Source organism: Hakea prostrata, chromosome 10 (assembly GCF_041222555.1).
Source record: "Hakea prostrata isolate BN-2017 chromosome 10, UWA_Hpros_2, whole genome shotgun sequence".
In the NCBI taxonomy this organism is placed as follows: Eukaryota; Viridiplantae; Streptophyta; class Magnoliopsida; order Proteales; family Proteaceae; genus Hakea; species Hakea prostrata.
This window is the reverse complement of record NC_142609.1, coordinates 15,182,712-15,254,800: the sequence shown is the minus strand read 5'-3', so window position 1 is coordinate 15,254,800 and position 72,089 is coordinate 15,182,712. Positions and strand designations below refer to the sequence as shown.

The 72,089-nt window shown below is 36.0% G+C and overlaps 3 protein-coding genes across 3 annotated transcripts; 2 read left to right on the top strand and 1 right to left on the bottom strand.

Annotated features, from left to right (window-relative positions):
* The first annotated feature begins 28,046 nt into the window (after positions 1-28,046).
* LOC149002129 (two-component response regulator ORR3-like) lies at positions 28,047-30,241 on the top strand. Its single transcript, XM_089138312.1, has 5 exons — positions 28,047-28,442; positions 28,576-28,664; positions 28,775-28,852; positions 28,969-29,039; positions 29,163-30,241. The coding sequence occupies exons 1-5, from the start codon at positions 28,340-28,342 to the stop codon at positions 29,431-29,433; spliced, it is 612 nt and encodes a 203-aa protein (XP_088994438.1). The 5' UTR covers positions 28,047-28,339; the 3' UTR covers positions 29,434-30,241.
* Positions 30,242-35,238: 4,997 nt separating this feature from the next.
* Positions 35,239-52,815, top strand: LOC149002128 (uncharacterized). The gene is made up of 8 exons (XM_089136298.1): positions 35,239-35,720; positions 38,267-38,374; positions 38,496-39,161; positions 42,884-42,963; positions 49,796-50,281; positions 50,377-50,463; positions 50,564-50,664; positions 51,827-52,815. Exons 1-8 carry the CDS (start codon positions 35,714-35,716, stop codon positions 51,894-51,896), a joined length of 1,605 nt encoding a protein of 534 aa, XP_088992424.1. The 5' UTR covers positions 35,239-35,713; the 3' UTR covers positions 51,897-52,815.
* Positions 52,816-53,901: 1,086 nt separating this feature from the next.
* Positions 53,902-62,113, bottom strand: LOC149002127 (tlg2p-like protein a). The gene is made up of 8 exons (XM_089136297.1): positions 61,749-62,113; positions 56,474-56,750; positions 56,024-56,113; positions 55,676-55,753; positions 55,427-55,504; positions 55,261-55,326; positions 55,099-55,179; positions 53,902-55,014 (listed from the first exon to the last, which is right to left on the bottom strand). Exons 1-8 carry the CDS (start codon positions 61,943-61,945, stop codon positions 54,907-54,909), a joined length of 975 nt encoding a protein of 324 aa, XP_088992423.1. The 5' UTR covers positions 61,946-62,113; the 3' UTR covers positions 53,902-54,906.
* Between the last annotated feature and the right edge of the window lie 9,976 nt (positions 62,114-72,089).

Sequence of the window (72,089 nt, the reverse complement as noted above, 5' to 3'; positions counted from 1 at the left end):
CTCAACTTGTAGTGTCAGAATTTATGCGTCTATCTCACGTGACCATGATGGCTCATCTTGAAGAACCTGTCATATGGCATCAACTATGGAATAGGAAACCCAAAGAATTAGAGCACAAAGTGATGATTGTTAGGACAATAAAAGACCATGTAGAAATCCAAATACAGTAAGTGTTTCCTTCTTTCTATTTAGATAATTGACCTATCCTCTTGAGCAACGTTGAAAAGGATTTGTATCCGATTACCAAGTGCCCTGTGTATTAATCGAAAAAATCTCCTTTGTTTTCTTTTTCATTTTTTTATTTCCCCCTTTAGTAGGAGCTCATTAATTGCAATTATATGTCTTTTTTTTCCTTCTCTTCCCTCACTTTATTGAAACCTATTAACTAATTGTGATTGTGTATTTTTCTTTTTAGTTTTTCCATTTTCCCCTTTCTCGCTCATTCTTTTTTTTTTTTTTTGGTAAATAATAATTTATTAATACTACCATGTATAACACCTGGAGGGAAAATACCCAACAACCAGGGAGTGGAATGTGGCCAAACAATTATACATGGAATAGATTGGACCCTCCAATCCAGGGAGTTTATTTCACAATTAGACACCATTGGAACAAGAATAAAAACACAAAGATCCAACCGTACAATAAGGTTTTACATGAACTAGTTGCACATCCATTGGAAGATAACCCTACATAACTGCTTCTAGCTTATCCTTCATCCAAACTGTGAAATCCCCTATAATCCTAACCCATTAACCCATCAAGACCGTGAACCCGGAGTGTAAGTAGGCGACAACTCTGGACCATACAAGTTGAGCCCGAGTGTTCGAAAATCATACCTAAGGAGGTGGATGACCCCGAAGAAGACCCAATCACTTTGATGGAGTTCAAGAGGAGAGAGAGAGAGAGAGAGAGTTAGTCTGAAAGGCATAAAAAGGAGGTTTTGGCATGCCCAAAAATCAATTCTAGAGAAGTCAAATATCAAGGTAAATTATACCATTGATGAAGCCTTTGAAAGACCTTTCTACCCTTTGAAGCCCGTCGAAATCGGCCTTCACACGAAGGAGAAACAGGGCTGGTCGATTGGGGGTGGTTGTACACCTGGATCAACCCCTCTGCCCAATTTTGGGATTTTGGGTTTAAAACCCTATTTTATATTTCTTTTTCCTCATAAACATGGTGAAGCACCAAAGCTTGGGAGTGGAAAAAACCTGAGCGTTTGGTAGATTCTTTGCACGTGGTGAGCAGAAGTGCAATTCATCGCAATAAGCACGGATAGATGTAAGACATTCATGAAACCCTTCTTTTCTAACTACCTTTAAAGGTATTTATGTATATTAAATGCTATGTTGTGGTGGTGGTTGATGTTGAATGCTCAATCTTGTCTCCCTTTCATGTCTCCCAACCCCATTGAATGTTGATTCCTGCAGTCCTTTGCATTTGACACCGATTCAACCTCTTGGAGATGCTCACAAACAGACTCCAAGATCCAAATTGGGGTTTTTCATTTGGGAACTAATTGGGGTGATTGAAGGGTGTTTTGGGGACCCTATTACTATTCTATTGAAGAACCACAAAATCCCGTTTGAGTTGGTTTTGAAATGAGCTCAGAATCGACCAAATTGATCGGAACCCTAGGGTGGGCGGTCGAGTGGCCCTGCGAGGCTCAATCAACCCCCCTAGTCTGGCTATGTGTTCTGGCCCCCTTTGACCCCTAGTCAATCCCTGATTGTTGCTGATTTGATTTTTCATGTTTATAGTGTTATTTTGGGTCACTTGCACTCTCTTTTGTAGATTTTATTGGACTTTGGAGATTGTTACTGTCTTTGATAGGTGAGGAAAATACATTGCCATATTTGTGTATTTATTAATGTTGTTTAAATCTTCATTTACATTGATATTTTATATATATTATGAATTTTGTGTGACTTTGCGCCAACAAAAGGTAATGTGGTGTTATGTTTATTCAGTATTCAAATTACTTGAATGATGATTTTGAAATGATGTGTATCTGTGGACTAGGTGGTAAGACATTATCCACCTATACTTATATACCAATTAGGGTTGTGGGTTCGCCCATTACCCTGGTGACCTTATACTCACTTAGACTTATGTATATGGTCAATAAGTGTCTAAATGTGTTGGCTAGTGAACCCTTGAGTACTACTACCTTTTTGGCAAGGGTACTGAACCCAAGTGGCCTATGATGGCAATGGATGGGTCCTATGAGCATCAAGCAGTTCCACTGTCAATATAAGATGGTAGGGTTGCATATGTTATGGTTGGGCTCACAGGGTGTCCAAAAGACGGCTTGAGTGTTGTGAGGAGACATGAGAGGCATACACCCCAACATATGTGGATGACCATAAGGTTAAGGAATGGAGTCCAATAGATGCCTCCCGTTGAGGATGTCATTCTTAGGTGGAAGAAGGATATTAGACCAACAAGGCACTGGGCATAAGGAAAGGTATTTGCACCACATGTAGTACGAGACTTTATGACTTGGCATTGGCCTAAGGTTATCCTTGACACATGCCAGTTCTAAGACTAATGGTGATGTGAGAAAGTGGTGACCTAATCCCCAACCACGGTTTGATATGACTTGGCCTGACTATCATGAAGAACCTAATAGACGTCTCTTGTTAAGGGAGAGTGACAAGACACCCAGAGGAGGCTAGTGTATAAGTTAATGTGTGTCTACCATAGAAACTCCATTGTTAGAGTTAAGAGCATACTTGCATACATATTCATTCACTCATCTCATTCATTCACTCATCTCATTCATACTATACATGGATTGCTTATGGAAATGTGTTATGGATGCATGATACATAACCATGTTGACCTCACTAAGTTATATTAAACTTATTCCTTTTATGTATATACTTTTTAGATCTCAACACAAGTTATGATGACTCCGTTTAAATGAAGAATTCGCCACAGACAGAATGTTAAGAAGGACCGGCTAGCGAGGAGATGGGATTGCATGGAGATTCGTGCCCATGTTGGGATTGTTCCTATGGAGCATACTACTTTTGAGGCTAGAGAGATCACTTATGACATAGTAGTTGCCCTTGTGACTATGTGCATTATCTTTCTCATCCATCCGATAGATGAGGGGCCTACTTAGTATTTTGAGTCTCTTGAGAAAACAGACTTCCATTATTAAATAATCCTTTCGTAAACTCTGATACTAGATTTGACTGAACTAACTTGGAACCATGACTTTGAACTTAAATTATGGACAACTATACTAATTGAATTTTAATACTTGTTTAATACTTGTCACTTTAATCTTTTCTTGCTCTTTGATTATACTATATCATGTGGTGTTATGGATTTGGTCGTAAACCTAGATCCTGTAATATATCATCCCCACGAGGTATTCATGTATGACCAGATCCATCTAGGTGTGGTGTGATAAAAATGTTACTAAAAGTAGGGAAGTTATAACAAGAAACCCATATATGAGGAAATGAATGTATAAACATGCATCAAAGTGGACTTTAACATGCACAGTGGTGAACAACTAAATAGAGCGAAACCTTCATTAAAACTTACAATCTCCTGTGAATCCACCATGTAAGTCTGCCCCATTTGATGTTTAAAAGTTGTTTCTCTGACCACCAGAGTAGGAATTCGGAACCAGGGAAATTGAAAAGAACGAAAAAGAAAATAAAGAGAGAAAACATAATGAAAAAAAAAACTAAACAGAATGACAGATGGAGGGGGTAAAACCCTTCTATCAGTGAAACACTTGAGCGAGTTGCAGAAATTCAGAGGGAGAGAGAGAGAGGCAGAGAGAGAGAGGTAAACAATCCTACTCCCAAAGTTCTCGCTCATTCATTGGGATCCATTAATTGCTCACATACTTTATTTCTTTTTATTGTCCATTAAATCTTACTTTGTATGGCTTCAATTACCTTAGTAGTTGAAAGATAAATTATCCTCAATTAATTTTATATAAACCCTATTCTGTACTTTCAAGAAACAATTAAGAAAATACGTACTAATTATTCCTTGCTTAGTTGCTTACATAAACAAACTCGAACCCACATGATTTTCCCTCCCATTTCTGGGGACGATGAAGTTTAACCACTAGAATGGTTCATCAGAAAAACGTAATCCATAAACGGCCACACCATTTGCAAATGAGGTATTGGTTATATTGGGTGATAAACGCTTCCTTTCCCACTGCTTTGGCTTTATTCCTATGGTATGACAGTGTTTGGCTAGAATTTAGAAGAAGAAAAGGGAGATATTATACAGAGACTACCTACAATTGACACACAGAGAGAGAGAGAGGTTGAATGTGGTTGAGTGTTTGGGCTGCGTAAAAGGTATCTATAAGTTGTTTCTTCACATTCTAGGTGAATGGTTGAGGAAGAGAGAGAAAAGTCACGGGTTCTTGTAATGGTATTAAAAGCACAGATAGGGAGGAGAGATCACAGACTCACAGGTAAAACCCTATTGAAATTAATTGTTTCTGGAGCTTCTTAATTTCTTGTTCTTGTTAGCATCCGTGAATGTCATCTTTGATGTTTGTGTGTGATATATTCGTACATGGGGAGGAGAACTTGTAACAACCCAACAGGTTCATCAAATCCTCTCAAATTAACCGATTGTCAATGAGGCCATGCTGCTCAGTAGTTTCTTTGGGAAGTTATTTATCTTTGTATATTGTTGATTTAAATAGCAATACGTAAACCGGAGGATCGATTAGGTCAAACTTGTACTAAAAATACATAGTTCTTAATCAAATTCTCAAGCAATCGCAGTACAAGAATCTCAAAAAACCTAACTACTAGAATCTTGATACATAACCCTAACGAGTTGAGAATCTTGGGAAGAAAAGCTTCACTAGAACCAAAGGAGTTGCAAAACTTACGATGGAGACAGAGTGAGAGATTTTAGATACTTGAAACCGTAACCCTGTAAAATGGTTGCAGACAAAGAGCTTGAGAAAGAATGAAACTATGAAAGTTGAAGAAGATGAGTTGACATTTCTCTCATTTTTTTTATTATTTTAAAGTAGGATGTTTAAATTAAAGAGTAATAGGGAGTATTTTGGGGTTTTAACAATAAAATTAAATTGAAAGTGATTTGGATTTTAATTACTAAGTTATCAGAGGGTGTTTGGGGTTTTAATAATAATATTAATTGAGGGTAACTTAGGGTTTAAACTAGTACATGTTTTCAAATTTTAGCCAAGGGAAGTTAATTTGGGATTAACAACAAGGAGGTGTTTGATACATTTGCCAAGTAAGAAGGGAGGTAAGTGATTATCCAACTAATAGGGGTCGGAAGTGCTATTTGGTCAACTAAGAGAATAGGTAAATGATATTTATCCATTTGGAGTTAAATGATATTTACCCATTTGGTCATTATATATCATTGTTATTGTATCGTGCCCATACAAATTTATTTGTTTTTCTTGGGTAATATATCATGTCCATACAGTAGTATACCATAAATTAGCAACCTCAATCTGCATCATTTCTTCTCATATCTTGTATGATACATTTACCCATAGATTTAGCTTATCCAAGGGAACTTAGTGCCTTAGGAGTGTTAGAGAATCAATCCCATCACTTTGTTACATCACATGTCTTGATGTCTATCCACTCAATCATTAGGATGTATGTGAAAACCCTAATGATCCTAACTCGAAAATCCATATTACAAGTCCGAGAACCCGGGTGCAAGTAGAAAGCAACTATGGGCCATCGAGGTAGAGACTATTGGATTGGAGTCCTAACCAAAGGGGGTAGATGGTGATGATGCTGAGTTGAGAGTTTTGTCAAAGTTTAAAAGGAGATCTAATTCGGACATTGATGGATTTGAAATATGGATCAAGTATTCCTTGATGACACGTGTGGAAGGTCCCAAAGATCAAGTAAGAACCTTCTTGGGTATCATATAGGAGCTAGGGCAAGGCCAAGGGCTGTCTAAGCCTTGAGTCTACTCTTGGAACTACTTTTTAGGGATGGATTGATTGGCCTGGTCGCCCTAGCTAGGCAACCAACCCAGTTACGGGAGAAAAATGGAAATTTTGAAAAATGAGATTTTCGAAGCCCTATTTAATGTGTTTTCATTCTAAAACATGTCATTATCATCCATAGTCGTCATAGGACGTTAGAATGTGTTAGAGAGTGCTTCGTGAAGGTGAAGGACAATGTGGAGATCTTCTAAAAGGCTTTTCGTACGGCGATTGACTTTTTCTAATGTGGGTACTCATCTCCATTCATTTTAACTTTCTTTTGCAATTGTTCTCTCTACTACCTAGACCTTGTAGAAGGCTTCTAGATATTGTAATAGCCTAGTTCTTCTATTCTCTTTACCCTAGACTGAATCCTCATTTACTCTGGATTATCCATGTTCCTTCGGAATGATTTTAGAAAAGACCTAACTTTTAATTCACTAAGTTTTCGATTCCTTTTGCATTGTTGAATGCCTAAATAATATTAAATCATGTTCTAGTATTATTTCAGGATTTTCTATATACTTTATATGTAGTTTGGAACCCAAACTGGAAGCCAGTTGTCGATCTAAGTCATATATGTCCGTATTAGGAGACTGGTTGATTGGCCTAGTCACCCAAGGCAACCATCCCGAGTGACCAATACCCCCTTGTCAATTGTTTTGGTCGCCCCAAGAAACCCATTCAACCAACCACTCCCTATAGTGTTGGGTTTTGTTTCTCTTTTGATATTGGACTTCTAGAGTTGTTTCTAACCTTAAACTAGCATGCAATTAAGACTTTTTGGGACGCGTGAAACTATCTTTTGAATATTTTTGGAAGCTTACAAATTAACCTCATGGTGAGGAAATTCATTTAAATATGCTTACTTTCAATTCCCAACATAATGCTAGACTTGTATATTGATTCATATGCCATTGTTATATGGTTTCCTCATGCATATATTATTCTGAAATTATGTTTTCTCACTGATTTTATGATTACTAATTGATATGGCTGAGATTGAGAATATCATTATTATATATAGACTTAATATGTGGTTGTGGTATATCCATTGCCCTAAGAACATTAGAATGAGCACATAGTCTAAGTGGCATATCTAGGTTATCTAGATATCATGGTTAGGCATCTTGTCATATCATTACCCTATCAACAAGAGTATTGATGTCGAGTGACTCGTGGCAGCGGTATTTGGTTGGTGGGAGCTCAAAAGTGCTAGAAGCATGAGGGGACACAACATTACTATAGGGGCCATTCATTGGTAGGGTAGCATATGATAGGTTTGGGCTCGTGGGCACCCAAGAAGGCGAGAAGCATGATGGGACACAAGAGCTTCCCACCCATTATATGTGGATGACCAATAAAATTGAGGGAAGGCATAGTCCAAGTTGGTTGGAGCCATAGAATACGTTGACTCTATATAAGGAAGGATACTGAAGCAAAAGGCAAGAAACATGAGGAGAGGTATCTAGACCTAAAATGATGTGACTAAGTAGATGACTTGCATTGGATTAGGTTTTTCCCTGACACGTGCCAGTACTCATGCCAATGGTGTGGTGAGTGAGTGTTGACCTAAACCCCAACCATGGTGATGATCCGAGAAGGATGACTGTACCCCTTACCCTGGATCTCAAGACCGGTAACCAACCTATTAAAGATCAGAGTGACGAGACCTTCCCAAAGCAGGCTGGTGTTATATCTTAATGTGTATCTACCTAGATAGAGACTTGCACCGGTTAAAGCATAAGAACATTATTACATTGCATTGCATATTCATGATACTTCATACCATGTTAGCATATTATGGTTATTACTTTTGTGTGAATGAAGGATATGTATATGTTTTTGAATTTACTCACTGAGTTCTTTGGAACTCATCCCTTGTGACTTGTTCCCCCCCCGAGTTTTGAGATCCTTGTTTCTAAATATGCATTGTTTATTTAAGCATTTTGATTTAATCTTGCTCGGAGTTATGAGTTTGGAGATATTTCCCATTGATTATATATCTAAGCAAACAATGGGAGACTTACGATTGTGGCTCTCGTGGTCAAGCAAACTAAGTCTCACTAGAGAAGAAGCCCTAGTTGTTCCTATTGATCTATACATCAAAGAAATTGAAATGCCCAATATCTAAGAAAGCCCCAAAAACAGCAAGACAGTACCTGCAAACAATTTGAGATCTGCAATTTGTCATTTCAAAGAACTTGAAATTCTGAACAAGAAGCATCACCTACCTAGTGATGGTCAATGTAAAAAAAAATGACCATCTAGGTGCATTTAGACCCAAAAACAAGCCTCAAGAATATTTTATGTGATAAAGTTTAATATTCACCACAACAAAGCCCAATCAAGGAATGCACTCCTTGAAGGTTAGAGGCGAGCTTATCCCTCTCCCTTATAAACAAAACGAAAAAATGAGTATTCCATCCATGGTGAGTATGATCTTTGACCATAAGCCAACTCATATTGATGATTTGAAGAATGATTATAGACTCCAATTCAATAGACAGTGCAAATAATTGATCTCTCTTATGAAAGGTGTAAATAAGAATTTCTTTATTTTTTCTTTCTAAGTTGTCATTTAATTTGTCATATTAATCTCTACTCTGTAGAATCCTTCCAACCTCCTTATTTGAAACCATGACTTCTTGGACTCCAAGCATTAATAAATTCCTCAATGGCTCACTGAATAAATTCCTCAATGGCTCTTCCAAGGGTCACTGATTTTATTTAATTTATGGATTTGTAACAATAAACATCAAAATTAGTCATTTATTACTATGTATTTACCCAAAAGCACACATGGTATATGAACTACTATGCCTCAATGATCTTGAAGTACATTTTCAATGCATTGCACCTCTAAAAGGACCATCTTTAGTAGATTTGTTTGTGAGATTCTAGGAAAGAAAATAGTATTATTTTTTTTAAAAGGAATATATAAGACTTTATCCACATTATCTAATATAATGTGAGTAAGTGGTAGCATATGTGCATCATTATTGTTTTATATGAAAATAATAATTAAGGATAATTATTCAGAAGCCAATGAAAGGTATTGTTTTCAATAGGTATATATTTATTTTTCTATATATTTTCTCTACCTGTGTACATACTCATGAGGATTAATGGACGTGCATGTAGGCAGGTTCAGATAACTTAATTTTCAAAAAATAAATATAAATATAATCTGTTTATTTCTGTTCAAAGTTGGGACTCGAGGAGGGGCCCCGGGGTGTGTGGAGTGTCCCCACACAGGCGAACAGCTAGAGGCATTAACAAATATATATATATATATAGATATATTCTTAAATGCAGTAGTTTGTAAACTCAATGGTTATAGCTGTTTTCGTACTTTTTGAGACTATAAACATAAGAATACCCAAAAAAAAAACTCAACTAAAAACCAAGACAGAAGCTTTAAATAGTTTGAAGCCAACAATTTGCCATTTCAAAGAACTTGAAATTATGAACATGCCTAGCCATCGCCTACCTGATGATGGTGGATCAACATAAATAAAAAAAAATTAAAAAAAATAATAAAAGACCATGTAGGCACGTTTATACCAAAAACTAAGCTTCAAGAATAGTTTACATGATAAAATTAGTCTTTACCACAACAAAGTCCAATTATGAAATGCATTTCTTGAAGACCATAGATGAGCTTGTGAGTTTGATCTTGACTACATGCCAACTCGTATTGATGCTTTAAAGAATGATTATAGACTCCAATTCAATAGTGTTGGATTTGGGTGTCTTGTATTTTGTGGGTCCATATAATTATGATTTGGGTTATATTTGTAATTGAAACAAAGTTTGGGTCAATTACTAGTACTGGGGTAAAATTGTAATTATATTAGGAGTAGGGTTTTTAGGTTTTCCTATAAATAGTCTCTGTGGGATAACCTATATGCATCAACCCCGGTAGGGAATTGGGGAATCAATCCCTGTAGGGGACTGGGAAACCCATCCTGAGGATAAGGATGGAGACAAGCAAAGGATAGTACTTTGTGGGTGTGGCCGTGTGGGAGTGGTATGTGGTTTCCTGGAAATAGTGAAATTTATTTTCTCTCGGATGGATGTAGGCAAGGTTTTGTCAAACCACGTTAAATCCCTCTTGTGTATTTTGCTTGTGTTCTTCTCTGTTCGTGGTTGTGCATCCATTATCCCTAACAATAAATGGTGCAATTTTTCTAATGAAATGTGTGAAGAGGAATTTCTTTTATTTATTATATTTAAGTTTCTAATTATTATATTAATCTCTACTCTGACGAGCTGGAATTCATCCTCCGAGGAATCCTTCCAACCTCCTTATTTGAAATCATGACTTGAAGTCTTCTTAGACTTTATGCATGAATAAATGGCCCAATGGCCCTTCTAATGGTCACTAATAAGTGCCCCATGGATCTTCCAAGGGTTACTGATTTTATTTAATTTATGGATTTGTAAAAATAAACATCAAAATTATCATTTATTACTTTATTATAATAATATGTATTTTATCCAAAAGCACATGGTATATGAACTACTATGCCTCAATGATCTTTAATATAATCTTGAAGTACATTTTTAATGCACTGCACCTTTAAAAAGGTCCAGCTTGATACATTTGTTTGTGAGATAGAAAATAACATTTTTTTTTTTAACTAAAAGGGTTATTTTATTAACCAAAGGAGGGGGAAAAGTATTATTTAATGTAAGCAATTAGAATCTCAAAAATAATCAAACTCTCAAAACCACAACAGTACGTAGTTGCTCCCAATACATCCTTCCTCACTGGTTCCTACTCACATGTGATAACACTTGAAACATCAGAAGCGATATCTAGGACATCTAGAGACGTCCAAATCGAGTTCCCTAAGATTATGGCAGGCCAAGGAGTATTAATAGAAGAGGTATCCAACCTTGCCGCCGATGAAAATATATATATATACATACTATCATACTACTATTATAAAAGTATGAACTCAAGGGACACGGTTACATTTCGTTTCCCTCCAATACCCAGTATTCAATCAATTAGACCTTTGTATTAATAATAAATAATATCTATAATGGCCAATTAAAATTCTTGAAATTATTTAAATCAATTTAATTTCTCAATTTCTCCCCTTCTCATTTTTCAAAGAAACCATTAACAACCAAAGGAATATAAAAATTTCTCCCAAAAACCAAGAAATGTTAATTAAGATAGCAAAAATTGCATTAAAAATATTTAATCAAAATCACGCATTTAAAAGATAAACTTATTCCAAATTCCAACATTAGCTGTTGTTAATCGATTCACTTATGCATAGGTCATCCAACTTCTATGGCCAATACATGGTGATTGATAAATACCTTGTGCATTTGTACGTGACACTAGTAATATATATATATATATATATATATATATATATATATATATATATATATATATATCTATATATATATATGTATATATAGCTCTATTTTTGAGGATTATTGGAATGTAAGCTCAGTTTTGAGGATTATTGGAGATGTCCGCGGTTACGGATTAATTACCAAAAACAAATAAATCTAATCTATTTATTTCTTTCCAAAGTTGGGACTCTAGGTTGGACGACAATGTCTATAGAGTATCCATACATAGCCAACGCAGAGCTATTCTAGTGGTTGAAACCAACACCTCTTAGTGAAGAGGTTGTGGGTTCGCCTCTCGCTGAGGCATATTAATATCCCATCCCCCGGCTTAATAAAGCCCCCTTGAACCAAAAAAAAAAAAAAAAAAAAAAAAAAAAAGAAAAAAAAAGGGAAAGAAAGAGTATCCATACATATGCATAAACATATATAAAATGTGCATTAACCTAAAAAATATACTCGAATAGAATTTTGAACGCAATAGTTAGTAAACTCAAGAGGTATATATGTAATTTTCTCTTACTATTAATTAGGTTATCACTATGACATTTTAAAAATCACTAAGCAAGCTTAAGTGTTGAGGAATCTGCAAATACACTTGAACGCTTGTTTTTACAATACTTCTTTTGAGCTGAAACGTACCAGAGGTACAAATTTCTTTAAGGTATTTAGATACCTCGATTTGAGCAATATGGATTCTACAGTGTCTTGACCCCAAGATCAATTAGCCCAACTTTTAAAGTTACACCCCAAAAATGTTACTTAAGGTGTATCAGGTTATGTTCGCTACTTAATAGAACAACAACAGGAAAGAGAGAAAGAGAGAAAGAAATAAGAGGAGGAAATTCAGTGTAAAGAATGAACACAAAAATGAGTTTATATAGAACCCCAAAGGTTGTGGGTGAAAGGGTAAGGACACCTCTCTTTGTGAGGGTACCTTTCAGCTCAACTCTTTTCAGGAAGCTAGGTACCTTCAGCTAACCTCCTTACAAGAGAGTGCCTCTCAAATGGCATCTCCACGTTTTCACCCAGTAATGGACTTTCCGGAATAGGGCCCATGACAAAATGGGTCTTTCGGATCAAGGCCTATGACAAAATGGGCCTTTCGGATCAAGACCTATGACCCACGACCCAAGTCCCAAGTCATATGGCAGGGTCACAACAGGATTCAGGCTCGGTTCATGTCGCACAAATTAATATTACATGGACCCTTACTATATATAAACCATATAATCAGATTCTCTCAACCCGATGTGGGACTAAATAAAACCATAAGATAAAAGACACAATTAAATTATATATTTATATAAAATAATATTAAGTTTTAAACATATTTACAACATTAAGCCATCTAAACAGGTTGTATTTTGGCAGAATTTAACAGGCACTCATTGATAATTGACAGGTGAAACCCAAACCGGTTCAGATTAGAGTTTCCTCTTATAATTAGGCTATATTGGTTAGGAACTATGCTCGATCTAGTCCCATTTGACCACATTCGGTTTATCAATAAATATTCAAGAAGTCACAGAAAAAAATTTTAAGAAAGAAAAAACATTGGCTTCCTGGTTGATCTAGTTTTCAGTCGATCGAATATGGTTCAATCTATTATTTTATTGAATTCAGTATCTCAAACCAATTTTGGTCCAGCTGGTAATTGGTTCATTTTGGTTCACTCAAAATCTATTGGGTAGCAGTGGAGAATAAAATCAATACAAAATAACAAAGACAAGCATTCATCCATGGTGGGTATAATTAGGTTCCTTTTGCACAAGACATGGAACACCCAAAGGTCCCCCCACGAGTCCTCCTATGTTCTTTAATGAAAAGCAAACGTGACCCACTATACATTGCATATTCATGATGCTTCATACCATGTTAGAGCCTAGGGGCATTATTACATTGCATATTCATGATACTTCATACCATGTTAGCATATTATGGTCGTTATTACTTTTGTGTGAATGAAGGATATGTATATGTTTTTGAATTTACTCGTTGAGTTCTTTGGAGCTCATTCCTCGTAGCTTGTTATTTTAGATGTCTCTGCAGGTGAAGAAGAAATTCCGAGCATGAGTTCAAAGATATTTCCTGTCACACCCCACCCGCTGGTATCGGTCCCGACCAACAACCCGTGGGTGCAGTTCACAGTCACAAGATCACCATCAATTATAATAAATGCACACAATAATAATCATAAGCAAAAATAACCCAAATAAATAAAAAGAATCACATGAGTCCAATACTCGAAAAGAATGAATCAAAGAAAGAAAAAAAAAGTAAAGTAATCCTTTCCCAAAATCAATAGAGTTCAATGGAAGTAAAAGTTAAAATTCTGAATTTTTTCTGTGTTCTCTCATTTGCGATGGTCTTTTCTTTTCTTCTAATTTTGCAATGAAGGAAGTCAACCAGCCTTCCTCCACTGACTTCTCAAAATGACGCACTACTTGTCTCCTCCTGCCATCAATGGGTGCTATAAGTGCACTCCAAACGTCTGCAGGTGGCTTCGCGTTCGCACCTCTATAGCTTCTTCACATGAGTCATTCCAGTCATACGAAATTTCTCCTGGTCCAATATACTCATTTGTATAATATAATTCAACACACAAAAAGGAATGAGTTCTGACAAACTCAATAAAGAAACACGTCTCAAATACATATCGACACTATATCATGGTAAACAACATATATAAAGAATGATAAGCAATTAAATGAATGCACTTACAAATCTAACTATGCAAGTCTCTAATATGGCTGACATGCTTTAAAATATAACATCAGCCCTCCTCTGGGTAGGTCTAATATAACATCAGCCCTCCTCTGAGTAGGTCTAGTTACTCTAATCCCTCACGGACTAGTTACTCTATTAGGATCCCGGGCAAAGGGTTCAGTCCTCATCAATCAATCATGGCTGGGGTTTAGGTCCACACTCTCTCACCACGACCATTGGCATGAGTATTGGCCCATGTCAGGGTTTCTAATCCAATGCAAGTTCATAGGGTGACATACTACATATAGTCCCCCAGGTACTTTCTTCCCCTATGGCTCAACTAATATTTGGTTTCTCTAATATTTATAAATCAATTGTTTTTTTTATTTTTCTTCTCTACCTAGATGAGATGAGACCATTCTCAGACCGAACTAGCTACCTATTAACGATTAAGATTAAGACTTAATAGTTATCAATTAAGACTTTTAAATTTTAAAATAATAAAACAAATGAAATTTGAAAATTAAAAAGTTAACAATTAAGATTAAGACTTAACGTGGTTTAATTAAGACTTTTAAATTTTAAAATAATAAAACTAAATAAAATTTGAATTAAGTCATAAAAAGTTAACGATTAAGATTAAGACTAAAGACTTAAGAGTTATCAATTAAGATTTTTAAATTTTAAAATAATAAAACTAAATGAAATTTGAAAATTAAAAAGTTTAAAACTTAAAACTTAAACCGTTAAATGTGTTAACTCTCAAACTCCAAACCCGAGTCCCAACGTCTCAAACACCGAAATTCATGGATCATTAATTAAATTTAAACAATACTAAAAAAATTATTTACATTTTATATTTTAATTTTATTTATGTAAAGACTAGCTCCTTAGATGTCCATGAGCCCAACCTTAACATATGCAACCCTACCATGCATGATCAACAATGGACCAATAATTGGACTCCATTCCCTAACCCTATGGTCATCTACATATTGTTGGGCAGATGCTCTCATGTCCCCTCACAACTCCCTAGCGTTGTAAGATGCCCTGGGCCCAACCTTAACATATGCAACCCTACCAATACATGATCAACAGTGGACCAATAAGTCTCTCGACGTCACACGCGCATCACTATTATCACGGTTCATTCGACTTCAATTCCCCTACTAAAAGGGTGGTAGCATATATGGGTACTTAACCATGAATTCTAGACTTATTAGGTATGTTATCCAGCAACCATGATAGTGTTAGAGACATCAGTAAGCAGTGTCCCATACCATAGCCCCTGATATCCCAAGCAATGGATACCCAGGATGGATACCCTCTACCATAGTTATATCACATCATCAACCATCATCATCTAATTAAACATCTAACATCACATAGCAATTGAAGCACATCTCATCATCATTCACAATACATAATTATTCATAATTCATATGAAACTACTGTTACAGCAAGTTACAAAATTACAAATGCATTCAAAGATAAAATAATACTTCATAGATTGTGGCAGTACATATATGTAAGAATGTACCTTTACCTATCAAGTTGGAAAGACTAGAAAGAGTGCAGTCAAACCTCTCTAACAATAGTCCAATATACGTCAGAGATTACCTAAAGATAGGTTACAAAGTTACATTATGAATGAGAGTCAAAACTGAGCAACAATTGGACTAACTGGGCTTTTGTGACCTTGCCAATCGCTTATGGCAGTTGGTTGGGCCAATCAAATGCCCTTGAGCGACCGCCCTATTACAAACAACAACTCAAGTCTGAAATTCTGACTTTTGATCTCCCAATTTTAATCCGATTTTGGGATGATCTAAATCCGAATTTCGTCTATAAAGAGTCTACAACATAAGCACAAACCAAAACCCTAGAAATTTAATGATTCACTAACCACATCATCTCCTTCAATCAGATCAATCCTTTATTCAAATGTATGGATCAATTTTTGGACATTATCCAATCAAGAGCACTGATGGAAGAATAGAACCATCACAAATAACTATCTACAGAACCATGGACAAAGGATTCACACTATTCTAAGAGAAGAGGAATAGTTATAGAGAGTGTGAGATCAACTTAACTCCGATTGATTCTCTAAACTGACTAGAGATTGGATCTTCCTTGCAAATCAAACATCCTTCACCTTCCAACACATGCTCTCTACCTCCTAACCATTCACAGTAGCAATCTCGAATATAATAATAAGAGAACAAGTCGAAGTTGCCTATTTATAGTGGACTGGAGCAAAATAGGGTTTAACTCCCGCAAGCAAACCTGGCTGGTCGCTTGGGGCGGTTGGTTGATCAATCAACCGCCTTAAGCAACCGCCCTCTAGTAGTTTTCAGTACTTGGGTGTTTTGCTCAACTGGTCGATCCCCAACACTAACCTAATCCTAAACAACATGTAGGAGTGTCATTACCTTGATCCCGGACATCTTCAATCACAACTTGACTCTGAATGGTGATCCACTTTTCCAGTCCATCAAGGTTTCCACAGGTTCTTCTTCGGATTCCTAGTAAGGCAATTTCTTCAACGGTGGAATCTAGATCCATAAGCTCAAGGTATGGATCTTGGACTTAAATCCAAATACTCCACAGTTTATTCTGGTTAGACCTTCAGGTACTTGGACCTGCAATACGGATCCCATGTTAAAAATACGGGGGTTGTTACATTTCCCATTTATTATATAGCTAATGAAACCATGGGAACTGATTATTGCTCATGGTACAATCCAAATGGAGTACTATAATGGCCTCGATCAACAATGATAGGAGATGCCTTATACGCCGTTGGGATTACAAGCTGGACATCGACTTGAAGTTACAAGTGTATAAACACTTGGAGAAGAAGGCAAAAAATTGGAAGAATAGGTTTTTGTTCTAGTGTATTCTTTTTCGGTCCATCTTTCCTTTGAGGATTTGCTTATTAAATTTAACATTGTTTCCACTCAGAGTTTTGAGATCCTTCTGAGATCCTTGTTTATCTAATATATTCATTCTTTAATATTAAACATTTTGATTTATTCTTGCTCTTGATTGAGTTATTATGTGAAATGGTATGGATGTAATTGAAATCTGATCTTGTGACTGTGGATCTCCCTTAGGTATTTGAATGGATGGATACCGGTTGGGTGGATGTGACAATGTATATGTTAAAAATACAATATGAAAGCACACACTAAAGACGAGATTTACCTAGTTCACCCAAATGCTACGTCATCCATGGTCAAGCAGACATGATGTCTCACTATGAGGAAGAAGACCCTAGCTGTTTTCCTACTCATACTCAACCTTTTGAGAGACTATAAATACAAGGACAAGTGAAAAGCCCTATTTCAAAGAAACCGAAATGCCCAATATCTAAGAAAGCCCCAAAAACAGCAAGATAGGACCTGCCAAAAATTTGAGATTTGCAATTTGTCATTTCAAAATAACTTGAAATTCTGAACAAGACGCATCACCTACCTCGTAATGGTCAACGTAAACAATATGACCATCTACGTGCATTAGACCCGAAAACAAGCTTTAATAATATTTTATACAATAAAGTCAAGTATTCAGCACAACAACATAAAACAAAGCCCAATCAAGGAATGCAGTCCTTGAAGGTTAGAGGCGAGCTTATCCCTCTCCCTTATAAACAAAATAGAAAAATGAACATTCCTCATCCATAGTGAGTATGATCTTGACTATACGCCAACTCATATTGATGATTTGAAGAATGATTATAGACTCCAATTCAATAGATGATGCAAATAATTGATCTCTCTTATGAAAGGTGTAAATAAGAAATTTTTTATTTTATGTTTCTAAGTTGTCATTTTATCATATTAATCTCTACTCTCTAGAATCCTTCCAACCTCCTTATTTGAAACCATGACTTGAAGTCTTCTTAGACTCCATGCATGAATAAATGCCCCATTGGCTCTTCCAAGGGTAACTGATTAGTGCCCCATGGGCTCTTCCAAGGGTCACTGATTTTATTTATTATTTTGCAACAATAAATATCAAAATTATTCATTATAATACTACTATGCATTTACCCAAAAGCGCATGGTATATGAACTACTATGCCTCAATGAACTTGAAGTACATTTTTAATGCATTGGACCTCTAAAAGGACCAGCTTAGTAGATTTGTTTGTGAGATTCTAGGAAAGATAATAGTATTTTTTTTATAGAAGGAATATATAAGACTTTATCCACATTATCTAATATAATGTATAGTAAGTGGTAGCATATGTACATCATTATTATTTTAGATGAAATAATAATTAAGGAAAATTATTCATAAGCCAATGAAAGGTATTATCTATATATTTTCTATACCTGGAGATTAATGGACGTGCGTGGTAGGCAGGTTCAGATAACTTAATTATCAAAAAATAAAAATAAATTTAAAGTTGGGACCCCAGAGAGAGGACTACAGTGTCTATAGAGTTCCATACACATGCATAAACATACATAAGATGTGCATTAACTTCAAATATATATTAAAACAGAATCTTAAATGTAGTAGCTTGTAAACTCAAGAAGCATAGCTGTTTTCATACTCAGTTTCAAGTTTTTGAGACTATAAATACAAGAACAAGTAGTGAAAATCCCTATTTTACAGAAAAAGATGGAAATGCTATTACCCAAAAAAGCTCCTATAAAAGCAAGACAGAACCTCCAAATAGTTTGGAGCCGATAATTTGTCATTTCAAAGAACTCGAAATTCTGAACAAGCCTGGCCGTCACCTACCTGATGATGATCGATCAACATAAAAAAATACCATGAACGCACGTTTAGACCAAAAACAAGTTTCACGAATAGTTTACATGATAAAAATTAGTCTTTACTACAACAATATACTAACAAAATCCAATTATGAAATGCATTTCTTGAAGACTATAGGCGAGCTTATCCCTCTCCCTTATTAACAATACAAAAAAATAAGGATTCCATCCATGGTGAGTATGACCTTCACTATATGCTAACTCGTATTGATACTTTAAAGAATGATTATAGACTCCAATTCCTAATGAAATGTGTGAAGAAGAATTTCATTTATTTATTGTTTCTAAGTTTTTTGTTATTATATTAATCTCTACTCTAACTTAAAGTGCTGGAATTCATCCTCCGTGGAATCCTTCCAGCCTTCTTATCTTGAAGTCTTCTTAGACTCCATGCATGAATAAATGCTCCCAATGACTCTTCTAATGGTCACTAATAAGTGCCTCATGGGCTCTTCCAACTGATTTTATTTATGGATTTGCAACAATAAATATCAAAATTATCAGTTATTATTTTATTATTTATCCAAAAGCACATGGTATATGAACTACTATGCCTCAATGATCTTTAATATAATCTTCAAGTACATTTTTAATGCACTGCACCTTTAAAATGTCCAAATAACATTTTTTTTCTTTTACTAAAAGGGTCATTTTATTAAGCAAAAGAGGGGGGAAAAGAATTATTTAGTGTCAACAAGCCTAAAAGAATCAACTCTCAAGCTGCATCCTTTCCCCAATACACCCTTCATCACTGATTCCTACTCACATGTGATAACATTTGGAACATTAGAAGCGATATGTCTAGAGGCGATATTCCTTAAGGATTATGATAGGCTAGGGATGATTAATAGAAGAGATACCCAGCCTAGCCTAGCCACCGATTATGTTTGTGTATATATAAATATATACAAATATATATATATAAATAGATATATATATATATAAATGTATTATATATATATTAATTAAGGATAACTATCCATAAGCCAATGTAAAGTATTGCTTTCAATAAGTATGTGTACATTTACCAAAAAAACAAAAAAGATATGTGTACTTAAGGCTCAAATCCTCTACAATTCTCACTTCCTATAATTCACACTTTAATTCGATTCATCATTGGTTCCTAAAGGTCATGATTAGTGATAACCAATTGAAACATCAGAAACTATATCTAAGACGTCTAGTTGCGTCCAAATCCAGTTCCCTAAAGATTGTGGTAGAGAACCATACATATGCATACACATATATAAAATGTGCATTAACCTAACAAAAATATTAAAATCACTAAGCAAGCTTAAGTCAAATTTTATTTATAAAATGTGCATAAACATATATAAAATGTGTATTAACAAATTTTGAATGCAGTAGTTAGTAAACTCAAGAGGTATATATGTAATTTTCTCTTATTATTAATTAGATTACAACTGTGACACTTTTAAAAATCACTAAGCAAGCTTAAGCCATCTAAACCGGTAGTATTTTGGCAGAATTTAAAAGGCATTCATTGATAATTGACAGGTGAAACTCAAGCCGGTTCAGATTACAGTTTCCTCTTATAATTAGGTTATATTGGTTTGGGATTAGGTTCGATCTAGCCCCATTTGACCACATTCGGTTTATCAATAAATATTCAAGAAGTCACAGAAAAAATTTCAAGGAAGAAAAATCATGGGCTTTCTGGTTGATCTAGTTTTCAGCCGATCCAATATGGTTCAATCTATTATTTTATTGAATTCAGTACCTCAAACCAATGTTGGTCCAGCTGGTAGTAATTGGTTCATTTTGGTTCACTCAAGTTTGTTTGATCAGTTTGTATTATTATTATCAAAATCTATTGGGTAGTAGTGGAGAATAAAATCAATACAAATTAAATAACAAAGACGAGCATTCCATATATCCATGGTGGGCGGTGGGTATAATTAGGTTCCTTTTGCACAAGACATGGAACACCCAAAGGTCCCCCCACGAGTCCTCCCATGTTCTTTATTAAAAACCAAACATGACCCACTATCCCCGGCAAGAATCAAGATTTGAAAACTCATTCTACTTTTGTATGGGATCTGTTCTTCAGCACCAAATCAAGCTCATTTGATCCCCCCATTTTTCCAATCCCAAAGGAGCAGGGACCATCCCTTACCTATAGACTATATAGTAGGTTTCTTTCTTGGAATTATATAGAACCCAATATTTAAGGAACGAATCATTTTATGCAGCAATGCAGCTAGCTACCTTCATTCTCATTATTTTGATTTAATTCCTCTTAAGGTATTGGCTTGGACATTCCAACAACTTAGTATCATCTACTCTTGAGGGTAGATAATAATTCTATCTTAGACTTCTCATCACCATACAATCTACCTTACTGATGTTTCAAGAAGAATTCTTTTTAAGTTTGTGGTGGAGGAGGTATCAGGATAAGTAGATTATCATTTACCTCAGGATTTTTTAAATTTCTCTCGAGAGTTTTAGCCCTCTTTCCATGCGTGAAATACCAGCACTTGCATCCTCACTTTTGTTCCCGATGTTAAATCTTGGCTCCGCCTCTACTTGACGGTAAAGAATCCCGATTCATGGTATTAGTCTAGATTAAGCATAGACTAATCAAAAAGTAGATGTATCTCTCTAATATAAACTTAGAAATGAACCTTTTGAGACCTTTTTCCATGAAAGGGAAGGATGATTAGTTGAAACTCCAACTGGGGAAATGGGGATTTGCATTATAAATATTTTACTCACAGGTGTTCCATGATTTGATCATGATATGTTTGATGACCATTCTTTTATGGTTGGCTCCAGAAGCAATACTAAAGTGTTTCTCTAGCTTTCTTGGTTTTTCTATTCTTGAAATCATAGTCTCAACTGTAAGCATATCTCTTTTCAGTAGATTTCCTTGGTGGATTGTTTTGTAGTATATAAGCATAAAGATATATGATCAATGGAATAATAGTTGTACTTGCACCTTCCCACCCACCCAAACATCTACAGCTGTTCCAAACAAATCCTCATTAGAAAAGTCCATATTCTTGCATGATATGAAATCCTTTCCTCTTTCACTTTTTCCTTATTTGATGGAATTTGTAGGATTTAAATTATCTAGGTCCAAAGTCTTGTGCTTCCTCTTCTTTCTTTCAATTGTTGAATGAATGAAAATTAGGTAGTGATGCGTCCAAAAATGGTTCAGCCATCATATTCCTACAAAACAGACATCAGATGTAGCTCAATCGCACGGTCGGGTGGTCACCTCCGAAGGCTAAGTCAGGAATGGATCACTACAAAGCTCTGGCTAGTTGCAGAGCTTTAATTGAAAACGATAATGGGGGGAAACGATCCAGACACCTCAATTGTGTGTGAACCTTTAGTTTATATAGAGTTTACTTCTTGTTCTTGACCATTGGATTCGTTCATGATCCTTCCTTTGTAGCAGTTCGATCCTAGGACTTTTACCCTTCTTTCGGAGTTAATGGTAATTTCCTTTGTGGCCCGATAGTGTATTCCGAATTCCACGGGATCACGTTTCTTGTGATCGTTAAGGTTCCTTCACCCTTACGTTACTCACTAGTTTGCACTTTGGAACTTGATTTGGTGTTTTTCCTCACGTGTTGCTCTCTGTTTCTTTACCCGACCGTAGTTTGAATTTGCTGTTTTCCCCGACCGGAGTCAATGACTCAACCGCGGTTGAACTTGATTTGGTGTTATTTTATCCTCATCAGATAGATTGTTTAAATTCACATTATCAAATTTTGTACATGCATAAAATCACAAATCAATTCAAAGTCTTTAAATCTCATTAAGATATGTTAATTAGGATTAGTTTGCTTTATCCTTTGTACGAAATTGATAATTCTAACAAGCCTAGTGATTAATTAACTTAGTTAGATATCTTCCTATCTTCACATGATTTTAAAATCTTGGTTGTTGTCTAGCTTTGGGGAGCAGATAATTAAAGGAAGAGTTAAATCTTTTGGTTCCTGATGGTACATATACATAAGCATTGGGGGGGGCCCCCTTTCTGGTTTTTTTTTATTTTGTGTATGACACAAACTTAGTTCAACAAGTTAGTTTGTCTTCTTTTTTCTGTTTTTCTATATGTGAAGGCAACAATATGAATTTAGGGCATGTTTTGTTACTTGAGTCTGAAGATTTTCAAAATCTAGAGATTTCAAATCTATGGAGTCATGGTTCATAAACTTAGCATTTTTCTTTTTTTGTTGGCTTTATAGGGATGGGAATATTAACATGCCTCGAGATACCCACAACCTCTACACTAAGGGTGTGGTTTCAACCACTAGAACAACTCTATGGACTCCATTTAGTGACAATTATCAAATCATGTAGAATCATCCTAAAAAAACATTTATGGAGTCATGGTTCAAATGTTTAACGCTTTTATAGTAGTGATGAAATCTCTGGATTTCACCTCATACCCAAAAATCTACAGATTCATATTTTTAGTGTAAAAAGTTGAATCTCTAGATTTCATTAATCTAGGAATTCATCACAATCCAAAGCCATTGGGATAAATAAATCGTCTGCCCCATTTGTGAATCTAGAGATTTGAATTGTATCTGTAATTGAAACAGGGTTGGGTCAATTACTAATACCGAGTTAAAATTGTTTTTGGAGTTGAGGTTTACATATTTCCCTAGGAAACCTAGAAAAAAGACAAGGGTAACACTTTGGGGTGAGGGGTTTGAGGTTTCAAAAGTGATCATACTTATTTTCTCCCGTGGATGTAAACAAGGTTTTGTCAAATCCCAATTATTGTGTATTTTTCTTGCGGGGGGGCCCTTTTTCCCTCAATTCATCTAAGCACTCCTTGGTATGCTAAAACCCTAATTTATTGGCATTGCTCATAATTTGAATTAAGCATCAGAAGACCCATCAATCAACATAATCGACCTAGTCTAAGTTTTCCTTATTTTCTGGATACAATCAGGTTCAAGGTAGTCACATTCAATAGATACACAAGAAATTTTATTTTAAATATTTAAATGGTAGACATAACATCACTTTTTGACTCTTATCAATAAAAGAATAATAATAATAATAATAATAATAATAATAATAGTTTTTGAGATCTAGTTAATACATAATCTATGGGTTTCTAATTTTCTTTCTACTTTGGAGGCTATTTTGGGAAGAGTCAACCCAATAGTAAAATATAACCTTTAAACTTTAACAAAAGCTTACCAAGGGATTACCAAATCTACCTTTTGAAAAAGAGAGATCAAAATTTTCCTTTTCTTCTATTGAAACCAATTCTTATATTACTTGTAAAGCCATAGATTACAAGCCCAACTTTTCCTTCTCTTTGATACTTTTTCTTTTTCCTTTGCCTTTCCCTTTTTCTTCCCCTCCTCCACCCTCCACCATCAATGTTTTGAATTGATGTTGAGAAAGCTTAAAGCTTTAAAAATAAGGGAATCAATCTTTCAAAACCATGGTTTTAATGCATATTATTAGATTTGAGTATCAATTAGTTCCAGAATAATATTGATACATATCCATCATATTTTGTTAATTAGATCGGTTCATTTTACCATAAATCCTGACCCAAATCCTAAATATCTTAGGTCAATGAAACTTGATTCTATCCGTAATCTTGAATACCTTAGATTGTCCTTGATATTGACCCTGATTCAAACCCTATAAGGCTAGGTCACGCTAGATACTTAACGTACAAAACAATTATTTAATTTCATATATTATTGCATTACTTTTACCAAAATTAACCTACAAAGTGATAAGGTCTTACTCAAATTCTTAACCCCAACCCAGACATGGCCCTGAACCAACCCCAGGCCAAAAAATTTTAAGCATAAATCCTATTTGAGTTTGGGGCAAGTTTAGGTCATTAAGGCTAGACTTGCATCCTACTCTTGACAATAAGGGTCCTACAATATGTTGTTTTGAAGATGTTAACGAGATCTACGCAACTTTTGCCTTTGATAGTGATATTTGCCTTATAGTCGGATGCATTTAAGCCTCAAAATAACCTCCAAAATAATTTAATTTAATGAAAATTAGACTTCACCTATAAAATCTATGGATCAAACACCAACAACTAAAAATTCTAAAGTGGGTTGTATAAAAAGTTGGAGTGCACCATCAACAAATTATGATCACTAATCAGGCCTACATAAGCATGGATTATAAAGTTAAATCCATAAAAATTTTGAACTAAAGAGGATAAGCAAGATAAATGCCAAATTAGACCCAAACAGACACTTTAAAGAAAAAGCCAAATCTTTTAGAACAACCTGTAATAACTGCTGGGTGGTTATGTGAGCCCAGTGATTTAATAAAGTTATTGAGTGTTGTCTGGAATCTTCACAAGAAAATAACACTTCACAGCAAAAATGAAAATCACAATAATACAGAAAAATATCACAAGGTATCTGCCCTTATTCAAACCTCTGTAGATAGCAAATCATCATCTCACTAATTATAGAACAAGTCGACATAGACAGATTTTATCAAATCTTCTGATGGGATATTTCCAAGAAAGTACCAATCACCAAAGTCTCTTCTTCTCACTCTTTATAGAATTTTCTTAGATGGCTATCATCAAAAATTTTCTTGGTCTTCCATCAATCTTGACCTTCCAATTCTTTGTGGACCCACTTTCAATTACATCCACAGATTCAATTTTTGGTTTGCCTGTTTCTTATGCAAAGTGGTTTTCATTCTTCAACTTGTTTCCAATCCCCAACTCATGGGCAAAGACTTCTTCAAAGAAGGGGTAGTATGTTATGTTTATCGGTAAAGAAACAAAACTTGTACTATGTAAGAAGAAGATTATAATGGAGATCTCTCACCCAATTACTAAAATTCTCACTCAAAACCCTAATGCGAAAATTCCAAATCTTGGAAATAATCTACTAAGAGAACATCGGGTATATTTATAAGTTTTCATTGTATAAACGAATCGACCTATCAGGACGTCTTTAATGTGTTTTATTTAGTCTAAGCACTCTGTTTCTATCATAATTCTCACAAATCATTTAATGCACCTACCAAATATATGTCGGTGCAAGTATATTTTCGAAGTCAGATACAAGAATTTGGGTTATAACATAATATAGTTGGGTTTGTCATTTTACCTCCTTTTGTTGAGAAACGATTTTCAATACAATTGATCTGTCTGTGTTAGTCATTGATGAAACCCGTATATACTTTTCCATATAATCCCTAATTAGGATTAGGGGTCTAAATTAATGTTGACTAACTTTCGCCAAATGTACAACACCCATATCCTATTTAAACTTTTAATTGAACAAAATCTACTTTTACTGTTAGTTTATGATCATGTGGAACTACATTTACTTGAGAATCTAAGATAAAAGTTAGTGTTAAAGTTGAATATGATTAAAGTTTAATTTAGCAAATCCATGATTAAAGGAAATTTTTATAATGGTTGATTATCTTAGAAAGAGTTTGCTCTATCATTAAGATTAAAGACATACACAAACATATCTTGTAATCTCTCTAAGCAGCTTTTTTTAATGCTTCATCTGGTTTAACTGAGCCAGGACTTTCTCGAACACAATGGTTTGCTTCAAGCAAACCTTCATTTGTATTCGAAAAAATATTGAGATCTTTTTCTATATTTATAAATGTGATTTTTGTTGATATTTTGCTCATAAGTCTTTCTAGATTTTAGTCAACAATGTTTTATAATCTTTTTCTTTTGTAATCAATAAGATTTCAATAAATCAATATTGGTCATGATCATCAAAATCATGCTTAGTTTTTTTTTTGACAAAAGAGATCTAAGTGGGACCACGATGAAATTTATGTGATTATCCCTTCTAGATAGAGTGATAACTATTTCCAACCAATTTTGAAACTGTAAATGGATCTTGTTGAGATTTGAAAATCAGACTTTTAATGAAGTTTCCTATATAGCATTGAAAACAGTGGTGGTTAGCCCATTTAGTAGACCATAGTAGATATTTGAATGTTCTATTAAGAAAACCCCATCAGTCAATCATTTCATCCTTAAAACAAATCAAATGGGTCCCATTTTAAGATCTCCTATACGAATTTTAGTGAACCTTAAAAATTAAAAGCTTTTACACATAATCTTATGATCAACCACCTCAAGTTGGGTGAGTTTGAAAACCAGAAAATGGTACTCAAAAGAGTGAGACAGGCAACAAGTGGATTGGGTTGGTCTGTCTTATGGTCAAAGATCAATTTTCCCCAAGTTACAGTTTTTCAACTCGGCCATAAGATGGACCATAGATTCTGTTCAGAGTTTGAAGTTCTCTGCAATGACTTGTTGTGGGCCTAAACTGTTTGGAGATTTTGCCCTACTGTTTTGGGCTTTTTGTCTTTTGATTGAGATAGCATTTTCAACCTTCTCTGCATCTGTTGACAGAGGTAGAAAAGGTTAGAGTGTGTAAGGTGGTGCCCTTTCTTCTTCTTCCTCTTCTCCCTCTTTTTCGTATTTAAAAAACCATTGCTCGACTGGGGAAGCAGTCTTCGGATGAATCACGTAATTTTTGTCTTGTATGTGTTTCTGCATCACTTTGCTTACAGATTCGATCGAACAAATTGAAAATCATTTAAGAACAGCTAACATCATTTCTAGTTGTAACTGGAGGATTTGAGGATCATCTGGGACAATTTATGCATACCTCGACTACATCATCAGGATATTCAAACTACCCATTGAGTTGAATGAAATTGGAATGATTAGTTAGAGAGGATAAAGACTAAGAGGAGTTTGGTAGGTTAGAGAGAGAAGATGAATGGCATGGATGGGATGGGATGGGATGGGATGGGAGATGGCATGGATGAATGAAGAGAAAAGAGACATTGCTGTCATGAAATGGGCATAGGAAGCAAATCTTAGGGAATCAAATAAAATTGCCCCCCTCTTTGCACCACCCCACCTGCTCAAGATATGGTAAGAGCACATGATTTCACACCAGAAGAAAGGAACAGAGCTGACGTCAGAGTATCTCTTGGGAGGATTTTGGTGGGACCTTTCACCACCTTCCCATAAGGCTCCAACCTTTTTCTTTCAGTCCAAAATACTTAATTAAACAAAATTTTTTATTTTTCTTTTCTGGGTTTTGATTATAACAAATCAAAAACTTCATTGGTTTCTTAATATTAAATCTTGTTTTGATAAAAGAGAAGATATATATATAGAGAGAGAGAGAGAGGAGAGGAAAAGAGGGTCCCCTTGCTTGTTCTCTAATTCAAAAATCCAGTTGGAAAATTTGGGAGATTCGGAGTGAAATCTGGTCGGATCTTGCTTTCTAAGCCTGTGGATTTTGGTGGGTAGTAGTAGTATTTCAACACACTTAATGGCTTCTTCAATCCTCTCCTAGAAGAAAGAAAACATCCAGGACCACAACCAACCAATCAATTATCATTTCTTCTACTTATTCTCTCTTCTTCTTCTTCTTCTTCTTCGCCTGCTCTTCTTCTTCCTTGTTGGGTTTCTGAGTTAGACAGATTGGAGATGGGCATGGAAACACAAGCTCAGTTTCATGTTTTAGCAGTTGATGATAGCCTTCTGGACAGAAAGCTGATTGAGAGGCTCCTCAAGAACTCATCCTATCATGGTATGTTTCAGATGAATGTGTGAAGAACAACAAAATTGAGGAAACAGAGGAGTTGATTTTTGACTTCTTCATTCCCACCTCAGTTCCTTGGATTTTGACTGTTTCTTCTTCTGGGTTTTGTTAATTTTGGCAGTTACTACTGTTGATTCTGGGAGCAAAGCTTTAGAGTTTCTGGGTTTTCATGAGGATGACCAGCCATCTGTTTCTTCACAGCATAATCAGGTATAAATCTAATGCTTCTGAAAATCCAGATCTCCTTCTTCTTCTTCTTTCTTCTTTTTCTTCTTCTTTCTGGGTTCTGTTGGTTGATGTTTCAGTTATTGCTTTTACAGGAAATGGAAGTAAATCTCATCATCACAGACTACTGTATGCCTGGAATGACAGGCTATGATCTGCTCAAAAAAATCAAGGTTTGTGTTTGTGTTTAACTCTTTTTGTTTTACTCTCTATTTTGGGAATCTTTCTCACCTAGTAATTATTTTTTTTCAAAGTGGCTTAATAGATTTTTTCTGGTTTTGTTCTACAGGAATCTTCATCTCTAAAAGACATACCTGTTGTCATCATGTCCTCTGAGAATGTACCTTCTAGGATTAACAGGTAAAAACAAATCAAGATTATCACTCTTCAGCACTTCCAATTGGGTTCTTCTGAAAACTTGAAATTCTCAAAGCTGAAATCGATTCCTAAACTTCAATTTTGATTTTTCTGGGTAATGATCAGATGCTTAGAAGAAGGTGCAGAGGAATTCTTCCTTAAACCAGTACAGATATCAGATGTGAAAAGGCTTCAACCCCATATTCTCAAGGGAAAATATAAAGATCAGCAACAACAACAGCAAGAACAAGAGCAACAACAACAATCACCATCACAACAAACACAACAACAACAACAACCACCTAGCAACAAGAGAAAGGCCATGGAAGAAGGTCTTACAGGTAGCCTTTCACCTGAAAGAACCAGAAGAAGATTAAGTAGCTTAACAGTGGTTTGATCAATAAATATTAATTTCCCTTTTACAAGAACAAGAAGATCTCCCATAACTACTACTACTTCCTTTATTTTTTCAACAATTTTTTTCTTTCCTTCTCCTTCATGCTTCACAACACAAGCTCAAAAGCAATGTGTGTAGGGGGGGAAGGGGGGAAAGAGAGAGAAACAGAGAGAGAAGCATGAGAGATGTTCATCACTGTGGAAATACCTGTAATTTTTTTTCCTTTTTTTTGATTAATGGGATACTTGTATACATTTGCATACCAAAATTTGCATTCAGATCTGCAGAGAATTAAAATAGAAGTGTAAAATAATGGATAGAACTGTAAAGAGAATCACTTTAAATCCAGCAAAATAGTCTTTTTCATGACCCATCTCTTCTTCCTTTTTAAGAGATTGTCATCATTTTGGATGGTTTGAAAGAATAAAAACAAAAGGATCTGGAGTTAAAAAGGGTGCTTTTCCCCTTAAATGTAGGTGTTGATGATGAAGATAATGATGAAACTTCCATTTTATATCCAAAGGTACAATGGAAGGTCAATGGTGTTTAAAGTTCTCTTGGCTAATAATAAAAACATATTTTGAACAGAGACATCTGGTTTGAAGAATAAACTAGGTAAAATTTGTAATCAAGTTTCATAATTTGTTCGATTCCATTAGAAGAAGCAGTGGTGGAACAACAAATAATGGGTGGCAAGTAGGCCTTTGTTTGGGTTTATTTTAGATTCTATTTAATAATATATCATTTGGGTCTCAACCATCTTTCAATATATTTCAATAATATTTTAAGAATTTGATAGAAGCAGCTTCTCATTAAAAAAAAAAAATTAATAATTCATAATTATGGGAGATATTAACCACCACTTGATTATCAGTTTTCCTTTGTGACAAACATTATTTTCCTTAATCTTACCTACAATTTGGGTATTTACTTTTTAATAGAATAAATAACAAATCTAATGTTAAAAAAATTCTTTTTTGTTTTCTCTTTTTTTTTGTAAAAGTATATTCTTTTTTCATTTCAGTAAAGAAATGAAAAAAAAATTAAAATCTAGATTATTATTAGGGCCATTGAGAAACAAGCATCACGATTTGCTTTTAGGATTAAAGAAACAATTTGATTCACCACGCGGCTTCTCTTTGTCCAATTGCTTTATTACAAATTGCATAAAGGAGTAATTTTTCTGATGCTTGACTATATAAGAATGTCAAAGATATTCGGAAACTCATATGTATCGTAAAAAAGTTCAACTCGAAGAGATCAAAGAAGACAGTGATGTTAACAAGTCAAATTTAATATAGACATGACTAATTCAAAATGTTGATATTAATTTTTATATTTGAAAAACACATTTCACTCCCATCTAGCACGAAACACACTAAACACACCGATAGATTATCTGCAATAAATATCTTATAAATAAATATTAAATTTGATCATTTGAAAAGAAAAAAAATCATTGAGTTCATATTTGTTGCACACAATGTGAAATTTATGGTCAACTAAAACATTTTTCTTTATTATAAGCCTAAGTGAGATGAAATTTAAATTAATCTTGATCAATAAGGGACAAAATAAAAGAAAAGCCATCATATATAGAAATATGTTAATCTAATATAATTAATAGTCACTCATATGTGTAGGTGGTATTTAAGTTTCACAGCTTCCAAATGGCATGAAACGCTTTTGAAGTGTAAGTATTTATATTGCCATGGAAGAAAGCTTACTTCAAAGATAGAGCAAGTTTTGTGTTAACAAAAAATATTTAATTCTCCATATTGGTGCAAGCAAATCAATTTCACTTGTTTTTCTTTTCTTTTTCTAACCAAAAATCTACTCATAAACTATTAATAGAACAAGTTTACTTAGGAATAGTGTATCTTATAGTCTCTCTAAGCTCTGCCATTGGTATGATGCTATCTTTTTCGAGACACGATTTAGCAAGACAAAAGTCAGATATCTATGAAATAAAAGACTTCGTCTAAAACAGTATTGAGTCTTGATGTCGAAAGGCACAACATGAGGATTACGACTACCATGTAAATACTCTAATCTCGTAGCAACGCCGACTACAATTAGATGTAATATGTTAACCCCCCCCCCCCCGCGTGGCCAGTGGCAGTTGGTTTTTGCTGATTTTTTGTTGTAGATGAATTTCTCAAGAGATCTATTGGACATGAACTCCTAAATAAGTACTTTTTTGGAAACAAAAACCCTAGAAAAGTGACTATATGTAGATGGGAAGTCCTACCAATGCTTACAACTTTATTAATAAACTCTTCTTCATTATCTTAGGGGCTTTAAGAACTTTCACGGCAGTCAAATGACCATATGGTAATTTATCTTTGAAAACCCAACCATAACTACCTTGAAAAAAAATTCTCCATCTCTTCTCCCTCAATTTTAGGGGTGTCAACAGTTCAGTCCAAGCCAATTTCATTTTGAACATTTTGGTTTAGTGTTGAAAACAACGAAACCTAACACAGATCATCAACAAAATTTTGTTTTTGATTCGATTTTAGGTTGGTGTGGCTTGGATTCAAGTTGAATCGGTTTGAGACCATTATCCACTTGTTTCCGTTGGTCTCAAATTATAAATCATATTTGGGCTTAGATCTTGACTCTTGGGCCTCTTTAACCTCCTTGTGTGGATTTTTCTAGCCCCTTTTAGCAAGGGGTTTTAGGAGAATGCCTTTTCTACACTTTTCCTGTATAGTACGGCCATTCATTTGTCAAAATACACAATAAAATTTTAAAATATTTATAATTTTTAATTTATTTAATCCCATCATTCATCTATAAAACCACCTCATAGGATTTAGTATACATAATTCCATCATCCATATGAAACAATGTATCACAATAAGAATTCCAACAAATAATGTTTAACGTCGCCACACTCTGCAAACCCTAGCGTCGCCGCACTCTGAAGACACCGAACGTCCCCTCCCTCAGAGGCGTCTGTCTCTCCACCTCCACCCCTTGTTCTGCTCCATTGCCGCTCTCTCCTTCTCTACACCTCCTCTCTTCCTCTCTCCCTCTCTCCGCCTCTTAGTTCACTTTCTCCACCTCCACCCCTTGTTCTGCCCCTTGCCTTCTCTCTCCCTCTTGCCGTCTCTCTATTCATTTTCTCTACCTCCACCTACACCCCTGTTATGCTCGCTTACCTCCCTCTCTCCCTCTCGCCGCCTCTTTGTGAAGTTTCGATTTAGGGGGAAAAAAAATTGCGCTAGTTTTTTCGGTTCCCCACTTCTGCGGTTCACCACCTATCTCCACCTCTCTATCTCTCCATCTCTTCCCTCTCCCACACTCAGTTTTTCATCCTCTCCGTCTCTCTTTGTTTCCTCTTTTTCCCCAATCAGTGGAAGGTTTCCGGTTATTTGAGAAGAGGAAAAAAAATTCAGGTAGATGCGAGATCTGGTAGTGCATTCCGTAGGTCTGAAGGTTTTACGCTAGAGCTGGAAGTATTTCTCGTGAATTTGGAAGCTTTGCTGGTGCGAAAGTCTCATGTTGCTAGTCCCCGTCGGTGTGTTTTCACCGTGGCTGTTGTTTCTGCCCTTGTGGCATGTTATCTTTTTACCCTTGTGGCATGTTTATGTTCGCCTTTGTGGCATGTCGCCACTTTGGGCATTTGTGATGGAGGATACGTATGTCGTATTCCTTGTGCTTAATTTTTTGGGCATTTATGATGGAAGATATGTATGTCGTATTCCTTGTGCTTAATTGTTGTTGTAATTTTTACAACCATTATTCTAAGGGCTTGGGCTCAACCCATTCCTTAGTCAGGATGACCTTGTCTATTGCATGGATGACATTTGATCAATTTCCATTCCTTGGTTCTGATAGAACCTTGTGTTTTCATGCATTTATCTTTTGTATTTCTGTCTTTCTTTTGATGTGTCTGTATTTCCTTTTAAGTTCATGAATGAAGTTTTTCAGCTTTGTACCAAAATAAATAAATAAATAAATAAGAATTCCACTCCCAACCTTATGAACCACCACTAGTCAGTATGCATATGAAATATAAGAATGTATGAATGAGAGCAAGGAGTGAGCTTTACAAAGTTAATTAAATACATGAGATTAATTCATATATAAATTAATTTGTTCGGTCAAATAATTCATGAATTAAAAAAAATATATCAAAAAAATTAAGAATTTTATTATTAATTAGTGTTATGGATATTTTATAATAGACCTGTCTGGGTCGACCAAAGAAGAACCGGACCGATCAAATCTTGGCCGAACCACGAATAAAACGAAGGCACTAAGCAAGGTATACAATTTGAATCGCATCCAACCTCCTTAAAGATAGGGATAAGGATTCCAATCAAGTCAAGTCACTCTTAGAATCCAAATCGGACTCCACAACTACAATCCAGTAATATTGTCTTGGCAGATAAGATTCCTCTCCCAAGAAGCTAGCAACAAATACAGAGTTCTATTCGAACTCCATGACTGCACGGTTAAGGTAACATCTCCTAAGATCTATAAATACCCACATATTCATCATTATCAGGGATGCAATTTGAAGTTATTGAATACATTGAGAGATTGAGCTTGCTTCCTTTGTTCGTGTGAACTAACTTGTTCGTCAGAGATGAAACTCGACCACACCGGTCGAGCACATTTTTGCAGGTTCGAGCTTTTGACTAGGAGGGACCGAATTCTGCAACAACAATTAGGATTTGGACATAATTATTGTACCATTCATAGAATTTCTATTTAAATATTGTCGATGCCTGTGTCAATGAGACTAAGAACCTCACTCAAATTGGAAGGGTGTTCCATGTTCATATGGGAGAATAGAGAGCTGGGGTACCAATACCTTTGGTTGCTTTGATGGTCAAGAATTAATTGTTTTTCTTGGAGGCCAAGGATCAGGTATTGGTACCTTCGAGACTTTGAGAGAGTTGGGGTTTGCAAAATGCATCAACCACTATCCAATCCTTAAGCAAAACTCTCAAGGCTTAAGGAAGGTTTGTGGCTGTTGATTTTGAAGTGGTTGTTGAATTCGACTCCCTAGAGGTGATCTCATGCCTCTCCTCCAGCAAAGTGTTATTTGGTTGGCTTGTAGATGGATGACATCGAATTGTCTCTCAATCCTTTGATGTAAGTTTCGGTCTTTTACATTTCTTGAAGAAGTCTTTGATATTCGTTCTGAATCGCCATTAGGGTTGTGGGTGATCTTGCAAGCGGTGTTTTGTTGAGTAGTTTTCTTTCTTTCTTAAGTCTATAATCTCCATTCATGTAGAAAAATAGATTCTGGATTCAAAAGAATATTTTGCATATTATTTAATATTCGTGGGGGCCGACACCGATCTGGATGGCCGGACCAGATTAGTGTTTAAACGGTCCAACCACCAACCAAGGTTGGACCATCCCATCTGAGAGTTACATTATAAAATTCCTTTTCTTAGGGTTTGATTATATTCGAAACCATTGGCTTAAGAAAGGAATTGTTTGCAACGAAGAAAAGTAAAATGAAAAAGTGATATATAAGGTATGAAGAGGGGATCAAGCTTTAGTTTTGCGCAATTAATGTACATGACACGTTCAACGAGAAAACAAGCCGTCGGATCAAGATCTCAAACGAGATTTTGATCCAACGGTTCTTCTTTTTTCGTAGTACAGTTGTTGGCATTTACTAAAGCAAAATGCATGAAGAGGCACGTGTACGGTGGTGTAGGCCCAAGCCTGGGAGGATGAATTACGTCCTCTTACTAAGCCAGAAGGGTCAAGGAAAACAATTAAATAGAGAGAAGATTGGTTGCTTGATGATGGTTTATCCCCACGATAGCCATCGGTACCATACAGGAAGGATTTGTTTAACAACAATGAAGATGATGGAAAACTAACCAACATGAGAATTAGAATTAAATGGATGCTCAACAGATTTATTTTCCTACCCAGAAAAGCAAGATTTTTATTTTCTTGTTGTTTCATTCTCTTCTCATTTCTCATTTTGGTACAACAAGGGGAAGGAAAAAAAAAAGGAGGAAATGAAAAGGAAATTTTGTTCTCTTTGTCTCTCTCTGTCTCTCTTTCTTGGCAGAATTAAGAGTTGGGTTGTAACGCCTGAAGGGTTATGTGAAGAATGCAGAAGAGAGTCGTAACGCCAGATGGGTTAATGTAAAGAATTCAGAACTGGGCATTCTCCCTTTCTTTATTGCTCTAGGTGGGATGTTTAGTTGTTGAAGCAATTGAAGGGAGAAAGATACAGGGAACCCAGAACAGATTCCACCAAGAACCGACTGGGGAACCTTAGAAAATTTCCCAGATGGGAGGTATTGATCCCTTTGTCTTTTCAATCTATGATCTCCTTGTCGGTTTATTTTTTTAACGTTTAGAAAGGATTTGAAGTTCATGCATTAGAAATTTTTCATTTCTCATTTTCCGGGATTCTACATTTCAGTTAATTTCTGGGTGCTTGTGCTGATGCATTCTATAAGTTGGTTTAATCATACCTACCCCACACCTTATATTTTGGGATGGTGGGGTTCATTAGACCGATTAAGGCAAACGATTGCTTCTGTTAGGCGTGTGGGTTTTGGTTATTCTACAAATGACTGGAAATCTGTGGTAGTTTGTCCCATTGGAACTGTTTTTGTGTGTCATGGATGGTTTTTTGGTTTAGCTGTTCTTCCTGGTTGAAATAACTGAATTTTCACTTCAATAGAAATGGTTTATGGTGGCTGTATAATTGCATTTTGTGGAGGAGACAAACTAGTTGTGTACTTGTTATATCTTGGTGCATATTTGCATTTCTTTTATCTGTTGATGAACTCAATAAAAATGTCCTCAAAGTTCTTTTGCCTTAGTCCTAGTGTCACATTTCTCAGGATTTTCTACGTGAAATATTTTGACATGAAAACTGTTCAAAATGTGGCCCAATTGCATGAGTTTTGCAGACAGATGATCAACTTTAAAGTAGCACTGTAAATACTTGGTACAGTAGTGAAAGACTCTGTCATTGGATTGCTCTTCCATAGTCATTCATCCTCACTAGTTAAACCATGCTGATTTCTGCAATTGCATATTTGCTTATCTTTTGGGGAAGTTGTCAACTAGGACTCTTGCTTAATATTGGGAAATTTTGCAAACAGGTTCCTCATTTACTTTTAAATCTGTTAGATCAACAACATCATGTCAAGTTTCCTTCTCGCTTTATTTTTGTTACTACATTACCTCTCTATAAAAAGGAACAATGGTGTAAGTTCTTATAAACTTATTTGTAGACTATTGAATACATGAAATATATAGGAAAGAGGACGAGGACTTCTAACTCAGCCACTTCCCTTATTAGGGATACAGCATAATCCTTTAGGCATATAGTTCAATAGGAGGAGCTTGCACGCCTGATTTTTTGTCTCAGTGGGTTGGCAATTCTCAAGGAGTATTTGACAGTTGGGTTGGTCAATGGATCAACTCTTGTCATGCGTGCTGGTACTTGGCCAATATTCAACTATTTATTGCTTTCCAAGAAGTGTGGCCTTGTGCCCCTGTTGACATCACTGTGGCCTCTATAAAATTTACCAATAAGCCCTTGAATTTGATCCTGAAAGGATAGTTTCTTTTTTTTTGGTAACAATTATAGGGTTAGTTGAAGATATCCATATACGGAGGGAAAAGCTAGGCTTTATGGTTTAGAGGATTAGGAGAAGAAAGATTGCGGTTGGGGATAATTCAATTTACTGGTTGTCAAAAAGAAATATGGGTTATTCTCATTTGATGCTTACTTGAGTATTCAGTGTATGAGATTTGTTAATGAATTGTGTTCATTTCTTGGCTTATGTGAATGGAAAGAGAGATAGAATCCCGTCCATTATGTGTGGCTTAAGTTAATGGTATCAGTCCAAGTAACTTGCCCAATGTGTCCTGATTATTGAATGGGCAGAGTGTAGAGGACCTGCTGGGACCCCTGCCAAAAAAAAAAATTAAAGAAGAAATCTTAACTTTCCAATCATAAAAATTAAGCATGGGCAGAAGAGCCAGTAAAAGAATACTTACGTTTCTCTGTAACCAGTGTGTACCACAATCCGGGACAAGTTAAAACAGGAAGAAGTCACCTACAATGAGCAAAACTAAATGCATATTAAATAGGATGCATGTTCACCCGATCTAGTGATTATGGTGAATACCCTCTACAGATCCAGATGGTTTATGAAAAAGAGGCTGAGGGGGTTAGAGAGAGGCCCCTTCTTTTTCATCATGTGTCATGTCTCTTGTACATTGCTACTTTATTCTTTTGTCAGTATTATGCTAATGTTACATAAAATAAGGAATCGGATATTAAGGATTGTGTATATCCAACTGTTTAAGAGTCCAAGAAAGAAAAGCCAAAGCAATCAAAGTGCACGGCATACATCCCCTAGCCAAATTAATGCACATGCAACAGTAGCTCAGAGAGATATACAATGTAGGCTATGCAGCCTTCATAATCTGAAATAGTTCCAAAATCTAGGGACCATTTTGTTGCCTGTCTTCTGCATCAAGAGAACTGAATTTCTCAAACGATCTTCAGACACCTGTCCTCTGTGGGGACCCTCTTTTTTTTCTTAGATAGCTTGGCCAGTATCCTCCTTACTCATAATGAGCATTTCTTTCCTCCGTGTGTTCTTCCTCTTTCTACTTCATTTTCTACTTCATTTTCTACCTGTTATTTTACTTTCACCTTCAAAGCACTTTTTTTTTTCCAGAAAGCTTGTGAAATCATTGGAACACTATCTATCTGCACTCAAGACAAAGAGATCAATAAAATTTCTTCTTTTTATTTTAGTCGTCACCCTTCTTTAATTTTAAAGTCATCTGATTCCTCATGTTAACATCTCAGAGTCTGGCGATACTCATTCTGAAGAGGAGAAAGCACTCCCAGAGAAGAATAAGAAAAGAAGGCTCAAGACACCATCCCAAGTTATGGCTTTGGAGAGATTTTATAATGGTATTAGTGATTTCTTCTCTCTCCCTCTTTTACAATTTTTTGTAATTTATCTACTTTGTTAGTGGTAAAATGCCTCCCTCATCATCAAGACTGATATAGACAAACATTCTGTGCTTTCCAGAGCATAAATATCCCTCAGAATCAATGAAGTTAGAACTTGCGGAAGAACTAGGATTGTCAGAGAAACAGATCTCTGGATGGTTTTGCCACAGGAGGTTGAAGGATAAAAAATTGAGAGAGGAAACATGTGCCAATGGAAGACAAGATATTTCAAATGGTGTTATACAGGAGCATGGCAGTGGACTTAGGCAGGATTCGTGCAGCAGCACCAAGCAAGGTGACTATAGGCATTTTGATCCTAGGGAGGTGCAAAGTTGTAGCCTTTATGGTCAGGATTATCCAGTAAAAGACGTCACTTATGAAAATAGAGTTCACCATATGCGTCCTGGACATTATGGTACAGTGGACAACACGTCTTCAGGAAGTAGCTCAACTTCACAGGATATGTTACCTCCTTCCAGTGGGGATCGATATGATATGGAACCATCAAGATACCATTCTCGGAATAGTAACAATATGCCAATGGATCCTAGGGGTATGCAAAACCCAGGATATACGAGGGCATCAGGATATTTGAACTTGCATGATGACGTTGATCATGCTGCTATCGTAGCCGTTAAGAGACAACTGGGTAGGCAATACCAGGAAGATGGTCCACTGCTGGGTGTCAAATTTCAGCCTCTCCCTCCTGGTGCATTTGAATCATCATACAATGATTCTCTCAATGGTAGTATTTGTACTTTATTTATTGTAGTATAACATTATTTTGATGGAGTTGCATGTTATATTTCTTTGGTAGGAGTATCCGATTTTGTTTTGCATATTTATTGATCATCATCATCAAGTCTTGTCCCAACTAAATGGGGTTGTCTACATGGATTCTTGCCTTCCAATCTAGCTCTTTTTGAGGCCATGCTAGATACAAGACTTGAGCTATGCATATCTTTTTTCACCACTTCTTTTGAGGTTATCTTAGGTCTGCCCCTAGCTCTTCTAATTCCTTCAATCTGGATTATATCACTTCTCCTTACAATGGCATTTACGGGCCTCCATTGAACGTGGCCATGCCACCTCAAATGACTTTCTCAAAGTTTATCACCTATTAGAGCTACTCCCAAACCAGCCCTAATATGGTCATTCTTTATCTTATCCTTCCTAGTTTTGCCACTTATCCTTTTTAGCATCCTCATTTTTACCACATTAAGTTTATCTACATGATGCTTTTTAATAGCCCAACATGCTGCACCATACATCATAGCTGGTTAAACAACGGTCTTATAGAATTTTCCTTTAAGCTTTAAAGGAATACAATAATCACATCAGACCCCAGACACACTTTCCACTTCATCCATCCTATTTTAATTCTTTGAGAAACATCATCCTCTATATCACATTTTTTACTTGTGATTGAACCAAGATTCCTAAAACAATTGCTTTGAGGAATCTCTTTATCATCAAGTTTCACCACCTTATCATCTACTCCATCATGACCGAAATTACCAACTAGATATCCTGTCTTCATTCTACTTAGTTTAAAGCCTTTGATTCTAAAGCCACTCTCCTTGATTTTAACTTGGTATTAACCCCTATTTGAGTCTCATCTACCAACCCAATATCATTAGTAAAAAGCATGCACCATCATTGCTAATTTGCAACCTCACTCATTTTCATTGTCAAAATTGTTGTTGGTATCACCATCATGTCTCTTCTGCTTTCGTAGCCATTAATAGTGTAGTACCCTCAAAATTTTAATTTGAAATATGTGTGCATGGCATCAGTAATGGTGCATGTGCACAGCAAGTAATTGAACCAGTTTAATGCTAGCAATTAAATGGTTCATGGATAAGTTTGGACCAAGTCTATACTCTACTTGTTGGCTCAGCAAATGCAGGCTTATTCATTTAGATACAGTTTCAGACAGCACTTTGTATGTTGATTTGGATTGCAATTTGAGATATAGAATTAGACAGCTTAGGAGAAGTTTAATATGGCCAGTAGTGTAATGGGAAAGTCCTATTGGTACTTGGTTTCTTCAAGGTTCAGAGAATAGAGATAGAGAGAGAGAGAGTTTAATTTTGATGAGCTAATCTAGGAGAGTTATTTTACTTGTTCTTCTTCTTGCCTTTCACCTTGTCTCAGTGAGCTAATAAAGCAATATATTTCATGAGATCTCGCAAGTTCTTGAACTACGATTATCACAAAATAAGTATTAGGGATAACAAGATTCCTAAGAAGAAGAAATCAGTACAGTTCCTTATGGCTTTACCTGCGGGTTTGCAAAGAATCCATGTAGCCGACCCCATTTAGTTGGGACAAGGCTTAATGCTGTTGTTGTTGTTGTTGTTGTTGTTGTTGTTGCATATTGATCCCACATGGTGTTACTGGTCACTTCAGTTGCATCATGACCTTGGTTGTGGGCCAAGCATAGTTGTCAAGATGGCAAGGCAACCTAATGCAGTGAATGTTACGCATGCCTAAACGCTGACACAGCATGCTCACAGGTGTTACTTTGTGTCTCCCCTCCTTTCTAACGTTCTTAAGTATGCTATAATATTTACCTTGTATCATCAACAATGAACGTTAAGCCACATCAAGTCATAAAAAAATCAACATAAGTCAGATCAAGTCATCAAAGATCAGTATTTGGTCACATGAAGTAATTAGAAATCAAATGAAAACTAGGAGACCACTGAGCATAAGAAGCAAACTGTGGAATAGACGATCAAAACATGCATCAATGCACATGAAGTCAGTTAAGTAATCATTAAGGCATCAAGTATTCAAGTCATCAAATTCAACATTAAGTCTCATCATGTATCAAACTTTAATGTTAAGCCACATCAAATTGTAAAAAAATCAACATAACACTAGAAGACTGCAGGACCTAAGGAGCAAACTGAAACAATCAAAACATACATTTGGTTTATATGGTTTTTGGAATTGGTCATTGTCCTGGTATATACCTAGCTCTACATTTGGTTCATACTGTTACTTGGAAACTCTGGTCTTAGTTTCAGTGGTTAAACAGTTTCAGTAGTTAAACTGCTCTTTATTTAGAGAAATGTTCTTGTTCTCCCAAAAGTTTGACTGGTCAAATGATTTATATTTTTGCATAGCACCTTAGGTATTAGATAAACACAAAACGAGCATTCCATAAAAATCCAAGATTGCTTAGATTTGATTTAAACAGGGGGAGTTTTGTTCTGTTTAAAGTTCAAACAATTTTGGGTGTGCACAGTTGTTAATATTTGCTCTGAATGGAAACATTTCTGTTAGATATTGAATCAAATGAATATTTTACTTCTTTTTTATGTTTTTATCCTTGCTTTTCTTTCTTAAGGTATATTGAATTTTTAGATTTGAGAAAAACCCCAACATTCAAAAGTTAAAATTTTCACCTACCGCCAAAACCCACTTTCTGTTCTTGAAGTAGGGGTTAACTTTTCTTACTTGTGGTTTTTTTCTTTTAACTATTTTTAGTTGATCCAAGTAGGAGTTTTTGCTATTTATAAATATTATCTGTATTAAGTCTCGAACATTTACTTCAATGATATTTGGCATAAGCGTTGGCCACACTTAGGTCCATAACACGGAGGCATTCAATGCCACTAAAGCGACAGTTGCCTAGGCCTTCAAAATTTGCCTGGACGCCTTGGGTGAGAGAACCATCCTATCTCTCCTTTTGATTTCTTTGTTTTTTATTTTCTATCTAATGTTTCATTCATCTGCTGACATATATTCAAGCCGTGTTGATGCGGCTGGAATTGCTACTGGTTTTGTGAAGCCTCTGTTGGCAGTACATCAATTGCTGTTGGCTAGAGTAACTGTGAACATATGCTGTTGCCATATTATCTCAAGTGCTACTGCTAATATTGTTGTCATCTTGCTTTGTGTTCCATGTTAAATTGCTCATTGTTTTTTCATTGGAGGTGTTGAAGAGAAAAAGTGGTAGCTTATTATAACAAATTAAGGTAAGTTGGCCTTCAAATAAAGCCGTAGGCTGTAAACAGTTTGCGACAGCACCAAGAGACCACCTTTACAATGCTCTCACTAAGGATCTATAGTTTATCCTATTCCACGTTTTTTGTAATTTGTTTATTTGTTTGAAGTCAAGCTTTTTACTGAGCGTGGTGCCTTTGCTTTTTATTTTTAGTAGTTCTTGTTTTTATTAACCCATTAACCATTATTGCTTCTATATTTTTTCTGGTGATTTTTATATTACCATATTAACTTGCATTAAAAAAAAAAAATTTAAAAAATGCAGAGGAAGATAAAAAGATAGTAGATTTTTCTGAGCCAAGTTAGTGAAGGAACTGTAACATTTTTGCCTTCTTCCTCCTCCCACCCCAAAATTTCCCTTATTTCGTTGGTAGTATTCTTGTTGCTTGTTACTCAAATATAATATCCTGATGTAAAATCTTATATTTCTCTAATGCATATTCCTTGCAGACCCATATTATGTTGGTGATCCCATTCATCTGGATTCTCACAGCATCCCAAGAACCTTCAACGCACATGGTGCTGGCATAGTAAGTGACCTTATATTAAGGGTCTTCTTATATCTTGGTTGAATGCATGAGGAATGAATTTCTTTATGTGATTTAATTTTCATGTCTTATTTCATGAAGGATATTCATACTTAAAATTGAGATGCTTTTCTTAATTGGCAGTGAAACAAACCAGAATCTCCTACTGAGGTGTAGTCATAGGTGAGAAAGTGAAACCAAAAAATTAGAGAAGAAGAAAAAGAGAAGAGAATGAGGAGAAAAGAAGAGAAGATTCAAGGGGTAGAGACCATGGTAGAGTGAGATCTCGCTACCATGAAGAACTGAGATCTCGACCATCTCGGCGAGATCTTGGTCGAGATATGCCATTTTTGGCGCAACTCGGAGCCCTCTCGGTGGGTTTAGAGTCCCAATTGGACTAAAACTCGTTTTAGCCTATTTAAGCCTTTGAACACATTAGTGGCCTTGGTTTGTGAAAACACCCTAAGTAGATTTCTAAGTCTACCCATGTGTGCCGATCGGGTTGGTGCGGTTTTACTGTATATAAAACCATTAAGGCATATATGAAAATCGGTTCAATACTCTCTTAAATATCATCGTACTTCTTGGTTTCTCTTGCTTTTGGTGTGTGTATACAACGTTGGTTCTATATGTCATTACGCTGTTCATGACAGTGGGTGTGGCTTCCTTGTGTTGTGTGTGCTGGTTGCAGTGACTTTGGCTGATCCGTTGGGCTTTGGGTTCCGTTGGCAGATTTGGGCGGTATGGCGAGATATGCGTCTCGGGGTTCCCTTTTGGGGATCTCGCCTTGTCTCGTCTCGGTTGCCGGTATCTCGCGAGTCTCCCCCTGGTGAGCCGCTTTAATGGTCTTGCGTCTCTACCCCAAGAGCTTTATTTATGGATGAAAATTGAATGGGCTCCCGAGGTACATATGGCCTGCCCTTCGGGTGTCTCAGTGATACAAACAAAGAAAAGATGAATTCCAACTTACAGCTCTAATCAGTTTCTAATTTGAGTACATTCCAAAAATAAAACACTGCCTCTCTGAGTTTCTAGAAACAACTCTCAAAAAGGAAAGAAAATATAAACTAAAGCTATTAGAGAATTAGTAGCTTTCTAATTCTATAAAGCACACAACACTTTCTAAATCTGTCACTACTTTTCTTCCAAAACAGAATTTTCTATTTCTAAGATATCTTGTGCACCAAGAAACCATGACTTGCTCTCTAAGTCACCAACAAGCCACTATAACACCCCCCCCCTTAAGCGGAGTTGGTGATCAATGCTAGAATGTATTGATCACCAACTCCCAGCTTGCGGCATCCTTTTACAAAGTCTGGACTAGATAAAGACTTAGTGAAGATGTCTCCAACTTGTTTTGTAGAAGCAACATCTGGTGTAGTAATAACTCCTCTCATGACTGCATCCGGCACAAAATGCAAATCCACTTTCATGTTTTTGGTCCTCTCATGAAACACTAGATTACTAACAATATAGATGGTTGTCTAATTATCACAAATGTCTTAACCAATTCTTCAACTTCAAACTTCAATCCCTATCTCTTTTAGGAAAGACTTGACCAAAAATTTTTCAGATACCATATATGAGCCAGAGCATGATACTCAGCCTCAACACTAGACTGAGCCACTGCAATTTGCTTTTTACTCTTCCAAGTAACCAAATTCCCTCCAAGGAAAGTACGATAACCAGAAGTTGACCTCTGATCATCTTGGGATCTTGCCTAATCAGCATCTAAATAAGCACACAACTTTAAATGAGCATTTTTTTGGGTACTCAAGCCCTTTTCCTGGAGCCTTTTTCAAATACTGTAAGACATGAACTGGACTGGCTAACACCTACAACATATCACAAATCTGGACGAGTCATAGTAAGATATATAAGTTTCCTACCAACTGTTTGTACCTTTGAGGGTTCATCAAATCCTGTCCATCCTTGATGAGCTTGAGATGAGGGTCCATGGGGTTATCAATAGGTTTAAACCCAAGCATACTAGTTTCAGTCAGCAAGTCCAATACATGCTTTTGCTGAGAAAGACTGATCCTATGATTGCTTCAAAGAATTTCAACTCCAACAAAATACTTCAAATGCCCCAAATCCTTTATCTGGAACCATACACACTTAAAAACTTCTTAACCTCATCAATGTCTACATTATCACTTCCAAAACAATTATGTCATCCATGTAAACAATTAGTACCACAGTTCCAGACTTTATCTTTCTTACAAAGATAGAATGATTTGAATAACACTTGGAAAAACCTACTTCAAATATTACGGACTAAATTTTTCAAACCATGCTCTTGGTGATTGTTTCAACCCATAGATGGACTTGTGAAGTCGACACACTTTGGTAGAATTCTCCCTCGAGCAATAAACCTAGGTGGCTGCTCCATATACACTTATTCACCCAAGTTTTCATATAAAAAAGCAATTTTCTGATGAAATGGCCATTCTAAATTATCCAACAAGGACAACAAAACACACAAAATTTAAACGAGCTACAAGAGAGAAAGTCTCAAAAAAATCCACACCATAAGTTTGAGTATACCCCTTTGCAACCAGCCATGCTTTAAGGTGCTTTACAAAACCATCAAACTTGTACTTAACCACGAATATCCGACGACATTCCACAAGATCCTTACCTAAAGGCAAATCCACAAGAGTCCAACTCGGATCAGAGAAAACCTCAAAGTATGTAAATGGAATAGGATAAAAGACAGAGATGTGGTAAGGGTACAATACTGATCTAGAAAGTGAAGAGTAGTAACATAATGAAAAATAGGATATGCCACATTAGAATGTTGGGAACAAGAATACTTACCTTTCCTCAAAGCAATGGGAAGATCTTAAAGAATATAAGACGGTGGAGGAGGATCTATAGAATAAGTGATATCGATAGTTGTACCATCTAACTGTTTTTGTTTCTTCCATCGACGATAGACTTGCACTGGTGGAAATTGAACTTGCACCTCATTCGGGCCAGGAAGTACAACGGGTTTCGTCAGGGGTTTCACAATATGGTTCTTCCTTAGGCATCTTAGAAGAAAACAATACTACTACAGGTAAGGGGGGTCAAACCTATCATCTTCAGACAACTAACTAGGGTCATAATACGTTGTATCTTCATAAAAGGTAATATTTGTTGTGATAAATTGACATTTGGTCAAGGGATAAAAAATTTTATATCCTTTTTGGTACTGAAAATAACCTTAAAAAAAAATGCACTTATAAGCTTTGGCTGAAAAGGGGTAAAACATAAGCAATAACATACACAACCAAAAACTTTAGGTGAGACAAAAAATAGAGGTAAACTTGGATACACAACTTGAAACAGTATTTCATCTTGCAACACTGAAGATGGCATTCTATTTATTAAAGTACAAGATGTAAGGACAACATCACACCAATATTGCTTAGGTACATTCATATAGAACATAAGGGACCTTACTACTTCTAACAATTGCCTATGTTTCCGCTTGGATACATCATTTTGTTGCATTGCATACAAACAACTAGATTTATTAAGAATACCTTTAGAAGAACATAGATAAGAAATTGCATTTTGCACATATTCCAAAGCATTATCAGTATGAAAGATCTTGATAGATATATTAAATTGAGTAGAAACTTAAGCAAAAAAATCTATTATAATTTTTAAAACTTCACTTCGATCCTTCATTAAAAATAACCAGGTATATCTGGAGAAGTTATCTACAAAAATGATAAACTGCTGAAAACCAAAAGGATTAGGGAACATCCAAATGTGCTAAAGAAAATAAACTTGTGCTCCTAGGTTTAATTCTAGTGGGAAAACTTGTCCTATGATGTTTATCTAACTCACATGCCTCAGATTTTATTGACTTAATATCCTTACAATTAGGAACAAGAAACCTAAGACTACCATGAGAAAGATATCCCAAACAATAGTGCGGTCCAAAGGGGACACAGTGTGTGTTTTTGCAGCAGAAGTGTCAAAATCAGTGAGAGTACAGTCCATCTTTCTCAATTCCTCCTCCAATCCCTCCTTTTGGTTAAAAGATCCTGAAATTGGGGAAAACAACACAAGACAATGAGTAGGTGCTAATTGTTGTTGGCGCTTTAGGATTTGATTGAGGTCAACACTAGGAGACGGGGAACTTGTAGACGCCACCAGAGTGGATACAGATGAGTTGTCATTGGTATTATCTCCAGTAGATGTTGTCATATTAACATAGCTCTCTACCCACTCGGGCCAGCCATGTCCCAACAATTCTCTTGTATATGATTTTTCTTGTCACAGTAAGAGCACACTCAATTTCCCTTGGATAAATTTGGAGGGAGAGTTCAAACTCCTCCCCTTCCTGTGCCTTGACCAATGCCTCTTCCCTGTGAGGGATAAGAGCCACAGCCACGGCCTGCATCCATTGCTGAATTTTCCTTGCTTCCTCGTGTACTCTTTTGTCCACTAGTATGTAACATGTAAAAAGCATCACTCAAGGTAGGTACAGTTTCAGATGTTAAAATTTGACTTTCACCCATTAAAAATTCTGGATATAAACCAGCCAAGAATTTGGAAACATATAATTCATCCCGTTGTGTCTTTCAGTTTCCAGATTAGTAGTAAGAGGCTGATGTTGTTGCAATTCTTCAACTAGTCCTTTAAATCCACTATAATATTCCATCAACTAATGACCATTTTGAGAGTAATTGAACATCCGATCATATAGATCATAAACTCTCTAAATATTTTTTTTTCTTGAACAAAGGAATCATGCAAGTTCTCCCATATCTTGACTATAGCATCTGCACAAATCCACATTTCATGTGCAAAAACAGTGGTTTTATCCTTTGAATCAACTTCAGGATAGTCTTCTTTTAAGTACTTAGATTTTCCACGGGCATGAATAAATGCAGACATTGCCTTCGCCTAAAGAAAATAATTTTCAGCTCGTTTCAACTTGATACTTGTAATTTGGAAGGGCATACCTTCCTTGGTCAGAATCTTTGAAGGTTCAGCCATGACAAAAGCTTACACTCTTAACTACTGACGGTACAAACAACTGCAAGCATAGAAGATGTAATTTTCATCTTAGATTTTCATTCTTTTAACATCACAACTACAGTTGCAACATAAGGCCCCAGCTGCCACTCACGAACCCCAAAAAGAACACCAACAGATGGAAGGTGATTTAACCATGGCCTCAATAGGAAGACTCTGATGCCATGAAACAAACTAGAATCTCTTACTGAGGTGTAGTCGTTGGTGAGAAAGTGAAACCAGAAAATTAGAGAAGAAGAAAAGAGAAGAGAATGAGGAGAAAAGAAGAGATCAAGAGAAGACGCAAGGGGTAGAGACTGCTTCAACTGTCTGCTTATCTACCCCAAGAGCTTTATTTATAGATGAGAATTACAGCTCTAGTCAGTTACTAATTTGAGTACATTCCAAAAATAAAACACTGCCTCTCTAAGTTTCTAGAAACAACTCTCAAAAAGAAAGAAAATATAAACTAAAGCTATTAGAGAATTAGTAACTTTCTAATTCTATAAAGCACACAACACTTTCTAAATCTGTTACTCTTCCAAAACACAATTTTCTATTTCCAGGATAACTTGTGCACTGAGAAACCATGAGTTGCTCTCCAATTCACCAACAAGCCACCATAACAGGCAGAAACAAATTTCTTTATATTAAACATTAGTATTGTTTTGTGGAGATGGATTGCTTTTGCATCAGTGTTAGCTTGTCATGTTCAATTAATATTTGTTGTTTTCTACAAGTCTCTAATTTTTGATAAATTTCAGTCATACCATCTTTTGAAGAATGTGTGTACTTATTGAGTCCTCTGTAAAGGTTGCTGCAGCATGGACTTTTTATTTGTTCAAGGTGCTCCTTCTGAAGCATATATGGTGCATTTTACAAACTGAATTGCAGAGGCAAAGTTGAATCATGATTCACAAATGCATTTTATTGAAGCTGAAATGTTTCTCATCTAAATGACCTATTTCTCCTCATATGACTGCTACTCTACCAAATCCCAGTTTTATGATACACATTTCCAACTAACTATTGTATGCCATTCTCATAGGGCAGCATTAGTGCGTCTCAAATTCTTTTCCTTGTCTTTTGATTAAGAAATTTTCTAACACCAGCTTCAAATGAATCATGTGATTGAACAATTTCTTTGTCAATTCAGTTCTCCGTATGTAATTGTCGTAGGGAATTAATCTAACAACTTTTAGTGATGAGAAGTTGGGTTGAAATTCTTTACCCAAGAACCTGCCAGCATTTGTGTTTGCCATTAAAATTCAAGGTTAGCCTAGAGTCAGCATTACCCAAAGTTCTTGGATGCCTTCATTTCTCCCTTGGATTTTATTTATTTCATATTTTTTTCTCAACTGAATAGCCTTTTTGAAATATCCTTACTTTTCAAAGCTGGATTTTGGGAGGCATGCTTACACTTTTGTGGAAGCAAATTACATGATCTCGTTTTCTGCTGTATTGCATGATTTCTATCAGTGTCTTGTTTTCTAAAGAGACTTTCTGAATGATACCTCTATGGATGTATTGCATGGTTACTATTTGGCTTATTCCCTAAAGTTGCTTTAGCTGATGATAAAGTATCTTTCTGAAAATGTATTATGATAAGGTCATTGTCTTACACGGTTTTCAAGTACAAATATGAAGTACCAGTTTTACTGCCACTTAAAGAAGTTTTTTTCTTCTACGAGTGAAAATGAAATATGCTCACAATTCATCTGACACGTTAATGGGTAATAAGAAATTCCTTTTCTGAAATTTTTTCCCCTCAGATGGAAATTATTATGTATCTGACTTCTCAACTTCTTAAATCCTACAGAAATATGAAAGATACAATTCCAACAAGCATATTCAAGGGCTGTCTCCTGAAGGATCCCAAATTCGAAGAACTCTGCAGGAGTCTGATCGCCGGGATGAATTCTCCAATTTCCAACTGAAACAGAAGTCTTCTGTTACCAATTACAATAATCATGCTGCTGTCTGGAATTCTTCCTTGGATTCTGATGAAGATTCTGCTAGGGAAAGCTCTGGTCTTAACAGCAGGAGGAACCATGGGATTAGGTCTAAAAGTGGTGTGGAAGGAATGAGATCAGATTTTGCCACAGACCAACTTCTTAGCTTTTACGGTGGAAAAGGCATCACAAATGAATCATCATATCATCAGTTGAATAAGTATGATAATGCCAGCCCTATCGTATTTCAAAGAAAGGAATACTTCGAGTCTAAGCCTTCCAATTTGGAACTTCTACGTGGTGAATCTTTTGATAATGAAGGCAGAAGAAAGTCTAGGATGGCTGAGTATCTGGTACTACATTAGAGTTTTCATCTATTTAGATACAGCAGCTTCATGACAAGAATGTTTGGTTCTTATGGGACCTTTGCTCTTCTGTTTAAATGCAGGATGAAACAGGCTATGTAGATAGGAAAACGGCTAATGAATATGGCAACCAGTTTCAGTCAAAGTTGCCACTGAGAAATGAAATGAGAGTATGTATTGCTTATGGTCTGAATCCTGGAGTTCAGAAACTATTTCATCAATATTTCATTTTGGTTTAATTCTGATTCCAATTTTCTTTTCTATATGCAGATGTCTGGGAGAATCGGAGGAGAGGAATTCTTTCCTCAGGAAAATGTTTCAAAAACACCATCTCCACAGGCATTGCTTCCACGCACAAACCAGACAAAAAGGTTAGTGCCATGACCAGGAACTCAGTGGCATTATAAATTCATATGTATATATTCGATAAACTCATGATGTTATTTCTTTCCAATGCATTGGTGAAATAAATCCAAGCTTAACCATGTACTTACTATTAGTAAAGTCTCAGATTTAGGGCAACCTAGTGTCCTAGTGACAACGGGGTTTAAGTCTAAAAACAGCGTCTCTGTGAAACAGGGGTAGGGCTGCCTACATTATGAGACTACCCAAGTCCAACAGTGGCATGGACCTCATGCATGGGGTTACTTCATATAGTAGTAGATAGGTGGAACTCATTACAATTTAGAAAGATATGGCACAGCTTTGCTACAATTAGGAATCTTACCTAAACATTTTCCTATGTGGCCCATATTTTGTCAATGGATAGATCTATGGGTACCCCGTTCATATGTTAATTTCATTGCTCAGATTAGCTTGCCAAATGGAAAAATAGAACTTCTAAAAGCCAGGACTATAATTGCAAAAGGGGGAGATCATAATGCTGGAGGCATGCAACATGCATGAGGATGCATTGACATATGGTTGGAATATACATTAGATTTTCAATCTGCAATTTTCCATTTGGACAGTTTGGGAAGCCTTCCTATAGGCCATGCAAAACAGTGAGCTATACAATATAATACGATAGACAGAAAACACTTCCTCACATATGAAGTGCTTCAGATATTTATTTTTCTGTTTCATCTACTGATGCTGAACCTCTTCCGATAGGATTTTGATGCAATTTATTTGGACCCTAGCAAAAAATTTAATATATAAATTGCATTTGTTGACAAGTTCTTTTACTTTAGCTGTACCTGTTCCAGTCTGAAACATGAGAAACTTAACTATCTGGTGGTATTTAACAGTCTGGAGTAGTCATACATCAAAAACTTGCTTCTGAACCAACAAAAGAAATTTGATTTGATTATTTAAAGATAAGAGGCATTTTTTATTATCTCTACTAGTAAGGTGCTTTTTATACAAACCCCCCCCCCCCCCCCAACCACCCAAAAAAAAAAAAAAAAACACAGAAGAAAATGGTTAAGTAATTGGGTTTTGAGAACTTCTTGGGATCAAAAAACTTTGAAATATATGTTGCTTTTGAGTTCCCTTTCTCTAATTCTATGATTGGATGCTTCCAACTTCCAGGTCTGCCGTGGAAACCCCAACCAGCTTCAGTGAAGACGACACTGATCGAACTAGTTCTACCACAGCTTAGGAACAGTTGAACATGGGTGCTTGAAGGGCTTACAAACCTTTGAAGGTTTTTCAAGACTAGAACCACAAGGGAGGAGATCATTGGGGTGGGAAAACAAAGGTAATTAATGGGATTGTTTCCTGTTGCAGTGTAAAGCCAGTGATGTAGCCATCCCATGATCTGAGGGTACCATTGCGCGTCATTTGAAGCAAAGAGAGCAACTTCAGCATTGGTTTCGGCCTTCCAAGTCAATGTGCCTCTCTGCTTCCTATTTCAATCACTTCTCAATCCAATTCATCTTTTCCCTTCTCCTGAGTAACAGAAGCATAGGAACTTTTGATTCTAACAGAACCATAACTAACTTCTTTCGACTACCTATTCACCCCTTAGGTCAGCCAGGTAATGCAACTGTATTTAAAGAAAATTTTGCTTTTTATCAAATCTCTCCTTAATTGTCTTATTTGTCATCTTGGGGACTAATTTAGACCCAGGGTTTCACAATGGAAACTATAAGTATGCGTTTGGTAACGTTTCTGTTCTAAGAAACCAGTTCTTATGCAAAACCGTTTTTTAATTTTTCTGTGCTAAAACACCGTTCTTTGCTTGAAAATGGCGTTTGATAAATCTGTTCTGAAAATATTTTAAGAACACTAATAATAGATTAAGTTGGTGTTTTTTTTTCTTTTTTGGGTTGAAAAATAAAGTTGGTGTTTGATAAACTTGTTTTAGGGCCTGTTTGGTTACATGAATCCAGAGATTTGAAATCTCTGGATTCATGAATCTGAGAATTATACCCGTTTGGTTGTAAAAATCTATAGATTCATGAAATCTAGAGATTCACCTTTTTACACTAAAAACGTGAATCTGTAGATTTATGGGTAAGGGGTGAAATCCAGAGATTTCAATAAAGCTATACATTTGCACATTCACAAAAGTCACGTCGATCAAATAGTTTTTTAGGATGAATCCACAAATTTCATTCCACAACTAAACATCTAATTTTATAAATTATAACTCCATAGATTTGAAATCTATAGATTTGAAATTTTTAGATATTTGAAATCTCCAGACTCATGTAACCAAACAGGCCCTTAAAGCTTCAATTTGAACTAATTTTATCACTTTTGTTTCTATTTTTTGGTAAAAACTTTTTTTTTATGTTCTGTAAAAAGTGTTCTTTAGAACACTTTTTTGACTGGTTCGTTCTTAAAGAACAGAAGAACGAACCGTTTTATCAAACGCCTCTAGCCCGTTCTTCCGTTCCCAAAGAACAGAAGAACGCCAAAAATGTTTTTTAAGAACGTTATCAAACGCGCCCTAAGTGTCACCATCAGATAGGTATTGGCATTGGCTGGGATCTGCTGAGTTTTCTCATAGTTGGTATGGTCCATTCTGGGCCCGTGAAAACCTACAAACGGAATTTAGGGTTTGTAAGCATCAAAATATGCATGCTTTTTGAACCTCAGTTACCACTGAAATCTTCTCTTCCTGCTCCAGTTCCTAATATTCATTGGGATCTCCCGTGTTAGATCCATCGGCAAATTCAAAACTATAATCTCTGTAAGAATTTTTCTGGTAAACTATTGCGTCGGATCTTCCCTTTGCTACAATTTTCATGTGTGCTCAGGTCAGGTCAAGGTTAAATGTTTCGGTGGTTTGGCAGTGCATTATGTCCGTGGAACAAACCATTGTGCTGACTTCTTAGCTGGTGTAGTGCCAGTTCCGCATGAGTTCCACGGACATAATGCAGTTGCATTCTTTCATTCGCAAAAAGCCCAACGGCACCTCTCGTTCAATTATAATATTCTCACCTTGTTTCGAGAAAGAAGGGTTAAATGTTTGACCTAACTCGCTCTTCCCATCATAAAGGAGATTTTTGTTAAATATATAGCAATCACATTGAATTATGATTGCTTCAGGATTAGGGTTGAGCGGTTGACCTGACCTAACCTAGCCCAATAAGGTTAACATGAAAATCAAAGCTAGATTAATTGCTCAAAATTAGAATTAGAGTTTTGAAAAGCCCCATCCAAGCTGACCAATTAGTATAACCCTAAGCCATTGCAGTATATGTTGATGGTGTTGCTTCTGCTGGTTTGTGGGGGGAAGGTAAGGAAGATAGAGGAGCCTTCTCTAACAGTTGCACCATGACCTATGCAATCTTGTGGGCCTTGCTTCAATTCCCTTCAAGTCAAGAAGAAAAAAAAATCCCTAAATAATTGCTTCCATAAATTATTAGAAAGAATGGCAAGATTACAAGAGTCTTTAGATTTGTGGGTGCCAATTTAGAATTGGAATTGATAATCTAATTGGACTCAAAAATTCGCTTTAGCTCCAGTTCTTGGCTGTAACCATCAACTTAAACAAACTGAACCAAACCAAATGAGAGGAGAAACCCATATACTTCTTCTAGGAATTCAAATTTGTAGTATCTTCCAGGTCTACGCCCATCAACTCTCCTTCAAAGTATCAAATCTTTTCTTCTTGCCTTTCATTTAGGAGGATTTGTGCTTCAATAACCCCTAATTGGCTAAGAAATATCATCAACATAGGTTACATTTGGAGTATTTAAAGGAGACTTCACAAAAGTTTTAGGAAATTTTAATTTCCTGAAGGGATCTGTATGGAGCATGGGGTGATTCCCTTTCTTTATTTTCTACAAGAATATCCATTAAAATAATTGATACAAGCATACAAAATCTCATGCTCTTGGCACCGATGAGAGAAGGAAACCAACCTTCAAAACCCTTTGGAGAATTTCAAAATCAAATCCCTATCCTCCACTATAACTCACTTGTCAATTTGACAAAAAGCAATAGAATACACCTGCAAACATGTACCTAGGGCATCCACAATCTTCACAGTTTCTCCTGGAGACTCTGTTGTACACAAGCTCTCTCGCATATCAAAAAGTAGCATCTGCCCAATCACTCCCAAAATGATATGCACCATATCTAAAGCTTCAAGTGTGTAAGACGTTTGCAGGCTCTGAAGAAAAAGAATTTCGACCGTAGAACAGTTAACGCCAGGATCACAGAAAGATTGACTTGAGGATGAGGAGGACTAGCATGATGAAACACATCAATACAAGCACCATAACACATGTCACCATTCCCCCTTTTCTCTGACTTCTTTCTGCCTGCAAGAGAAGGCAAACCATTATAGAATGCCCATAGTTGTAAATAACTAAATACTATGTTGACAGACTAAACGGGAACAGCACCTTCTCTAGCTGTTTAAAACCCTGCTCGACTGAGGAAGCAACATTCTGAATATTGTAGTCTATCCGATCAACAATGGTCCCCTGTTCAGATGAACACGTTCAGTTAGCCAACTGAAACCACTAAAGAAAGCTTGTGAAAACCAAGTAGATACATCTTGATACCTGATCTATCACAAGGACCGAAAGATCCTTCATTATTTGAGCAAGCTCATTTACTGATTCCACAACCTAGAAGCAACTCAAATAAGTTAGAGAAATAAAAATGAAGAGGAGAATGCTGTTATCTTGGATAAAGCAATGTGAATACCTAGTTCCCTATTCTCATTACCTGTGTAATCTCTCTCTCCCTTTCCACCGTGAATGCCTCAGATTTCTTTATCTTGGCCATTTGGTGCTCACTAATTTCCTTTTTAACAGATAAAGCATCCAATCAGACAAATTCGTAAACTTATTTTCACTGTCAATGATTGTGGGACATTTCATACCTGAATCAAAATTTGGGCCACTATTTTCAGAAGCCACAAATTTGCACACCTAGAAGAATAACATTAAATTATGCATCAGAAAGAACACATACCATATCGTCAAAGTCATCATCTTCCAACTTAGATTTGTTTCCATTTAAATTCATCTCCAAGTCAAACCCATCTTGACCCTACACCACAAAGAAATAATTAAGAAAATCCCTAAAGCACAATAAAGCCTGGACTATGTAATTATCTATCTTGGAAATACCAGACATACCTAGTTGCTAACAAAACTGAACCCGTGAAATTAAGTTGAAGAGCTTATGGCGGTTAACCAAATGTTTGGATAGTAATCTTTATGTAAGATCCTTAACACCCATTGTTTTTCCTAGCCACTCTTCTTTAGCAGCTAACTTTTTCAATTAACTAGGAAATATACTCAAGAAAGTGATTCCCACCTCCTTTTGCTTCTGAAGACGCTTCAAATAAGTTGATTGCTTCTTCCGGAACTCCATTGAAAGGCTCTGAAGGTCTGTAGCAAGAGAACGCTGCAGGTAAAACATTACAATGTGATCAAAGACAGAAAAGCCACCAAGAGAATGTGATGGCTAATAAATGTGCACAAATGTTTGGATTCAAAACAAATAAACCAATATTGAACCTTCATATGAAGTCGCAATGACCATATCTGGTTTAGCAACAGCAAACAAAAATACCCCCCCCCCCCCCCCCCACCCAAAAAAAAAGAACTCAAAAGAAAAAGATCCGGTAGAAAAGGTTCATTCTCTTTCAAACGAAAATAGAAAATCTGTTCTCTCTAAAACAAACAAGTTTCTGAGAATCATTAGATAAACTTCGGTGTCAGGTCAAATATACATACGGTAGTAGAAGTTCTATTTTAACCATACCTGTACATTTTTCCTAACATTTGAATCCTCTGAAGAACCTCTTGGGGAAAGCTTCAGTAAACTCTTTTCAGATTTCTTCAGAAGATGTGTGATCTCTTGGGAAAGAACCTCAATTGTGCGTTGATCATCTTTTCCATCTCCAAACGATGGCATTAAAGCTTTTGCATGAGCCTTGGCTAGTTCTGCCATTTTTGTTCGTGCACGTTGCATATTTACAGATACTTCTTCAGAAACATCCACCCAAGCTGGAGGTAGACCTACTGTCAGTGCGACCTCACTGTTGCGGAAAACAATATATTAACTTTAGGTTTCTAGAATTTAAGAATTAGCAAGGGAGTTATCTAGAACTTTTACAAAAAGAGAAATGCTAAAAATTCCAATTTGACCAATAATTACAGAAAAAACCAAGCTGTAACAACAAGAAGCCTTGTCCCAACTAAATGGGGTTGGATACTTGGATCCTTGCCTTCCAATTTGCTCTATTTTAGGTCATAGTAGATACAAGGCCTAAGCTGTGCATATCCTATCCCACCACTTCTTCTGAGGTTATCTTAGGTCAGCCCTTAGTCTTCTAATTCCTCCAATCTAGACAAAACACTTATACAAGGGCATTTAAAAGCCTTTGTTGAATGTGGTCGTACTAGCTTAGTCGACTTTCTCATAGCTTATCACTTATCGGAGCTACTCTCATACCAACTCATATATAATCAATTATGACCTTATCCTTCCTAATTTTACCACTCATCCATCTAAGCATCCTCATTTTTGTTTGTGAGTTTATCTATATAATTCTTATCAACGGCTCAACACTCTGCACCATACATCAAAGCTAGCCTATAGAATTTTCTTTTTAAGTAACAAATTCTTTTAACTTTGCTAAGTTATGCCTCTGCATGGAGTGATTATGAAATAGTGGTCACAGTTGTGCTTCTAAGAGTTGTAATGACTTATTAGATCTGTAAAAGGCAATTTTTATGTATGCATAAAGGAGGCAACACTTTCAAGAGGGCGGCCTTGGCGCAATTGTTGGTGGACCACAATTTGTAGCCTAAGGTCCAGGTATTGAAGCAGCTTCTCAGAAATATTGTCGGGATAAGGCTGTGTAGGAAAACTAACCCCAACCCCTACTTGTGCGGAAGCTTTTGGCACCAGGTTCACATTTTTTTAAAGAAGTCAACTCTTTCATTTTTAATTTTTTTAAATTTTAATCAATGATCAATAAAAAGCTAGTGTGTCTAAGGCCATATCCAGTGAACAAGGCTCCTGAATTTAGCAGGGATCGGAAGGGTCAATATATGCAGCGTTACCCCCATTTCTAGAGAAGGTGTATCTAGGACTTGAACCCATGACCAAGCATTAGGCAAGTGAGCACCAACCAATGAGCTAAGTATGACATTCTTAACTCTCAAAATCACCCCTCTTTGTTTAAATAATTTAAGGTTCCACCTAAACAAAATGTAATTATATAATTTTTATGCATAAAAAAAAGCAATAACAGATAAAATGATAAATCTGGATATTCTTCTATTCTTCTGTTATAACACCAACCAAAATTTAACACTAATACCTACGAGCAAAATTTGTTGTTTGAATTCAAACTGGATATTCTTCTGTTATAACACCAAGCCTGCATAGTCCTAATTTTGCAAACCCATGTTTAGTTGTTTGAACAAAGAAAAATATTTAACACTAATACCTACGAGAATCAAACAGTGAGTTTAAAATGTTGAAGTTAAAAAGCAACATCATGTCAGGAGAGGGACAGAAATTTTCAATGTTCTGAAAAAATGAATGGAAAACTCTCAAGTGCTAGAGATAATTTATTGTCTGGGATTAAGTGTTTAAGACACCCTGCAACCTAACCTGGATGCCACAACATTGAAGTATCTGAACCGGAAGGTTCTTTTTACTGCCCACCTGGATGTGTTCTTTCTGCCGGCAGTGAACAACTCCTTATCTCAGGAAACCCCCAACTCTATGATTCAACCTCTCTTATAAGATAGACCCAACCCTCTAGATAGCCATATGATTTATTTTTTATTATTATTTTTTTTTTGTGGGGGGGGGGGGGGGGGGTTCTCATATCTCAAATGATCCGAGTGCAGCTAAAGTGGCATTAATATTGAGAAATTGCTTAAAATTACACTACTGAAACTGGTCACAACCTCAAGAATTGCTGATTCAGGACTCAGGAGTAGTCATTCATAACTAACAAAGTACTTTTCAAAGCATCTGTTGAAGTAGAAAATAATGACTGCATCCTGAGTATTCTGACCATATTTGGAATGTTGGTAAATGATGATCCCATATTTCATTAAACACTCAAGATACATGATGTAAACAGGGCTGGGCCCCCAATAATTGGGCTCCAAAAATCAGACCCAAAAGGCCCACTTTAAAACTGGCCAAATACCACAAGGGTAGTTTGGTCATCTTCCCATCACTTTAGGGCTCAATAGAGGTCGTTGGAATCCCCTCAATTCAAAGGTCATGGATCTACTTTTATTTCTTCATTTGGATTAGTAATGTATGAGATATGACAGAGTTAGTCTAGTCTAGAGTCCCAGTTGGAATCTAATTCAAAAAAGATTCCATCTATCTAGATATCTATTTATTTTTGCCAGATTGTTGGGAGATTCCTCACTGGTATTGAGTTGTAAAGGGAAATTCTAAGTTAGTCTCCAAGTCTAGTTAACTAGTAAGAGTCCAAGTTGAGTTCAGCGAAGTTTTAAGTTACAAGGCTACAAAAAGCCTCTCTTATTATAAATAAAGGAAGTCTGAAGTTATTGAATAAATCAGAGGCTTGGGCCATGGGGGAGGAAACCCTTGTGGCCTAGGCTGAAGAGTAATTCTTGAGCAAATTCAGCTAGTTTGAGCATCATCTTCATCTTCTTCAAGTGATTCAACAGAAGCCAGCTCATCCAACAAGTACGTACCCTGTCCAGCCCCTAATCCTCCACCCTAACTCTTGCACAAGACCTGCCCACCCTCCTAACCTAATTCTGGAATCACAGCACCCCTGGCCCATCCATCGCAACCTATCCCAGCCCCCTTCCCCAATCTCCACAGCCCCTCCCAGACTCTTTCCCCCTCTGCAACAACAGCCCCATGTTTCCCTCATTGTCTTTCCCCTTGCAGCAGCAAAAGATACCCCCCCCTCCCAACCTCTCATCTCTTTCTTGGGATAGCCCCTCTGCCCCCTGCCCCCTGTTTCTGTTTTCTTTCTATTTTTATTTTTATTTTTATTTTTATTTTCTGGCTTTTGCAACAGAATTCAAAAAAAGAAAAAACAGAAAAGGTAGAAGAAAAGAAAGAAAAGAAAACGAAAGAAAGAAAGAAAAAGAAAAGAGAAAAGAAGACGCAAGAACCACCCCCACTCTGAACCGCAAGGTTTCTCCCCCCTTTTTTTCCCGCAGACTTCCCTGGCCCATCAAGGGTAGGTCTGAATATCCCTTGGGTTCCCTAAATTATTTGACTAAACTTTTGCCCCCTCCCCATTCCCTTTGGGCATATCCCACCCTACCTTCATTAGTCCAAAGTAACACATTCTCCTTCCCCATTAACCCTAATAAATTCCCTAGGATCTTTGGGTATTCCCACAACCCAAGATACATAAACAATAATCATTTTCTCCCACTCAAGCCATCCCATAGGATATCCCATAATTTTTAGCAATCCCGTAGCAGACCCAAGCCCTCCCATAGGATTAAAAAACATCTCTTTGTCAGCCCACAGACTATCTTGATCCTTGGATAGCACATTATTTGCTGGTTCTTATTAAAGGTCCTAGAAGATCCAACCTAGACCCTGGGTTACATCAATAGACCGAGGTTGATAACCCCTGATGCAATTCGAACACCACAAGTCCTTGTTTCCCACACCAACAACAACAACAATAAGCCTTATCCCAACTAAATGGGGTCAGCTACATGGATTCTTGCCCTCCAATCAGTTCTGTTCGAGACCATATTGTTTCCCACACCCAGTCAAAAAAAAAAAAAAAGACAAGAGAAGAAGAAGTATTTGAATTCCAAATAAGTTCTGCTTCTCATAGTTTTGAGGATAGCAACTTATAGGCATATCATTGCATCAATGAACAAGGCTGAGTTATCTGTCACTAGAGTTCCTAGACCACAAAATATTCTAACTCAGAAACTCTATGCATGACAATGTTGAAACTTATTTTGTTGATTGGGTTGATATCTCTTGGCAGCTACTCCTCAATTAAAATATTGTTTCCTCCTTGTTACCAAAGCCGCTGAACATCTTGATATATTGCACAAAGGGTTCTTCTAATCAGTTGCCCCACCACTAAAGCATCCTTATTTGTTTAAAAACTAATTAAACTCCTATTGTGCTTTTACTCTAGGTATATCAGAGGAGTGGACATTCTTCCTATCATTTGATTAAATTCCCTATTTTCATTTGTGGCCCCAAAAAATCCCTCACCCAAAAAAAAAAAAAAAAAAAAAAAAAAAAAGAAAGAAAGAACAAAAAAAGAACAAAACATGCAAAGCCTCATTTCCTAAAACAAGAAAATCAGGATCTTATGACTGAGCAGTTCATGTAAAGAAAACATCATCTCCCCCACCTCTAGGCGCCTGATCCAGGGAAGAAGCAAGTACACTACATAAGTGTTTAGACAGCATGGTCCACTTGATTGGGATTGAAAATGACAATGCAAAGGGACAAGAACTAATCCAAAATTGTTAAAATTCTTGCCTCCGGTTTGCCCTCGGTTCTACCTAACCCCCATAAGAATACACCTCTGCAAATCTCCAAAAAAGAAACTATCACAAATCGTGAAAAATATAATGTGACGCTTCTTTTTTCTTTTTCTTTTTCCTTTCTCTGGTTTTTGTATCAGAATATTGTCGACGCACCTGAGTTCTGAATAAAAATAAACATCAACTCCTTTCCAAATTGAATTGATATCTACAGTCCAAAGATCCGGAAATTCTATAAACAGTGTGATACCACCATACAAAGAATTGGACGCAACATAACAACGTTATAACACAAATTTAACAATCCTAAAGGTTTTCAGACTTGACATCCGATGTTGTATAAAAAGAATTCTAATGTTAAGTTTAAGAACAAATTTATCTACAGTTCATCCTCCAATGTTGACTAATGATGAAGTTCAGAAAGCCCAGAGACACCCAAAAACCACAAACTTCATTCCAACCTCATAATTCCATACATGAATTCAGAGACCAAAAGAAAATTTAATACTAGGGTTACTGAATCTCAGAAAGAGACACTTCAGTAGTACCTGGAACTGCCGGGATCATCGGTACTGAGAGGTGTATAAGACCGATTTGGATGCAAAAGCGAAGAGCTGACCATTTCAATTACAGGACCAACCGAGGCATGAGAAGAAGAAGAAGAAGCCTCCAGAGTCGTCGGTCGAACGCTTCTCAAAGAATCTCTGTACTTTCTGAACAGAGGAGTTCGATTTCTCGTCGCCATCGAGAAACCGGAATCAAATCAAAATCTAGATTTTGAAAAGCTGCGAAAACAAGTCAAATTTTCTCTTCTACCGCGTGGAGTTGCAGATACTGAGGGAAAGAAATGTGTTGGAACCAATTTTCTGGAACCCCAAATTCGAAAGTTTACAGATGAACAGCAAAAACCAAGCAAAGGAAGAAAACCACCCACCATGAGAGTCAGAGGTTAAGCTTAGGAGTTAAGAAATATTATGGGCCTGGTCTGGGCTTGTGTGTCCTCGCGGGCCCACGTAAAGAAAAGTAGTTACTTTTGCCCAGCTCAAACCAACAATTTTGGAAGGGCTGGGCTTGAAACAAACACTGGATGCCCACCTTATTGCCTTTGTACCTTGGGTTTGAAACTAATCGACAAGACATAAATTACAGATTGCACACTTTAGTAAGGTTTCAACTCTAGGTTGCATGCTTTAATGCCCTAAATTACAGATTGCACACTTTCAAAATTACAAGTTTTACATTCATCATTTTCCATCTAAGATTCTATTAAGTTATGAATGAAATCTCCATATTGTCCTCATTATGGTATAATGACCAATCTACCACATTCAAACTCTCTCACACCCAACCCTTAGATGAGTCTAAATCCCTTTCCTTCACCTATCTTCTACCTACGCCTCACCGGACCACCGCCGCTGGAAACCACCCCAACCCTCCCCTACCAGCGACCGCGCCCTCACTGTCCCTACTGGAAAATCACTCTCTTAAGAATCGTAGGTAAAATGGTGATTGTGATTGAATCATAGACCTCATCATGTTCCCTTACCTTACAAACCGGTTTTAAAGGTTAGCTTCCTGAGATTCAAATATTTGGTATCTACAAGCACTGTGGTGGTTAAAATTCCATATCAGATCTGATCTTGATTTTCCAAGGCTGATTCTAGGAAGAGTTTTCTTGCGCTTCGCATCAACTACTTTTTTTTTTGGGGTCAAAAGGTCAAACATTTCATTCATAATTGAAATAAAACACAAACACCGAACAAAAGGAAAATAACAAGAACTAAGGGATGGGCCAAGCCCAATAAACCCTCAGAAAACACCACAACCGCCTGTGGAGACACAAATATACAATTTTAGTCATAACTCATAACGCATTGCATGTAGAGAAATTGACGAACAAAAAAATAGAAAATCTCTATTCAAAGTCTAAACCCTACTCCATCTAGTGCTTTTCCGGCAGGGATAGTGAGGGTTGTGGTCATCAACAAGGGAGGGTTGGGATGGTTTCCAACTGTGGTGGTCCGATGAGGTGTAGGTAGAAGATGGGTGAAATGATTCCCTTTACCCACTTATGGGTTGGGTGTGTGAGAGTTCAAATGGGGGTAGATTGACTATTATACCATAATGAGGGCAATATGGATATTTCACTCTTAACTTAACAGAATTTTGGATCGAAAGTGACAAGCGCGCAACTTGTAATTTTGAGAGTGTGCAATCTGTAATTTATTCGTATTACTATTTTGAAACAAGTAAATGTTATATATATTGAAATGGAGGTATGCGTAATATACCATTAGGCAGAATCAAACGGATCCACAATCTTTTTCACTAAGAGGTGTAGATCTTACCAACCGAGCAACCTTGCAATGCAAGACCAACATCTCTTCTAACTTATTACTTAAACCACCGTATCTTCTTGAACATTGGTTCACATTAATTGGTTCTAACGTATTGCTTCTTAGTTTGTTTGTTAGTTTTTTTTTTCTTTTTTTATGTTTTTCCTTCTCTCCTAATAAAAACTTCTTCTTCTTCTTATTCCTTTACAACTTGTTATTCACTAACACCAATTACATATTTAGGTTTTTTTGGCTTTATTGTGCATTTGTGCTATTTCGTCTTAAATCCTATGTCTCCAGTCATTCCTTGTTTCTATTTGTTTGGGATCTCCTTAAAGATAAAAAATATAGAACACCTATAGATCCCCTCAATCTTGTAAAAAGATTCACCAAATTCGGCAATCTCTCTTAATGTTTAAATTCATTAGAGGAAATTTTTAAGATTTATACCTATTTGCAGTGGAATCAAGCACACACACAAGAATAGAGACAAACATTTACTTAGTTCGGTCAAATGATCTACATCAAAGGACAAGCCCAAAGGACTCAAGGCACTATGCACAACTAAATTTATATGAAGATGTTACAAGATCAAAGTCTTAGCACTCTCAATCTCTCAAACCAAAACATTCAAAGACCACCAAGAACACAAAGTATTACACCATTGAACACTCTAATGGAAAGATCTCAACTAGCATAATGAACAACAACAATATGATTGTAGCTAGACTGAAGGCAAGAACACTATAGAACAAGAAAGTAGTTGAAGGGATGAAACCCTAGAACTAGAGCACTTCAAAGAGCAACCGTAACCCCAAACAAGAACAAATGAATGATCATAAAACCTTAGGCTAAAAACAACCGTTGTATACAAAGCCCAAAAGTGACATAAGTATCCACACTAAACTTTACATATTACAAGTAAATACACCCTAAAAGAGAAAATACCAAAATGACCTTGCTGAATATATCTAATTCCAACATTCCTCCACCTTAACATAGATTTTGGTTGTGTAGAGTATTTGAGTACACAAGAGACTCTTGGGTGTCCAAAAGACAACTTAGGTGTCCTGAAGAGACATGAAACATTTCCACCGCAACAATATGTGGATGAGTATGGGGTTAAAGAATTTATTTCTCTAGTTTACTAAATGAGCATTCTTCAAGCACTTATGTTTCGGATGATTACACTTTTCACCAAGGCACCAATGTCCGAACTTATATACGTAGAATTTCGATGTCCGAAGTAAAAGAAGTTTTAAGGAGGATGAAACTCGGCAAGACACAAGGTCCTGATGAAATCCCAATTGAAGTATGGAAGAGCTTAGGAACCCACGGACTAGTTTGGTTGACTAAGTTGTTTAATAAGATTATGAGCACAAGGAAAATGCCAGATGATTGGAGGAGAAGTGTTGTGGTTCCAATTTACAAAAATAAAGGAGATATTCAAAGTTGTAATAACTATAGGGGCATTAAATTGATGAGCCATACGATGAAATTATGGGAGAGAATAATTGAAACCCTTTTGAGACACTTAACTACAGTTACGGAGAACCAATTTGGGTTTATGCCGGGAAGATCTACAACGGAGGCTATTTACTTAATTAGAAGATTTATGGAAAGGTATAGAGAATGTAGGAAAGATCTTCATATGGTATTTATTGACCTAGAAAAAAGCTTATAATAGAGTCCCTAGAGCATTAATTTGGCAAGTACTAGAGAAAAGAAGTGTTGCAAGTAAATATATAGATAAAGTTAAGGATATGTATGATGGTTAGGTGACTAGTGTTAGAACAGTGGGGGGACAAAGTAATGAATTCCCGATAACAGTTGGGCTACATCAAGGGTCAACTTTAAGCCCATATCTATTTGCACTGGTAATGGATGAATTAACCAAAGACATTCAAGATGAGGTCCCCTGGTGTATGTTTTTTGCGGATGATATTGTGTTGATTGATGAGACCCAAGTGGGGATTAATACCAAATTAGAATCATGGAGATTAGCTTTGGAATCAAAAGGCTTTAAACTTAGTAGATCGAAGACAGAATATTTAGTTTGTAACTTTAGTCATGATCGGGCAGATGATGAGGTGGTGATACTTGACGATAAAGAGATTCCTCAGAGTGATTGTTTTAGGTACCTAGGTTCAATCATAAGTAAAAGAGGTGATTTAGAAGATGAGGTTTCCCAAAGAATTAAAATAGGGTGGATGAAGTGGAGAGGTGCGTCCGGGGTCTTATGTGATCGGTGTATTCTATTAAAGCTTAAAGGAAAATTTTATAGGACCGTTGTTCGACCAGCTATGATGTACGGTGCAGAGTGTTGGGCTATTAAAAAGAATCATATAGATAAACTCAGTGTAGCAGAAATGAGGATGCTAAGATGGATGATTGGCAAAACTAGGATGGATAAGATAAGAAACGATCATATTAGAGTTGGTCTGGGAGTTGCTCCCATAAGTGATAAGCTAAGAGAAAGTCGTTTGAGGTGGCACGACCACATTCAACGGAGACCTATAAATGCTCCTGTACGGAGAAGTGATATAATTCACATTGAAGGAACTAGAAGAGCTAGGGGTAGACCTAAGATAACCTTAGGAGAAATGGTGAGAAAGGATATGTATAGCTTAGGCCTTGTATCTAACATGGCCTCGAACAGAACTGATTGGAGGGTAAGAATCCATGTAGCCGACCCCATTTAGTTGGGACAAGGCTTATTGTTATTGTTGTTGTTGTTGTTGTTGTTGTTGTTGTTGTATGGGGTTAAAGAATGACGTCCAAAAGACAGCTTGGGTGTCGTGAGGATTACCATTTATAGGTAGAAAGGATAATAGACCAAAAAGGCACTAGGCATGAGGAAATGTATTTTGACCACATGTAGTGTATTGCTTTATGACCTTGCATTGGGTTTAGAATCCCCTACATATTTCAGTACTCAAACCAATGGTTGTAGCAACCCTAACCATGGTCGATGATGAGGCCTAATCCCAATGCCACGGAGACTCAAAAGATGACTTAAGTGCCTTGAGGGAGAGTGATATGACCTAGCCAGAGGAGGGTTAGTGGATATCTTAATGCATGTCTGCCTAAAAAGAGACTGACATAGTTATACTTATTATGTGCATTATTCGCATATCACTTTTTGTGAAAAATCTTTTTCTTGACTACTGTATCATATCATATTATTCGTTTTCTTAATATTTTTTCTCCATGGAATTCTTGTACCATTTTTCTTTTTCTTTTTCTCTTATTTAAATTTATATCTACAAACCAAATCAGGAAAGAGAATATTCCCACAGATTTTAAGAGATTATGAATCAAAATTCAAACCCCAATGAACAAAGATAATTTTATTTTTAAAAATGCAACAACTGAATTTAAATTTTAGTTACTTTAAAAAAAATTAAATCTCTTCCTAAATTTATACTACCCTTATGATTTCAATTTTTTTTTTTTTAGGATTATTATTGTTGTGTCCATTTATTAATTTTATTACTATTTTACCCAGTGCTTTTTAAAATTACTAATCCAACATTTAACTTTGTCTAAATTACTAATGCTTGTCTACCGTTAAGTTCTGTTAGTTTACTGATGATGTGGCATCTATATATTTTTTCAAAATTGTTAAAATAATCCTAGAGTTATCTCTTTACTTATTTACTCTTTTGTCAAGTTATAATACTATCCTTAATTAACTATGGACAAAAATTAACCTTAAATCCATGTTATTCTCTAAAAAGAAATCACCGAATAACTTACAAAAAAAAATCACTAAATAAAAGAAAGATGTAAATAAATAAAACTCAAATAGAAACTAAAAATAAAGAAAGATCAAATTTAATTCAAAGTTGGAAATTGAAAATCACCAAATATATACTAACCATTGTGCTTGTTACCAAATTTCTTATCAATTAACGTCTTACATGCTAATTTGTTTGTAAAACTTCCATAATTGTGATTGTAAAAAATTTAAATCGAGTTTGACAGTTTCTTAACCATAAGCGTGTGGTCTCACCAATCCCTAAATTAAATTCTCAGAAAAATACAAAAAGAAAAATAAATTTAAAACAACACTTCTATTGAAGATAAACCTTACCTAAAAATTCTTGTGATTTATATTTTTTTAGTGCAATAGTAAGACATTCATGAACAAGTATCACACTGCAGTAGAGATCATTATTATTTTGTGTAAAGTCCAAAAAATACAACACACATGCATAAATTCATTTCTTTTTTCCCAGATCATTGCTTTTGTTGTTTGAACCTAAATTTATATTGCAAAACCGACCACGATGCACATTTTGATGGAGTTAAGGACAAAGAAGCAATATCTCAAAAGGTAATTCATTCTCAAACTTTCTTAATCTGAATCTTCATTATATTTTAAATGGAGACAATTGATACATTTTGAAATCCAAAATTGATTCTAAAATATAAGATTTTAAGAATATTTGTTGGGTGCGTTTGATAACGTTCTTAAAAAACGTTTTTGGTGTTCTTCTGTTCTTTGGGAACGGAAGAACGGGTTAGAGGCGTTTGATAAAACGGTTCGTTCTTCTGTTCTTTGAGAACGGACCAATCAGAAAAGTGTTCTAAAGAACTATTTTTGCAGAACATCAAAAAGATGTTTTTACCAAAGAACAGAAATGGAAGTAATAAAATTGGTTCAAATTGAAGCCTTATAACAAGTTTATCAAACACCAACTTATTTTTCAACCAAAAAAAAAAAAAACCAACATATTCTATTAGTGTTCTAAAAATATTTTCATAACGGATTTATCAAATGCCCATATTTTCAAGCAAAGAACGATTTTTTAGCACAGAAACATTAAAAAACGGTTTTGCATAAGAACTGGTTTCTCAGAACGGAAACGTTTCAAACACATATAATTAACATTTAATATGGTTTTTATAAATGAGGTAATGTCATTTTTTTTTACTTCTTAATTTTAATGAAGGGCAAACTAAACATTACATATTCAATGTTAACAGCCAATTAACGCCATTAGAAGGGGGGGGTCAATGGTAATTTTATAAAGAATGAGGTTTGATTAGTAATAAAACCAAAGTACAGGGGGCAATAGTAATTATTCCTAAAATCAATTGTCCACATCGATTAGACTGGTTGCTTCATTGCCAGCTCCAAGCTCCATAAGAGATTCCATTTCATCATCAAGTAGTCGAGGCATGGGGGAACCCTGCAAAAGAAAATTACTCACATGTAGATGTAAAGTACTAACTCATACATGAACATTCTGTTCTGATTTCATACAAACCATATAGTAATGTGATAATATTTACTTCACATGTTCCAAGCAATCTGATAAAGCAGTTCATGTACCAATGAAGGTTGTTGTTGTAAATATGTTTAAAACTTTATATAAAAATTTTATTTATTTTAATTGTGTCTTTTATCCATGGTTTTATTTAGTCCCACATCGGGTGGAGAGGATCTGATTATATGGTTTTTATATAGTAAGAGCCCAGGTATTATTAATTTACTTGATACCCTATAGTGACCCTGCCATGATTATATAGATAGATATATATATATATAGACTTGGGACTTGGGACTTGGGACTTGGGACTTGGGACTTGGGACTTGGGACTTGGGACTTGGGACTTGGGGCTTGATCCGGAAGGCCCAGTTTGTCATGGGCCCTATTCTGGAAAGCCCACTACTGGGTGAATACGTGGAGATGCCATTTGAGTGGCACTCTCCTGTAGGGAGGTACCTTGCTGAAGAGAGTTCAGCTGAAAGGTACCCTTTCACCCACAGCCTTTGGGGCTCTATATAAACTCAATTTCGTGCTCATCTTGACACACAGAATTCCTCCTCCTCTTTCTCTCTCTCTCTCTCTCCCTGTTATTTTGTTAAGCAGTGAACACAACCTGATTAGACCTTGAGTAAACCTTTCTGGGGTGCAACCTTAAAGGTTTGGGCTGACTGATCTTGGGGTGAAAACACTTTTAGAACCCGTATTGCACAATTCGGGGTGTCTAAATACCTTAAAGAAAGTACTTCATGTACATTTCAGCTCTAAAGGAGTACTGTGATTACAACAACAGTTCTGGTGTGTGTGCAGATCCCTCAATCGTCAACAACAGTTGTTAGTTGGTAGGTTGACAGTAGATGTTGATTATCACTGTTGCCAACATACAGTAGGTGGTGCTTTGGTTATTTGAAGATTAAAAGGCAATTCCTAATGGTTCTATCCGTAATAGAAAGTAATGGAATTTTTTTAGAAACAATGTATCACCCAATGAAAGTTACGAAAGATTATTTCATAGTAGATACTATGGGTTCTTTTACTTATTAAAAGAACCCAATGCAATGATAACGCAGAGCTGTTCTAGTGGTGAAATCAACACATTTTAGTGAAGAGGTCGTGGGTTCGACTCTTACTGAGGCATATTAATATCCCCATATAAAGTCCCTTTGTACAAAAAAAAATCTATAAGTTCCCCTATTATTCCCCTTCCTATTTCATATTCATTTAATCAATCAACCAACCCACCAGTGAGATAGCAACTAAAAACAAAATTCCCCTATAGTCTATCTTGAAGTACAATTTCCCCTATAGTCTATCTTGAAGTACAATAAGAGCCTGTTTAGTTATATGAATATGGAGGTTTCAAATATCTAGAGATCTCAAATCTATGAAGTCAAAACTCATGAAATGAAATATTTGGATTCATGTTAAAAATTATTTGGTCGACGTGATTTTTGTGGATGCGCAAATGTTTAACGCTTTTATAGTAGAAGTGAAATCCAAAGATTTCACCACATACCCATAAATCTACAGATACGATTTTGGCACGGTGCCAACTTTGAATACCAAAAATCAGAATCGTACCGTACTAAATTTACACGGTACGGTATAGTACTGTTTCGGTATTTATCGGTATGGATTCGGTACTAATCAGTGCTGGAAAACAGTTTAAACAAGGTATCTAGTATGGTACAATTTTGGTACGAACGAACCCATTCCACTTTTATTATTAGTTCATTAAGATCCAAATGAAATTGTGATCAAACAATTGATAGAATCTGATATTAATGGTTGTTGGTCTGGTTCTCCTTGGTGACAAACCAGTCATTCTCTATTTTGGTAGACTCACAAAATTGCCAACTCTAGAACTTAGCACTTAGTAGTGTCCGAGAACCTCTCTGACCAACTCTTGACTAATCCATGGTTTGCACATTAGATTAGATAAGTAACTCTAACCCTTGCATCAAACTAATTAATACGTGCATGTTTATCTTCAGCATATCTTGTTGCTTGCATCTCTGGTAAGTACAATACAATTATCTCTTAAAATACCCCTCTTAACAATAAACTCCACAAATACGAATAAACATACTGAAAAGAATTAATTTCCTTCATCACTAATAATAAACTCCACAAATACGATTTATTCAAGAGGAAACATATTTTCTGCCACACGAGTTAGAAACTTAACAACCAAAACGATGAAGTTCATACTTGGCATTATGAAGAACTATTCTGTGAGGACATGAAATATAGAATTCTTCAAACATTTCTTGATTGTATTAAAACCTTAAAATTGAGCCAAACATACAAGGAAGCTCCAACAAGTTCCAACATAGTGTTGTTCTAGTCTTGGCCCTTTTGCTTGTTTGACTAGGTTCTGAAGCATGTCCAACATCAACTTGTATTCCTTCTGTCTCATGGCAATTAGATGGCTCAGTAGGTATTTCAATCTCAGGCTTGATGGTTCAGAAGGACCTAAGATAGAAGCATCATGCGAGCCGACAACCTCAGACACGCCCCTTTTCATCTTGTTGCCTTGTTGGAGTAATAAATACAATAGTAACTAAAACACACATAAGTTCATAAATGCAACATATTAAACCAAGATCCAACACTGATTACAAATGTTCAAAACAACTATAACAAGCAACATTGATGCATACATATTCAACAATCCACTTGAATACCCATTGATGCAAATATCAAAGTTCAATGTTTATAATGAAATTCGGCACTTGAGAGCCCTAACCACATAAATTAATGAAGAAGTATATAAAAGACTACAACTTGAAAGTAGTTAAGATCATTGAACCAAAAGTTGAGAATCTTTAACCCTTCAGATCTTGCAATGAGGACAAGTTGTTGGACAACCATTAAAATCTAAAAATGCATTTATCAGTTAAAACTAACAATAGGAACTTAATACACACTTTACAGAGAACATAGATTTCTTTTTGGGGGAGAATATAAGAACTTAAAAACCATGAGAAAAGGAGGAAATAAACAAAATTGCAAATAAGCACTACAACGATTGGAGGAATCACTAAGTTGAGTAGATTTTGAATCAATTCCATGACTCTACTATATTAAATTCTGAAACAGGGAAGATAAGTCATGCTTTTGTTTTTCAAACGAAAGTTGTAATCTATTTAATAGCCCTTGACATCAAGTGAAACAGCCAAAGAAAATTTTAAAAAAGTAAGAATTATAGCAAAAGCCAAATAGGGCTACCTCACACCAAGAGAATAGGCAGATTCACAAGGGTTTGTCAGGCATA

What these genes read in the sequence shown, in the direction of transcription:
- LOC149002127 (XM_089136297.1), bottom strand. Translation starts at nt 61,945, where the DNA reads ATGGCGACGAGAAATCGAACTCCTCTGTTCAGAAAGTACAGAGATTCT. An exon ending in GTCTTCAGAAGCAAAAGGAG is followed by an intron (nt 55,754 to 56,023) that starts GTGGGAATCACT and finishes TTTGTGGTGTAG; the next exon opens with GGTCAAGATGGGTTTGACTT. An exon ending in GTTTTAAACAGCTAGAGAAG is followed by an intron (nt 55,015 to 55,098) that starts GTGCTGTTCCCG and finishes CTTCTCTTGCAG; the next exon opens with GCAGAAAGAAGTCAGAGAAA.
- LOC149002129 (XM_089138312.1), top strand. Translation starts at nt 28,340, where the DNA reads ATGGGCATGGAAACACAAGCTCAGTTTCATGTTTTAGCAGTTGATGAT. An exon ending in CAAGAACTCATCCTATCATG is followed by an intron (nt 28,443 to 28,575) that starts GTATGTTTCAGA and finishes TAATTTTGGCAG; the next exon opens with TTACTACTGTTGATTCTGGG. An exon ending in ATCTGCTCAAAAAAATCAAG is followed by an intron (nt 28,853 to 28,968) that starts GTTTGTGTTTGT and finishes TTTGTTCTACAG; the next exon opens with GAATCTTCATCTCTAAAAGA.
- LOC149002128 (XM_089136298.1), top strand. An exon ending in TTTGGAGAGATTTTATAATG is followed by an intron (nt 38,375 to 38,495) that starts GTATTAGTGATT and finishes TGTGCTTTCCAG; the next exon opens with AGCATAAATATCCCTCAGAA. An exon ending in CACTGAGAAATGAAATGAGA is followed by an intron (nt 50,464 to 50,563) that starts GTATGTATTGCT and finishes TTCTATATGCAG; the next exon opens with ATGTCTGGGAGAATCGGAGG.